Source organism: Camellia sinensis, chromosome 5 (genome assembly GCF_055761805.1).
Source record: "Camellia sinensis isolate YWXY chromosome 5, ASM5576180v1, whole genome shotgun sequence".
Lineage (NCBI taxonomy): Eukaryota > Viridiplantae > Streptophyta > Magnoliopsida > Ericales > Theaceae > Camellia > Camellia sinensis.
Window position 1 is genome coordinate 29,187,208 of NC_138965.1, and position 72,089 is coordinate 29,259,296.

Consider the following 72,089-nt stretch of genomic DNA (forward strand, 5'->3'; position numbering starts at 1 on the left):
CAAGTGTTATCCTTCCTAGCCGAGATCATTGAAACTTTACTTGTCGAAGCCTATGTCTTGATCTGAGGTCATTACCTGCCGGAGTACCCATGTCACCTTGTTATATACACTTTGTCTTACACATGTCTTGTCTTTCAATCACTTTTTTGAGGAAACCCAATCCGGTGGTGCCACGTGTCCTAGCAGAGGGTTAAGTCTGCTAGCAGTAGAGAAAACATATCATTTTTGTCATATCTTTTGCATGGTAGAGAGAGAAGCTCTAAGAAGAAAGGTAGAAGAGTTCTTGAGAGAGAAGTAGATTTCTAAGCTTGATCCTTAGAGTCTAAACCGTTTGATCTGATTGTTGAGGTTAGATTCTTGATCTACTTTTGTTATTCTTTATGTTGATCCGATCACATTGCATGATCTAGCATGATTCATGAGCCATGCATTGATTTAAAGTTGTTTTAGAAAGAGAAAATGATGTTCACGTGTTCTTGAAGAAAACCCATGTTTTGATTTGAAAGTTTGTATCAAGATCCATGTTTTTGTGTTTGTTTTCTTAAGATCTTCAAGTATGGGTACCAAGGTCCATATTTTTGAACTCATAGCATGAAATCTCAGATTTTGAATAAAGAAGTTATGATTTAGCATTCATGTTCTTTATGTTCTTCATGTTCATGTTCTTCATGTGCTTCAAGGAAGGAAATCCAGATTTCCAGACTTCACCTTTCCCTAGGTGTGGTCACCGAGACCACTCTTGCCTAGATCTCACACTTAGGCCAAGCATCGTATCTCACCTTGGCCTACCTCGCATGATCACTTGCACCATTAGTCTATCTTGCACGAACACCTCGGCAGACAGCCGTTTGCCGAAGCCTTGGAAACCACACCTCGGCCAAGAGGTGTGGGACCTCAGCAAAGACCTGGTTGGTACCCAGCATGTTTTTCCCGAGATGAAAAACAGTGTTTTAACTTCCAGCATGTTTTGCTTTGACTTGACCTAGTCTTGAAGGAAATGCCGGGATCATTTGCATTCATGTAAGGCTTGTCTTGAGAGTGCATTTCATATCCATCTTTGAGCATTCTTTCTTGTCTTCTTGAAGTGCATTCAGTAGACTTTGCCATGTGTTTGTAGGACTTGGACCCTTGCTTTAACCCCGACATTTAAAGAGCTATGTGAGTGGTATTTTTAATAAAGTTATGTTATAAAGTTTTGATAAAGCCTTGATTCGTTTTGGAAAAGTATTTGATCAAACATGAATGATTGTCCCTAGTTTTGTATCTAGTATTATGTTCATTTTGATGACATTCTAGAAAAGTCCTTAGTGACTATAATGTAACTGCACCCTTGTTTTGAAAGTCCTTAGTGCTAGGGGACTATAATGCAACTGCACCCTTGTTTTGCCACTGACGGTTTTCCGCGTGGGTTTGTTTGTCCGGAATGTCATCCTTTGGTATTATGTAGATGTTATTAACATCCAAGAAGCTTTAAAAGATTTGATAGATAAACTTGGTTAAAGTTATGATATGTTTTGTTTTGGAAAAGATCCCAGATATTATTCATTCAAACCTTTATTACTTATACCATTCACTGAGTATCCAAGCTCACCCTCTCCTTATATATATGTAGGTGACGAGCAAGAAGGTGGTGACGCCTAGATGATTAATTGCAAGATGTTTTGGATTCCTATTTGTAGCATCTTGAAGATTATGCTTCTTGGCTTTGTAATTCATTTCTTTTTTATATGTCGGCTTGAGAAGCCTTTTGATCAAGATGTAACATGTACTTTATTTTATTTGTATTCAAGTTGTAAATCATGTTAAGATGTATGTCATTTCATTTGATCTATGCACAGCTCTTATGGACTAATTAGATTGAAATTTATTACTTCCTCACATGTAAGCCCTATATGTATACTCTGATTGTATGTGAATCTTTGTAAGTTGGCCTTTGGTAATCTCGGATTACTGGCCATCACGGCACCATTCTACTAGGGGCGGAATGGGGTCGTGACAATATATGAACATTAAAGTGTTTTAATCTTTTTATATTTAACAAATTAAATTAATAATAAATATATGCATATAAAAGTTAATGATTTAATATAATTACGACGATGATATAAAAGTCAAGTCAGAAAAGCAAATGGTGCTCCCTCTTCATTTCTTATTAAAAATGTGAAAATTTCATATGAACTAGAGCAGAGGAGGTAAGGATGAAACAAGACAAGATAAGTTGAGACGGGGCATGGAATTGCCATCCTTACTTTTGGCCTTCATCTTTTTTTCTTTTTTATGGAAAATTTAGCTAAAAATCCCTCATTGAAATTGTCTCTTGTGAAAAAAATAGAGAATATTTTATTAGTTTATAAACCCTACTAAATACTAGACTGTCCTTCACGCAGGACAAAAAATTTTGAAAGTATATTTTTTTGGACACTTTTATCCTGCATTATATTGTAGCATTGATGTGATTCAAAGCACCTTTTACATCTCTCTCTCTCTCTCTCTCTCTCTCTCTCTTGTACACACAGCTCTCTCTCATAAATCTTTATCATGTCAGCTGATTAACTATCATCACCTCCACCATCTCCATTGTCGACTAGTGTTGCTCATCTTCATACACACAAAGGAACTCAAAATCACCATTTTCATCCTCTTTGTAGCTCTTCGTTTCTTTATATTCTTCTTTGTCTCCTGATTGTTCCTAATCTACGTCATTGAATTCTTATTCATTTGTGAAACTAAAAACATCATCGAATTCGGACTCTGATTCAACCCTGAATTATTCGATAACTCTAGCAGCAATATCAACAAGTAGAAGAATAACTATTGAAGCTTGAAAAGAGCGATAGTACTGAACTCGACTACATGTGGAGATGTGCATATCAAATACCTCTAACTCTCTTTGTTTTTATAGAGTAAAATCCCATGCAACTGTGTTTTGGGTTCCGATATTTGTTTGTTTGTTTGTTTGTGTGTGTGTGTGTGTGTGTGTGTGTGTGAGAGAGAGAGAGAGAGAGAGAGAGGATTGGGTTTGGTTGAAAGGACCGAAAGTGTTCTTGAATTATTGTTGATTTGAATTGTTATTGATTTGTTTGTGAATTTGTAGTGAAAGAACTCATAAAACTTTATCCAGTTCATATTTTATATTTTTGTCATTGATACCCTATTCAAGAAAACAATAAAGGGTTACTTTAGCAGATAGTAACATATTGCTATGAAACATAGTAACACTACAACAAAACTAACCATTTACGGCATCATGTTTACGGCATGCATTAAATGCATGTCGTAGTTAGTACATTCTACGGCATTTTTTTTTTTTGCAAGCCGTTAATGTTTCATTAATAACAGCATACATACCATGTAAGTCATTAATTCGTATATTTATGGCATGCAAAAATATGCCGTAAAAAATGTATGTTTTTACGACTTACAAAAATATGTCGTAAAGTATTTGAACTTAAGAAGATATACATTTCATGTTGTAAAATATTATAACTTTACACGGCATACATTAAAATGCCGTGAAAACTTCTGCAAAAAAAAAAAATCAATCCGAATTTTTTTATGGCATGCAAAAGCATGCCGTAAAAAATGTATATTTTCACGCCATACAAAAATATGTCATAAAATATTTGTACTTAAGATGACATACATCTCATATCGTAAAATATTATAATTTTACACGGCATGCATTAGCATGTCGTGAAAACTTTTATTAAAAAAATTTCAATCCGATTTTTTTTTTTTAATTTAAAAAAGCTAACAATTTCCAACCAAGCTTCTCACCTTAAATTTTCCTAATTGAGGACAATATAAAAAATAATTTATACATTATTTTATAATTTAATGTCTCTTTTAAGGGATAATTGCACCCAGTGGGATTTTGAAAAAAAAAAATTACACATTCATGAAAACGTTTATAATTTTAATGATTAATATTTATATGGCTTCTCACTAATTTGTAATTATTATTTTTTAAAATTACCTTGATTTGATATTTTTCCTTATTTTAATAATTTTTTTATTTTTTATTTTTTAGATGTGCCTAATCTGAATACAACTAAAAAATAAAATATTTGTAAAAAAAATAATAAAATATAATATATATAAAATGTATTAAATTTTATGTTTTTTTGAATTTAGTGAATTTTTTAAAAAAAATTAAAAAGCAAAACATTATTAAAATTAAAATAAAATATTTCTTTTAAGTATATAAAAATTATTTGAATTTAAAAAGTAAAAAAAAATTATTTAAAATATTACAATAACTAAAACAAAAAAACTGAAAACAATTTAGGCCCCCTTACTTTCTCACTCCCTGGTCTCGATCTCTCTCTCTCTCTCTCTCTGTCTCTCAACCCTCTCTAAATAAAATTTAGATTTTGTATTTAGCTTTTGTTCACAAACAGAAATCAAAGTTCAGAGGTGGCTAATACTGATATTTGTTTTGCTCTGCAATGACTCAGGTTTATTGTTGTTGATTTAACAGTTGAATCTTGAAATTGTCAACTAGCAAGATGATTGGAGAGGTACTTTATTTCTCATTTAACATAAAATTGAATTTATAACCAATTGTTGTCCACATTATTTCTTGTTTTTCCTTATGTATTGCACAGAGTTCAAAAAAAGCTGAGAAAAGAATTAGAAAAGAGGGTGAAGTTATAATTGCTGCAACAATGGATGAAAGAAGAAATGCATCATTCAGAATTTTAGATGAGTGTTCTACTTCTCCACATGTTGAATCACATGATATGGAAGGAGTTGTAGACTCCACTCAAGTACCAAAGAAGAAATCTAGGGGGGCATCAAAGTTAAAGATGCATGACAAAGGAAAACAAAAGTGTGATGAAATTGACTTCAATGAAAGGAATCAGCCTGTAGGACCTGAGTCAGTTAAACTATCGACTTTAGAAGGGATCTTGGCACGAGAGATGGTGCCAATAACCATAGAGAGATGGCCTGATATTCCAGAAGAGGTTAAAGACAAGCTATAGGCTTGTGTGAAGGTAACATATATTTATTTAATTCATTATTATACTATCAACTTAAGTGTTTTTCCTAATCACTAAATTTTTGTTTAAATGCAAATGCAGCTTAGGTTCAAAATACATGATTGCCATAGGAAACACATCATGCAAAAGTTTGGTAGATTATGGCGCTCACACAAATCTGAACTATCACGAAAAATAAGACCTCTTGGTAAAAGTGCTAAGCTAGCACACAATATTGTCCTCACCAAACCTGATAATGTAGAAATGGTCGAATGGAAAGCATTTGTGAAACAACGCACTTCCAAAGAATTTAAGGTAAGTTTTCTCATAGAAATTCTCTCGTTTTTATGAACTAATTAGACCAACAAATTTTCTCATAGTGATTCAATTATGAATTATTAATCATATAAATTATGACATTCTTCTTTTGTATATGTAGGCAAAGAGTAAAAGATTTAGGGCAATGAGAAAAAAACAAACCCTCTTTCACACCATGAGTCGTAAAGGTTATGCACGATTAGAGGATGAAATGGTAAATTTAAGAGTGATTCAAGTAATTTTGTAAATTGGGTATGAAGTATGGTTACTTTGAGATTGTTTTAATCATGTTGATTTTCATTTTCTATTTTATTTTCTAGAGAAGAGAAAGTCGAGCACCATCATCCATATCAAGAGTTGATGTTTAGATTAAAGGGCATACGAGGAAGGAAGGAAAATCCATGAATGAAGTGCTTGATGCAACTGTGGTACCAATATTACTTCATTTTTTTTTTTTTTGGTATTAGAATTTGCATTCACATCAATTTATTAAGACATGCTTTATATTTTTAGAAAAATGTTCAAGAACTTCATAAGGCTTCTACTGATGAGGGTCCAAAATCTATAAAAGATGATGCGATTTTTCATACTTTTGGTCCCGAGCGTCGTGGGAGTGTACGAGGGCTGGGATTTGGGGCATTACCATCTAAGGTTGATGCACAAGTACACCAAAACAAGCACGTGAGAAAACTTGAAAGTAAGGTGCTGGACTTAGAACAATAACTCGATGAGATAAGAGCCATGCTTATCAAAGAAAGAAGGCAAAATGATGTAAGAGGAAAAGCTAAACATGATAATATAATGTCATGGCACATAATTTGTTTGTCTTTAATTTGTTATTTTATATTTAAATCACTTGCATGTTTATCTTTGATTGTAGGGTACCAATCCCTCCCAAAGAAGCTCCAATCTACTCTAATCTACTCCTCATAACAACCTTCCAACTTCAGTGAGTGAAAATAGTATTTTCAAAACATTTTTATCTACTTTTCATGTCTTTAATTGTTGGAATTATGTGGTAGCTATATTCTTAATGAAGTGTTTTTATGGTTTTTTAGGTGAATGAAGTTGGTTTTGTTACTGAAAGCATTGAAGCTATGAAATTATCTAAACGTGGTGGTTCTTCAATTGCAAACCTTCCAACTGGTTTAGATATGGTAAGGTATGCTGTTTTTAGAAGTGCCTTTTTTTTCTTTCTTCAAAGTCCATTTTGTAGTTTACTACTGGTCTTGTAGTAATGAAATTATAAACTGCATTGTTGATTTGCTGGAGATTGAGCTTCAAACCAAATAGGCACTGCTGCATATTCTCCACTCATTAGAATAACCAAGTTTTGTGGTCTGGCAGATTTACTAATTTCAAAGCATGACAACTTTTCGTTTTTTCTTCTTTTTTTATGGTCAACATAAAGCATGTTGACTTGATATGGCGTTTTCATTGGATTTAGCTCACTGTTTCTCTCGTGGTACTGAAAATAATTGTCAATTGACATAATTCTTGGTTGATAGAGTTCTTTTAGGGTTTTGTTGATATTTGTGGGGTTTACTATTGGAACTAGCATATAGGCAAAATCTGTAATCGGAATTTCATCAAGGCAAATGTCAGGAGTACCAGTAGAGAAAAACAAAAGTATTATAATAGTTTCATGTAAATATGAGGTGTTTGATTCTCAAAACACTTAAAAGAAATGAAAGGTGATGTGTTGAATACAATCCAAAGATATACTCGGTCCTCTATTTCTTGCAGGTGCTCCCAGTACTACCACAAGCTGACGGTCTTAAGCACGGTGAGTTACCATTCTGTTAAAGTCTTGCGCATATTAACAGGAAAGCAAGTCTCATCTGCTCTACCCTGAAGGGCTTTAGAAGCTATATGGCCCTTGAGGGAGAGGGGATATGAAATGCGTTTGTTATTCTTTTCTTGATTCGCTCTCGAATGCCTCTTTACCTCCTTAACCTAGACATGGTAGATAATAGGATTGTGTGACATGTAGATTTTAGATAAAGGTTGGATAACAGAATAAGTTCCAAATAGTCTCAAATCAGGTTTCTTTGTAGTAATCTATCTTTTGTTCTGAAACGAAAATGATGTAACTGTTGATTATTAATGTAGAAGCCCATTCTCTTGCAATTTTCCAGTTTCCACTCATGCCAATCAATTTCTGACTATAGTATTGTGAATTAAATCTACTCATGGCAAGTTCTTATTAGACTAGTTAAGACTCAGTCACTCTTTACACCACCTGAACTGTGGTGATTAAACCACCCCTATCCCTCATTTTGAATTCATCAACATTACTTTCAGCTAACTCTCACCCAATATTCTTTCCCCTAAACCCTTCCTTGCCAAATTCTAGTTTGTCACCTTCACGATCAAAGCCATCAGCTCACCCACATAACATTCTGTCTCCATCCTCGTGGTGGGAAATTAACTAATTCAAAACTTGTGAATGTGTAAATGAGTTATTTCAAATTTTGTGCGAGTGTTGTTGTGTCGAACAAAAGAGATTTTGAATATCTCAATTTTATATTTAAGTAATTCTACGTTTTAAAGAAATGAACTAATTTAAATTCTCATAAAGAAAGTAAATTAATCAATTTTTTAGTTGTCATCTTTACAGTGCAACACATGTACTTATCTAATTTGTTAATGAGCCAATCCTAAAGTGATCCAATTCATATTTTTTCAAACATTCAAATGTGTCTTAATTATACCTCGGATGGTAATGTTTATGTAGTGGTTGAATAGCCTTTGTATGTCCTAAGATCCTTTTTTTGAGCCTTGTCATATTTTTAGGGCTAAAATGTGGTCTAGCAGTAACAATTTAGCTCTAAGCCAACACTTGATGATAGTGATTTTCTGCCCACTTTTTTGTTTCTTGGCAAAATTTACCTTCCGCTTGGATTGTGGGGTTAGAAGAAAAAGAAAAAGAAATGATTGTAAAAGAAAAGAAAAGAAATTATCGTGTTTTCTCACTATCATGTTTGGATGACTAAAAGAGCAAAATGTGATATAGGGATATGGGTGATGTTTCTTTTCTTTTAGTGCATTTTAATTGTACGGGGAGCAAATATTTCAGCGTGCCCGTATTCCTTTCTTCCGAGCTCCGTCGATGTCCGATCACCTGCGAGCAAGTAATGGTGAGCTACCCGGCGGTGTGTGGCCGGAAAAACCCTCCGACGGTCAAGTTAGCACACACCTTAGGATGGATAGAGAGAAGGGAGAGAGTGTTTGAGTGTAAGAAATCCTTACAGATGTGTTCGTGTGTCGCGTATGGGGGGCGCAGGCATGCTTTTATACCTTCTGAACCCCATATCCACTCCCAGTCATCTCCTGACACGTGGCTCTGCTATCCCATCTGTCAGCATAAACCATGCCATTCACCACCTAACCTCAACTGCTTGACCTCACAGCTGGAGCTCGGCAGCCGAGCTGTTCTACCTCGGCCATGTCATGCTTCAAACCCATGCGCCTAGCCGGACAAACACATGAAGGACCGAGCTAAGCGGCATCTCGGCAAAGCCTAGCCCGGGCTCCTCCTTTGGTTGGCCCTCTCGCCGGTCAATCAACTACCTCGGCTGACCGCGCCTTTCCGGGCGCTGGTCTCTCGGTCTGTCTGGTTTCGACCATCCTCGGACCGAGCATCCTGGTCTGACCGGTCACTTCCTGGCCGAGCAGCTTCCATACGGTCCGAGGTGGCATACACTCAGTCCAAACTCGGCCCGACCCAAGTTCTGGTAGCCCATCTCTGGGTGAACAGTCGATCATCTCGGCCCAATGCACTGCTGGGCTCTCAACTTGCTCGGTCGATACCTCGGTCCAACACCGGATCATAAATCACCCTCTCAATTGCCCCTTAATCCCGTCCGCGAAAGCGTGACTGGGATTACTCACTTCGACCGAGATAACATTTCTCCGGTCGTCGAGTCGCCAAGCCTTCACCGAGCTAATCTGCTATCCTTCCCCGGTCATGTTCCTCGGCTTACAGCCTTTTCGTCGAAAGTAGCTCGGCTGGCTCTTCGTTTCTTCATCCCGTCGCTTCAATCCTGACGTAGCCATAAATGGGGACACGTGGCGAGCTCCCATTGGTCATCGAGAAGCCAACCCGCCGTTCTTGTCAGATTTTGAATTTTGGCGGCCTTTCACTCTTACATACACACGGCCTCCCTACGCCATTCCTTCCTACTGCCTTTCTACTATCTGACGATCCAGAGCTCAAGCCCTCTCCTCTATCTCGACTGCCATTTCTCATTCTTGGAAGAACAGCCCCCATCCTCCAAAGGTAAGGTTTTCGATCCCCCTAGTTGCTATTTTCTTTCATATTACACACATTAGGGTACAAAAACATAGCTATTAGGGCATAGGTCGTAGAATCCGCATTAAACCTTCCACTGTTCTTGGTGTTCTTCGTCTTCCTGAAGAACACTGAAGAACTGGGGTGAACCGGGCTCTGGGCCTTCTTTTGATCCAAAAAACCGACCAAACCGGGCAAACAACATGTTTGTTTCAACCAAAGCAAAAACCGAGATGACAAAAGGACTTGGCCGTTCAACCGGGCTAACATCTGGTCCGATTGGGCGACCGGGCTCCTTAGATAGAATAGACAACCGAGGTGGTTTGGCACCCTTAATGACCGAGCTAAAATCCAGCACCTTTCGCGCGACCGCGCTAACACTTAACACTTGCCATCCTTTTCCTGCAGAGTCCAAGGGGACCACTGTCATTCCTGAGGCTCTCAGGACCGGGCAACATCCAATACACAGAGCCAAACCCCTCAGCCGGGATACACTAGGCCGACCAAAAATGGGGAAATTCCGCTTCCTAGTGGATACTCCGGCTGCGCTGGCTACGTTCAGGGAGGAGTACGGCGTCCCGGCCGATGTCCACCTGCAGCTCGCAGAGGAGGAGACCACACCTTGGGGTAGGGATGAGTGCCCCTTCACCGTGCTATCCATCGTTGAAGGGGGTCTTCGTTTCCCGCTCAACCCTCTTATAACCGAGTTCCTCCGCCGCACCGGGCTGGCACCCACACAGGTGTCCACCAACACTTATAGAATAATCAACGGCGTTCACGAATTAAACAATCGGCTAGGCATCAACTTAGGTCTAGCCGAGATACTGAGGCAATACACGATGGGCCACACCGGCGACGGTCTCGCCTATTACCTCAAGATTAGACCGGGCAGAGAGAAAATCGTGACCGGCACACCAGACAAGGATCTCCATGACGATGATTTCTTCTGGGTGTCTGGTAACTACGAGACAGCCGAGGTACCGGGCTGGATGATTAGCAAAAATTTTGGGAGCACATGTAAGCCGTGCAAATTATCTCGGTTTTTACACTTGATGTTTCTGTAGACTAATGATTCTCTTGTTTCTTTTGCAGCCATCCAAGCCTTGCAAGCCAACTACAACTTCCCCAACGTCGAGGCGATCAGGACCGCGCTTCGCTACCGCGACCGAGATTGTAACCAACTCCTCGGCTACAGTCCCACATATAGATACTCTGCTCCCCGCCGGAGTAAGGTCACCGACTTCCTCCGAGCTCCAACTCCTCCACCGGATCCTACTCTGCCAGACGTGCCCCTCGTTTGCCTGACCGAAGAACAAGAGATGGCCAAGCGCAGCAGAATCAAGAACTTGCTCACCGCCACATCCGCCGAGCTGCCGAGCGTTTCAACTCGCTCACCCGTCGCCGGTCAATCCAGTGGCGCTGTGGTCGCCCTTGCCTCTCAACCGACCGGCCAATCCAGCCGAGAACCTTCTGCAAGGCGGGCCGGGAAAAGGGCTCGGGCAGACCCATCTGCCGAGTTAGTCGCCGAGCTAACTACCGAGCATCCGACTGACGCCCCCGCCCCAGTACCGGCTTGGCGTCCACAGTTGAAACACCGGGGTCAGGACATCCCAGCAACTGCCTCGATCAAGGCTGACAAAGAGCATCTGCTCGCCTTTGATCTGTCCAAAGCATTCCTACTACCGAGCGACGTGGTCGGCAGTGACCACGTCCCTGACACTCGGTTGGTCAAGTCATCCGTGAAGTCCATGGCCAGGGTAAGTCGGCGCTCTTTTGAAAATTTCACAAAGTGTTTGCTCGGTAATTTTTCTTCTCGGTCTCCTTTCTAATCTACTTCGCTTTTGTGCAGGCCATTCAAAAACAACATCTTGTTTTGGAGCGCATCCACCGGCTTAGGCAAAAGGCAAACGACACAGCCAGCCAGGTAGAGAGCCTTCAAGCCGAGCTCGGCCGGGCTAAGGCTTCCCTCCAGATAGCAAACGCTGACAATAACAGACTGCTCGGTCAGCTGGACGCAGCCGAGAAAAAACAAAGTGAGCTCCAGGCCGAGGTTGACACTTTGAAGAAGGCGAAGAGGAAGGCTTGCCGGGCTGCCAACAACGCCGGGTTCAACGAGGCCGAGCAGAGCTACAAGAAGCAGGTCTTTGCGACACAAGACATCTACTTCAAGGCCGGTTGGAAGTCTGCCTGCGAACACCTCGGCCAAGGCTCCGACACCGACGTATTTGCCAACCCTCCCCCAGCTTCTCTACCGGTCTGCCTTGTGCCTTACGCAAATGACGTATTCAGCGCTCTGCAAGCAGAGACCGAGGAGGGACTTGAAGATGGAGAGGACGACACAGATTCGGAGGCAGAGGAGGCCGAGGTGCCAGAACAGCCCGGCAGTGCTGAGCCCGGTGCCCAAGAAGTCAGCCCTACCGTCAACCTTGATGCCGGCGAAGACGAGTTCACCAATCTCTCCCCCCTAGTTTAGTGTTCTTTTTCCTTGTTTATGTATTTTTGCTTCCAACTTTTTTAATGTAACCGGGCTCTGTCCCCTCCGTTTGTAATGAATTTCTTATCAATGAAAAATTCGAATTTTTGCAAGTGTCTGCGCGGTTGCAATTAGTTCTGTCTTCAGCAAAACATCTCAGTATAACTCATCGAACCGGAATACATAACACGGTCTAAGCACTTCAGCAGAACAAGACAAATTCATGAACCGAAGTAGCCACTTCGGCTGTAACTAAGTCGAACAAATCAACACTTCCAACCAGAGTACATCACCTCGGTTGGGAATCCAAAGTTGGACAAAACGCCAACTCTTCCAACCGGAGTACATCATCTCGGTTGGGAATCCTAAGTTGGACAAAACACCAACTCTTCCAACCGGAGTACATCCTCTCGGTTGGGAATTCTAAGTTGGACAACACACCAACTCTTCCAACCGGAGTACACCATCTCGGTTGGGAGTCCTAAGTTGGACAAGACACCAACTCTTCCAACTGGAGCACATCATCTCGGTTGGGAATCCAAAGTTGGACAAAACACCAACTCTTCCAACCGGAGTACATCATCTCGGTTGGGAATCCTAAGTTGGGCAAGACACCAACTCTTCCAACCGGAGCACATCATCTCGGTTGGGAATCCAAAGTTGGACAAAACGCCAATTCTTCCAACCGGAGTACATCACCTCGGTTGGGCATCCTAAGTTGGACAAAACACCAACACTTCCAACCGGAGTACATCCTCTCGGTTGGGAATCCTAAGTTGGACAAAACACCAACTCTTCTAACCGGAGTACACCATCTCGGTTGGGAATTCTAAGTTGGACAAAACACCAACTCTTCCAACCGGAGTACACCATCTCGGTTGGGAATCCTAAGTTGGACAAAACACCAACTCTTCCAACCGGAGTACACCATCTCGGTTGGGAATTCTAGGTTGGACAAAACACCAACTCTTCCAACCGGAGTACATCATCTCGGTCCGTAACATTAAAACAATAATCCAAGTGCTAAAGCAAAATGACTTCTATAATTTGACAAAAAGAATTACATTCTGCTTTGCAAGCCAAAAAATTGCTTTACAAAAAGAGGAAAGTAAAAAGCTTAAAAATAATACAATTTCAAGTTGGCCGCATTCCATGGCCGGGGTATGGCTCTTCCCTCTAGATCCTCCAAGTGGTAAGCCCCCTTGCCAGCCAGACCAGTGATCTTATAGGGTCCTTCCCAATTTGCCCCTAGTTTGCCTTCTCCTGGCACCAGGGTGTTGCCCATAATCTTCCTCAAAACCCAATCTCTAACTTTGAACGGTCTGGGGTGCACTGTCTTGTTATACTTCTTGGAGAGCTCTTGTTGGTAGGCGGCCACATGGATGAGGGCTTTCTCCCGGCGCTCTTCCGCTAGGTCCAGCTCCAAGGCAATGGCCTCGGCATTTAGCTCGGGCTCAAAACTCTCGGTTCTGAGGGTAGGTATTTCAACTTCCAAGGGTATGACCGCCTCCATGCCGTAAGCCAAAGCAAATGGAGTTTCCCCGGTTGAACGTCGCGGGGTTGTTCGGTATGCCCAAAGTACACTGGGCAATTCCTCAGCCCACTTTTCCTTGGCCTTTTCCAGCCGTTTCTTCAACCCATCCAGGATAGTCTTGTTCGACGCTTTGGCTTGACCATTGGACTGCGGGTAGGCCGGGGTGGAGTTGTAGAATTCTATCTTCAGATCTTCACAAAATCCTCTGAATAGGCGACCGTCAAACTGGGTGCCGTTGTCAGAGATCAAAATCTTGGGGACGCCAAACCGCGTGACAACGTTCTGCCAGACAAATCGCTTCACGTCTTTCTCTTTGATGGTTGCCAAGGGCTCAGCTTCAACCCACTTTGTGAAGTAATCTGTGGCCGCGATGAAGAATTTCCGGTTGCCCGGTGCTGTTGGCAATGGTCCCACTATATCTAGCCCCCACATGGCGAAAGGCCAAGGACTGGTGAGGGGAAGAAGTTCCCTGGCAGGCTGGTGGATCTGATGGGCGAATTTCTGGCATTTCTCGCACCTGCGGACATATTTTTGCGCGTCGGCCTGCATGCACGGCCACCAGTACCCCTGCGAAATAGCTCGGTAGGCCAAGGACCTGCCCCCGATGTGGCTGCCACAAATGCCTTCATGAATTTCAAACAAGAAGGCCTCCACACTGTTCGGGTGCACGCACTTGAGATACGGACCGGTGAAGGACTTCTTATACAACGCGCCTGATGGAGAGAGCCAAAACCACTCTGACTTCACCCGGATTTTGTGTGCTTCTTTCTTGTTCGCTGGAAGAGTCTGGTCTCTGAGGAACAAGATCAAGGGGTCCATCCATGAAGGACCTAGCTCGGCGCAGAGTACATCCGTCTGCCCGGCGTTTTCAATGCTTGGCCGCGGAAGAAAGTCAATCAACAGGGGGTTTGGAGACGTGCTATCTACCATGGAAGCGAGGCCGGCGAGTTCATCAGCCCGGCTGTTTTCTTCCCGGCCAATCCACTGGACTCTGATTGCCTCAAACTGCTTGATATGGTCCCTGACCAGAGCTTGGTACTTCGCCATCCTGTCGTCCTTCGCTTCATAAATCCATGAAACTTGGTTAACCACAAGCTGGGAATCACTATATACCAGAAGCTCGGCAGCCTTCATTTGAATTGCGCTCTTGAGCCCAGCAAGAAGCGCCTCGTACTCAGCCTCGTTGTTAGACGCCGGGAAGCCGAGTGTGATAGAATGCTCAATGGTTAGGCCGTCCAGGGATATAAGAACGATACCTAGGCCGGCACCATGACGGTTGGACGCTCCATCAACAAAAAGCTTCCACATGTCCCCCACAAAAAGCTTCCAGCAGTCAGATGGGTCCTGAGAGTTGCGAAGGGCAATGGGATCACAACTGCTCGGCTGTGCGGTGTCAAGTTTGGTGTTGACCGGTTCAAAGTCAGTGCCCCTTGGTGATTCGACACCGGACTCAGCAAGTTGGTCCGTAATGCCCAAGTCCGTAGGCGAATCACCAGGTTGCGGTGTGAAGCCGGCCGCAGGTTCTGAGCTGTCTGGAACCATTCCTCCCCCCCTTGATGATTCGGCACCGGACTCAGCAAGTTGGTTCAGAATGCCCAAGTCCGTAGGCGAATCATCAAGTTCTGAGGTGTGTGGAACCATTCCTTCCCCCCGTGGTGATGCGGTACCGGACAGAGTGGATGGGTTGGTGATACACAACTCCGTCATTGCAGCACCGGGAGGTATTACCGTGCAAACTGAGGGAACTTCGATGGTGCGCGCTAACTCCGCGGCGCGACCTTCTGCAGCTGGTTGTGCCTCAGTTGGCATTGTGTGCGTCTCATCATCTGCCTCGGCAATGTCGACCGGGCATACCGGATGAGTGCCAGGTGAGAACTCGGCAACAAAATCGGCCAAGGTTTGGGCTTTGATTGCGGTGCGCGGCTGGAACTTCACATCGAACTGTCCCAACTCGACCGCCCATTTTAAAATTCGGCCTGAAAAGTCTGCGCGCTCAAACAAGGCCTTGAGGGGGAACTCGGTCAGTACGACGATGGTATGGGCGTGAAAATAATGTGCCAATTTCCTCGAAGCCATCATCAGTGCCAACGCAAGCTTTTCCAGCGGCAAGTACCTCGTCTCAGCCGGCAGCAAGGTCTTACTTACGTAAAAAATTGGGAGGTGCTTGATTCCTTCAGCCCGGACTAACACCGCACTTACTGCGTGCTGGGAGACGGCAAGGTAAAGGTAGAGTTCCTCACCGGGCTCTGGTGTAACCAACAGCGGCGGAGAAGACAAATAATCTTTGAGCTCGGCCAAAGCTCGGTCACACTCGTCATCCCATGAGAACTTTGACTTCAATGCTTGAAAGAAAGGGCGGCAGCGATCTGATGACCGGCTTATAAATCGATTAAGCGCGGCGGCCATCCCGGCCAGATGCTGCACGTCCTTAGCCGAGTTGGGCTGCTTCAACTCTTGCACGGCTCTAATCTGAGTAGGGTCTGCTTCGATGCCTCGGTTCGTGACTAAGAATCCCAAAAATTTCCCGGATCCCACACCAAAGGCACACTTCGAGGCGTTCAAGCGCAGCTTGTACTTCTTCAGAATGGCGAACATCTCGGTTAAGTCGGACAAATGGTTTGCCTCATGTCGGCTCTTTACCACCATATCGTCGATGTAAGCCTCCATTGTCCGACCGAGCAAAGGAGCAAACATTTTGGTCACCATCCTCTGAAAGGTTGCCCCGGCATTTTTCAAACCAAAGGGCATAACTCGATAGCAGAAGAGTCCCATTGGAGTCGTGAAAGAGGTGATCTCTTGGTCAGGCCTATGCATGGCAATCTGGTGGTAGCCGCGGTACGCATCTAAGAAACTGAGCCGATTGTGTCCAGCCGTCAAATCCACTAGCTGGTCAATGCGCGGCAAAGGGAAGCTGTCTTTTGGACAAGCTCGGTTGACTGTCTTGTAGTCGACACAAACTCGCCACTTTCCATTCTTCTTAGGCACCACTACCGTGTTGGAAATCCACCGAGGGTAGTGCACTTCCTGTATTGCTCGTGCCTCAAGCAAGTTCTTTACCTCCTCTGCTACTACCTCGGCGTGATGCAGCGCCGATCTCCTTGTTCGCTGGATGACTGGCTTTGCTCCAGGGAAGACATTGAGGTGATGGCAGATAAAGCTTGGGTCAAGGCCAGGCATGTCGTAGGGCGACCATGCAAAGACTTCGATATTCGCCATCAAAAACCATCTCGGTTCTCTCCATGGCCGAGAGACTTGAACCGAGCAAGAAGAATCTGTCCGGCTGCTCGGCATCAATCCGCACCTCAACCAATTCTTCAACAGCCTTGTCTTCGGCTTTGGTGCCAACATCATCCAAGACACTCCGGTCCTCCGGTCCCTCGATCATTTGAACGAATCCCTTGGCAGCCCGGCTCCCGTTGACCGCCACGAAACATTGCTTGGACATGACCTGATCACCCCAAATCTCCTCGATTGCCCCCATAGCCGAGGGGAATCTCATCACCTGGTGGTAAGTCGATGCTACGGCTTGCATGGCGTGAAGCCATCCTCTTCCTAGGATAAGGTTGTACGTTGAAGGCACTTGTAGCACCCAAAACTCCACTTGCTTGACCACGGATCCTGCTTTGACCGGCAAGATAATCTTTCCCAATGGCCACTCCGGCTGCGAGTTAAATCCAACCAGTGGCGAAGTGGCCGGAGCCAAGTCTGTCTCACGGAGTTTGAGCTGTTTGAACGCATCATAATACATGATCTCGACCGAGCTTCCCTGGTCGATCAAGATCCGTCTAACATCAAATTCTTTGACGCGTAGTGTTACTACAAGAGCATCGTTGTGCGGCGTCTGGATACGCTCTAAATCCCTTGAGGTGAAACTAATCACATCTTTCTCCTCTGTCTTCCCCCTTTTGATGGCAGGCTGTACTGACAAAACTTCTCTCATATGCTCTGCCTTCTTGATCATGCCCCGGAGTTCGCAAACGCGCTCCGGTTCCACGATGCCGTGGATGACATTAATAACTCCTTGTGGTGGTGCATCTCGGTCATCCTGTCCCCTGGGATCGACCGGAGCCTGATTTGGTTTCACGCCGCCATCAATGTAAAGGTCCAGATGCCCGGCCGCAACCAATTCTTCCAAATGTTGTCGCAAAGGCAAACAATCCTCAGTCCGGTGGCCCCTCTCCCGGTGAAACGTACAACGATACCGCGGATTGTACCCCTTTTGTCCATCGCCCAACTTAGCAGGAAACCGGACATACTCCTCGTCTCGGATTTCGCTAAGTATGCGATAGATTGGAATCTTGAAGACCGTGGTTATGCCAGTCCTTGCCTTCATTCTCCTGTTTGCGTCCTCAACGTCATCTCGGGGTTAGTCATCCCGGTCATTCCGACGTCCTCTACCCCGGTTTTTACGATTTGAACCTCGGTCTGATTCCTCTGCTCGGTCATTTGAGCGGCTGGACTCTTGCCCAACTGCGTGCACTTTGCCTGCTGTCTTCTTGTCTGTTCCGACCGGAGTGGCCTTCACGGTGGAAGCTGACGCATCATCCTCTACTCGGATGTGCTCATTAATGCGCTGCATGAGCTGGCCCATGGAGGTCGGTTGGTGCATGGTAAGCGAGTCCCGCAGTCTATGTCCGACCGGGAGACCACGCCTATATTGCGTGATTGCAAGGTTGACCGGGCAATCTAGGATCTCGTTGAAGGTTTCCCAATACCTTGAACTGTATGCCTTCAGTGTGTCGCACGGTTCCATCTTGACACTCAGCAAGTGATCGACTTCCTTTGGTGTTTTTGTGTTGGTTTTGAAGCGCGTAACGAACGCTTCGGCCAACTAATGCCACCGTTGTATGCTCCCTTCCGGCAACCTCTCAAACCACTTTAAGCCCAGCTCACCTAAACTGGACGGGAAGATTAGGCACATAAGTCCGTCGGAAATGGCTCACATGCATATAAGGATCGGTTTTACCGTCGTAGAGCGTGAACTTAGGCTAGTGGAAACCTGCCGGAAGCGGCGTTGTTTCTATCTCCAGGGAAAAAGGGGTGGCACTCAGTCTGGCCAGGTCTGTATCTTCAAATATTGGCACTGTTTGGCGGGGTGGAGGCATTCCGACCTCCTCGCTGGCATGAACCCCGTAGGAGAGCCGCTGGAAAGCTGGTATTCTCTGAGCTTCGCGCCGGCGAGCCCGCTCCCTTAACACTGCCCGTAGGTCCTCTGACTGAGCAGAATAAGAGTACCTCGACGTCGTCGCCGGACGTGAGGGTTTGTAGGTACTGTCTTGCGCGCTAGATTTTTCTGCATGCATGTCGGAATCACCAACCTGGTAACTCCTGGTGATGGAAATGGACTGAGTACGTCGCTGACTCTGATCGCCTGACCGGCGGGACGGGGTGCGCTCACTATGGTCTCCCACTCCAGCTACACCTTTCCCTTTGACATGCCGCTTAAGATCCTCCATCTCCGCCGCCATCCGCCTGATAACAGCGTCTTGGTCCTTTAACTTGCTCTCCAGTCGCCTGGCGTGTGAGTCTCTCCGCCGGTGACCGTCCGGACTCCGTGAACGCCCATGACTCCTTCCGCGCTTATCCCGCGCGTCTCCTGACTGTCCTCCAGTGGGCGTCCCCAAGTCTGCCATTGGATGGACGGCAGGAGGTCCCTCTCTCCTTCGGGTATACTCCGGGGTGGCTCCGTCGATGGCGGAAAACGGGAACTCGTCGTTGTTCGCCATGGACGGCGATCAGATGAACCTGGAAGACAAGGTTTTGTCTGAGAATTTCCCACAGACGGCGCCAATTGTACGGGGAGCAAATATTTCAGCGTGCCCGTATTCCTTTCTTCCGAGCTCCGTCGATGTCCGATCACCTGCGAGCAAGTAATGGTGAGCTACCCGGCGGTGTGTGGCCGGAAAAACCCTCCGACGGTCAAGTTAGCACACACCTTAGGATGGATAGAGAGAAGGGAGAGAGTGTTTGAGTGTAAGAAATCCTTACAGATGTGTTCGTGTGTCGCGTATGGGGGGCGCAGGCATGCTTTTATACCTTCTGAACCCCATATCCACTCCCAGTCATCTCCTGACACGTGGCTCTGCTATCCCATCTGTCAGCATAAACCATGCCATTCACCACCTAACCTCAACTGCTTGACCTCACAGCTGGAGCTCGGCAGCCGAGCTGTTCTACCTCGGCCATGTCATGCTTCAAACCCATGCGCCTAGCCGGACAAACACATGAAGGACCGGGCTAAGCGGCATCTCGGCAAAGCCTAGCCCGGGCTCCTCCTTTGGTTGGCCCTCTCGCCGGTCAATCAACTACCTCGGCTGACCGCGCCTTTCCGGGCGCTGGTCTCTCGGTCTGTCTGGTTTCGACCATCCTCGGACCGAGCATCCTGGTCTGACCGGTCACTTCCTGGCCGAGCAGCTTCCATACGGTCCGGGGCGGCATACACTCAGTCCAAACTCGGCCCGGCCCAAGTTCTGGTAGCCCATCTCTGGGTGAACAGTCGATCATCTCGGCCCAATGCACTGCTAGGCTCTCAACTTGCTCGGTCGATACCTCGGCCCAACACCGGATCATAAATCACCCTCTCATTAATGAACAATCTCGGTATTATAGAAGATACACAAGCAATCAGAGCTTGTTTCTTGCCAAATCTCACTACTTTTGGTGAGAAATGAAACTTATAAAATAAAATTAAAGTTCTCTTTCTTTTCATTTCTCACTGTTTCCAACTTATTAGAGATCCACTTGAATTAGAATGTCCATTTAGTTTTTATAAATTCATCAGGTTGAGTAGACTCATAAGTGTGACCACCTCAAAATATGTATTCATCAGGTTGAAATTTTCTTTTCTGACATTGATGACATATGTAAGTGAGTTCTCGTTGAAGCTTTTTGACACTTTCATTTCCTTTATTGAACTAATACTTCGTAAATGGGATAAATGTTATGCAGTATGCTTATATACTCTTAATTTTTGTAGGATCAAAGTAATGGTGTGTCGAGCTTAGCAAATGTCAAATGCAAGTTGTTGCATTGGGAGGGGTCAAACTTGGTGGTTGCAGAAGGCCAAATTGCATCAAGGGATCCCAAGTCAAAGGTGCATCATGCAATTCTTGGACTTTTGTGTTGGAAAGTATGGGTGAACCACGTAACATTCAACGTGCCGTTGTTTCGTTCTACTCATGAGATATATGATCTTCAAGATGCAATAGGAAGTACAGTTGCATGGCCTAGTCAATTCATTCTTTTGGACGAAATATTGGGCTAATTGATTTACGATTTGTAGTTATACTTTTTGGATGTTTAAAGTCGTATTTTAGAGATTAGTGAATCTTATGATTTGGATACTTTTTTTGATTTGTATGTTTGAGGTTGTTATCAGCTTGATATGATAGAAGTTGAGGATAACAGTTAGTATGCAGTTTGTTTGGTGTATGGATATTAGATTTTTTTGCTTACTTCATAGTTGCTACTTCTGCTTGGTTTGTAACAGGTTGCATTTTATAAGCTATTGTCTACATACGGTTAGGTAAGGTCATGTTCCTATATATATATATTATATTAAAAATAACTTTCTACGACATGCAAAATTATGCCGTGAAAAGTGTAATGATTTATGGCATGTAAGAAAATGTTGTAGAAGATTATATACGGCATACAAGGCATGTCATAAATATATTAAAAATGACCTTCTACGGCATACAAAATTATGTCGTGAAAAATGTGATGATTTATGACATGCAAGAAAATGTCGTAAAATACAATGTACGGCATACAAAGTATGCCATAAATATATTAAAAATAATCTTCTACGGCATGCAAAATTATGTCATGGAAAGTATAATGATTTATGACATGATAAAAATGTCGTAAAAAGTTATATACGACATACAAAGTATGTCATTAATGTTTAATTTATTACTTTTTACAACTTTACCTGCATGCCGTAAATGATGCTCAACTTTTCACGGCATGTCATATAACGGCATTTGTGTGCATGTCGTGAAAGAGTTTTTACAACATGCATTGCAAGCCGTAAAAATTCAATTTTGTTGTAGTGTAAAATGTTACAATCAAATAAAGTAAAATATTATTATTTATGTCAATTTCGACAGTAATTTTTTTTTCTAAGAATTTCATTCTCAACTTAGATCTTATTTGATAGATCTTAATGAGAGAATTCTAAAAATATTATTAAAAACCAATATCTAGATCAAAAGTAATATAATTTTAAAATTTAAAATATTAAATTAGTCATATTTTGGTAATGGTGGTATGTATTGAACTTTTTAAGAATTTTTTTTTTAGTTGATTAATGAAAAGCTTTATCAAAAGCTAGTTAAGTCATGTTTTTGAGTTTATGTTTTCATTAAAAGAAAAGAAACTTTCATTATAATTCACTTAGTCATTATTTTGGCATTCAGCTAAAAATCTAATATTTTTGTAATTTTATTTTTTATCTTTAGTGATTTTTTTTAATAAAAACTTGTGTCAATTTTTTTCAAATACTTTTTTAGTCCATCTAATATAGAAAGATCTTAAAAAAATTCACTAAAATCAAACAAAGTTAAAAAAACACTTTTTTTAGTGAATTTTTTTCAATTTTTAGTGAATTTTTTATTTTCAAATTTTTAATGATTTTTTATTTTCAATTTTTTTGATCGGTTAGTTGAATAGAACTTATAAATGTACTTTTTTAATTTTAAAAAAATAATTAAAAAAATTGCTAAAAATCCAATCCCAAACACCCACTTATTATTACATAAATAACTTCGGTTAATGTATGGTAACTCATCACCAAAAATGATTTTCGTAATCTAAAATGTTGGTTTATTTGGAAATTGTTAAATGATTTTTGTAATCTACAATGTGATTTTTTTTGGTAATTATTCTTGTAATCTACAATGTGATTCATTAAATAAGCACATTATTAACGGTGGGTTTCGAATGAGACAAATTATTTAATATTTTTTTAATTTGAAAAAAATTATTTATTATTTTAAACAAGTTTAGGTGATATTTTAAATTATATGAGTTGAGAGGGTAATTTATATGTAAATTGGGCCGAGCTGGGCAATGGGCTGTTCTTTGGGCCGTAATGAAGAGGCTAGAGAGATGGGCCATGGTCAAGTGTTAGCTCGGTCCAAAGTAAGGCTCTTGCAGCCAGACTAAGTAAAAAGGCTTGGTAATTAGTCTGGTCCTAAAAAGAGCAACGGATAGTTCAGTCACCACGATTAGAAGAAGTTAGTTCGGTCACGCCATTCGGAGCTGAGATACAGCGACTTCGCACGGTAAGCCTAGCTTTGGTCAGCTCGGTCCAAGCTTGCTACGGTTGGCTCGGTCTTAATAGGTAAAACCGGGGTACAAGCTGTGAAGAGAGAGCCGAGCTAACTAAAGTTCGGTCGTTTTGGCCCGTTTAGCATGGCTTTGTTATCCCGGTCATTTTGCCATACTACCGGTTTGAAACCATCTCACTTTGTTTAAGTAGTGAGGGGGGTGTTGAAGGATAAGCATTATCTTTCAGGAATATGAATCTTAAGAGGACTCTACATGGAAGAGTAAAAGTCCTACTAGGATTATGCCACACGAAACCTACAAAAGCTCACAAACATCACCTATGGAGAGGTAACACACAACTTTGACTCCCGAATTCACAGAGCTTTTTGTCTGTTTGTCTATTTTGCTGACTTAGGCATCGGAGAGGTATCCGGCACACACCCGTCGGCTAGCTCACGTTTGTATTTTCAGGGAGTAAAGCGACGACGTACGGAGGAGCGCAGACTTGATCAACAGGATTATACGGGAAGAATATTTCGTACCCGTACATGAGTCATCACTTTGTATTAGAATTTTAGGAAACAAGGTTTATAATGTCAATGAGTAAATGAAATGGTGCATTACTCAAAAAAATATTGAACAATTTCTATTGCATTGAGCAGATTAAAATGAATTGGTATTTTAAAATATAATTTTGTTAATGTGTGCTATTAAGAAACATGTTAAGAAATTTAAAATGATTGTAAATTTCATATGAAAGTGAGTACAATAAAATAAATGTAGGATAAATTATAAATACACCGTTTGAGATTTGCTTAAAATATGAATTATTCATTGTGGTTTGGAAAATTACAAATACTTCCTTATTATATTTTTTTTATTTAACAGAAAATAATTGAAAAAAAATGAAAATTTTAACTGTTCTCATATACAATCATAAATTATTAATTAAAATACATTTAAGACATCATTAAAAACTGTTAATTGATTTAATGATTTATTAATAAAAGATTATTTATTATAAAATTAGAAATTTTAAGGGATATGGTGTAATTCTCAGAATTACAAAAGATAAATCGTATTTAGAACAAACCTCAGAAGGTATAGTTGTAATTTACCCAAAAATGTATAATCATTTCAAGCCGGTTTACCATATATTTTAAGAACATATGTTACTAATACCCTTTACAATAAGATCAATGTTTGTAATGAGAGAAATTTAAAATGGGATTTATGTTTGGGCGGATTTGAAAGAATAATAAACCCTTTTAAAATTATTCTAAAAATGCATGTATTTTAACAGAATTGTATTTACTTAAATCAACTACAATATTTTTTTTTCAAATCAATCCAGTAGGCAATGCTTGATCCACAATTTATTTATTTTATTATTATTTTTTGTGTCCAACCATTTATCAAAATTGCAATAAAAAACTACTCACAAAAATATAAGTAAAATGTGAAAATTTATTTTCTTCAAATTTCTTTTCCTATATCTAAATTTAATTTTCAAAGCTAATGTGACTAGTTCTTTTAGCTAGAACTCTGCTTTTTATTAGGAGGTAAAGGGATTCAAAATTTTCCATCTATAGGTCTTGTTACCTGCCGTGTATTGATTGAAATTTATTCTTCCATTTTGATTTTTTTAAATATTATTTATGTGTTATATTTTATTTTTGTTATTAAAAATGTAATTAATTATCTTCTATACTATATAGAAAACAAACACTAAAGTTGATGTTTATGTCACAAATTTTTTTCTTTCAAAAATATCAATAAGAATCCTTATAACAATAGTTATATCATTATTCAGTTATATTCTAAATTTCCGTCAATGGGGAAAAAAAAGTTTGGAGACAAAAAATGGTGCTTTCCTCAAATTCAAACAAATCAAACGAGTCATTATCAACTAACAATCAGTGTGTGAAGAGAAATGGTTTTTATGGAGGAGCTATGCTAAACTTGGTGCAAATGAAACTTCTTAATCTAAGGAGTGTGCTTGACCCACAACATAAATATGGGCGTGTTCATTCATTATTTTGGAGGCCCAAATCCACTGTTGTAGATCTTGGAGTTTCTATTGGAAAAAATAAGGTTATGCAAGTATCCTATGAGCCAAGTTCACTTTTCTCTCTTGGGCCAACAGGAATAGTGGAAGGGGTTGACGTTGTTAAAAAGCCTTCTAAACTGATAGTGAGTAGAAATTCCGTCAAGTTTGATGAATCTTCTAAGAGGCATGAGGGTGGAGGTGTTCATAAGGCCTTATATCCCAACAATGCGAGTCAAAGGAATAAGAAAGGAAAAAGAAGTTTTTGAAAGCATCATTGGTGCTTCCAAAATTCAAGAGATAGGGTATTGGTTTGAGGTGATTGTTTGTTATGAGGGTTTAAATTAAAAGGGGGTTTTGTTTGGTATGAGGTGTTGTTAGATTGTTAAGAGCAGTGTTTTGGGTGTTGGGGGTGGTTTTTATTTCTTTTGTTTTTTGTTTGTTCGGTTGGTTTCTCTCCAGCCATGGTATAATGCTAGTAGATGATTGGCTTGCTTTCTGGTCTCAACCTAGTTAGAATCGTCTAGTTTGCTAATGCTTTGGCACTAGCCTCCCTTTATTGATGTTCATCTTTGTATTCTGTACATTTGATTTTCATCAATAAATTTTCTTTTGCTGATCCAAAAAAAATTCTAAATTTGATTTTTTTTCCTTTTAACTTTTGATCTTTTCAAATTCATAAAATATTTCAAGAACATACATTTTATAAACTTATTTCACTAAAAGAAAACAATCTCATGCAAAGCATTTTTAGTATAAAAATAAAAAGAAATGCTTCATTCCCAAATAATACACTCCAAAGTCTCCATTGAATGACATGGTTGAGCTCACATGAAATTATGCCCACGCGATGGATAATAAAAGGACATTGAGAGCTCTACCCAAACTCTATCTCTTTCTTTTCTCAAACTGTTCTCTCTCTCTCTCTCTTCTCTCGTGATGACAACATTACCAATCATTACAACGACGAGATTTGACCACTGACCACCTCAAAGATCTAATCACCCGGGAGAGAAAGAGTTTACCTAAGAGTCACTGCGAAGAGAAAGTCATCATAGAGAGAGAGTAAGAAAGAGTTGGAGAGCGAGAGAGTCGTCGAAGAGAAAGTGAGAGAGTTATTGGAGATGGAGAGCGAAAGCGAGAGCGAAAGAGAGCTGAAACTTTTGCTTCTTTTCCTTTGCAAGTGAAATATAAATGTGTTGTTTTTCTTTGTTGTGTGTTTCATATACCTGCTTTTGCAGTTGCAATATAAAATATTGATTTTTTATGTTTTCAAAAGATACGTAAGTTGGTGCTGGTTTCATAGTCTCCTATTTGGGTTTGGAGATGTAGCGGAACTTTAAAATAAAATATATTTTTTTAAAAAATGTTATATTATTTACAATATAACAATATTGTTGGTTATATATTTTGTATAAACCAATCACAATTTAACACGTGGCACGAGGAAGGTAATTTGGGGACTTAATACAAGTTGTCAATTAAAGTCGGACACGAGGCAGTTCGTATTGGTATTGGTAATAATGGATCTGCGTAGTATTGGAACAGTCGAGAGATACAAGATGATGTGGCCTAACGATTACTCATAAATTTAAATTCAAAATCAGAAGGAAAGCCTAATTGCAGGAGTGGCGTAGTGGGACTGATTGTGAGAAAGCATGCTCAGCAATCATAGGAGGACATTTCGACGGTTGGAAGCCCACTTCGATGGTTACCACTGGGAAGTATAAATAGCAAGGAAGGGCCCAGAATGAGGACCTAGACTCAGATCCAGAAACCAGTCATTTACTTCATATTTTCTTTCCAGTTTTTTACATTTCCAGCACTTCAATTCCTAGGAGTAGTTTTTCAATAGTTTATTGCTGTGAACCTCATTGAGGCTGGGTCATTGTAACTTCATTGTAAGTTTTCATTTGCTTAATGAAATTCGATTTTTGAATTATATTTACGTGTTACTGTTCATAATTTTCTCCTAAAACAAGCCACCAGTAAAAGTCATCTTCATTGAGACTGAAAGAACTTCAACACAATCGCTTGATAATTGGTTGGCAATTATAACTTATATAAGGACTAATTGAACCTTGCTGGCACGCTTAAATTTACACTATTAACCCTCAAAAGTTAAAAAAGCCAACATATATTTTTGGCACGCCTGGTGGGACTATTAAAAATGGCTAGACATAGAGCAACATGAGAAAATGAACGCCTGAAAGAGGGTGTGGAAGGAGAGGTAGAAATACCTAACCCAGAAGACAATGTGATGGATGCACCTATCCTATCAGATCCTCCGCAAATGGTCGAACATACCAGCACTTCAGAATATACAACACATGTCCAACACACTGGACATGGCCATGAGATTGGACCTTCAAATGTTTTTTCTACCCAACCATTGAATCCGTGGGGAGGTTTAGTAGATGCTATGGAACAATAACTAATGTATACAATAGAAAGATGGGCAACATCTTTTCTGAATCGAATGAATTCTCATCAACTAACTGTTGTAAGACAAACTGAAGAAAATGTAAATAGTCCTTAGCAACGATTGGCTCGAGATAAACAGTCTATGCAAAATAATAGACAAGTCAATGGTCAGACTAGTAGTCACAATCATGAGAGGCTAGCACCTATGCCTTAGTCATGGTATGAAACTCCTTCAAGACCAATGGCCACTTAGAATGTACTATTCTCTACCAGTGAAACCATACAATTTGGTAGATCTGGGCCAACCCAGGGTAATGGCATGAGGGCATTTCCAAATCCTATGTTTGAGAACATGCTTGACACAAGGGGTTTCACCAACCCTGTGTTTGAGTTTGCACCCGGGGGGGTTGGAAGGATTGCCTACAATTGGAAGAGAAGCAACACCTACTTCTCCTCTTGTGGCACCTTTTGTAGGGCAGGCCCCAAGAGGCCAGCCATACCTTTAACCGCAGCTAGTACAGTAGGGACAACCAACCCTGAATGTACCTATATATGGACCAAAAGGCCCATAAGCACATGGTGTTCCTCCAAACCCTGTGTTTGTTTCCCTAGTATTGGTTTAACTAGCACAAAATATGGTTCCAAATGACCAAATTGTTGATATAGTTAGAGAAATGTGTGGACCTATGGCTCAGGGGGCCCAGACACCATTATATAGAAAATCTTACCCAGAGTGGATAGATAGGTAGACGAGTATCCTAAGGGGTTTAGAATACCAGACTTTGTCTTTTTTTATGGTAATGGAAATCAATCAACAGTGGAACACATTGCTAGGTTTATAAGCCAGTGTGGTGAGTTTGCTAATAATGATTACATCAAACTGAGACTTCTTTCAAGTTCTCTAACTGGAGCAGCCTTCGTATGCTATATAAACCTTACACCTAGCTCTATCCAAACTTGGCAGCAAATAGGAAGTTTTTATGCCCAATTTTTCCAAACAGAACCTGAAGTTTCTATGGCAAACTTGGCAAGATTGAGCCAAAGGCCTAATGAAAAGACTGCTCAATTTATTACCAGATTTAAAAGGGCATGGAACAAATGCAGGGTCATGCTACCAGAGCCTGAATTTGTAAGATTGGCTCAAAATGGCTTGGAATTTAGACTTCGAAAGAAGTTTGATTCAATTGAGTTTAAAGACTTAGTAGAGTTAACCTATAAGGTGTCTAGATATGAAACTTTACTCGAGGAAGAACAAGATCGAAGTAATGCATCCATTACAAAAAAAAATCATTTTTGGCGACGTTTCTTAGCAACCAAATTGAATTTAGTTGCCAAATGTATTTTTTGGCGACAATATACATATTGGTCGCCAAAAAAAAAACTATTAGCGACCAATATCTCAATTGGTCACCAAAAATGCTTGGAGCCAATTTAATTTTTTGCGCGGGAGCGCTAAAAATGTTTTGGCAACCAAATTAATATATGACGACGAAACTTTTGGTCTCCAGTTGTAATTTTTTGGCGACATAATTAAAATAGTCGCGGAAAGGTGAATGATATTTATGGCAACCTAATGATTTTCGTCGCCAATAAATTAGGGGTCAAAACGACGTGATTTTGAATCTGTCTTCTTCTTTTTCTTCTTATTCTTCTTTTTTTTTATTTATTTTTATTTTTTTATTATTTTTTTTATGAGCTTTAGGTGAATAAACAAGATTGACCTAATATTCATCTCATTCTACAACCTGAAGAGGCACAGCAGAAGACACAGGTATGTCTTCTCTCTCTCTTCTTCGTCTCTCTCTCCCTCTCACTCTCACACTGTCTCCTCTTCATCTTTTTCTTCTTTGTCATCAATTTGATTCTCTTGTTCGGCATGGCAGAACATAACACAACATTGATATTGGGACTGATTTTTCCCTCTCCCTCTCACTCTCTCATACTGCCTCATCTTCCTCTTTTTCTTCTTTGTCATCAATTTGATTTTTCGGACTGCTATTCTGATTTTCGAGACTGATTTATTTTGATTTTCGGACTGATTTTGGAACTGATTTTTGGATTTTGAGAGTGATATTCTGATTTTGAATTTTTTGCGGACTGATATTCTAATTTTGGGACTGATTTTGGAACTGATATTTTGATTTTGGGATTGATTTTGGAACACAGGACAACACTTCGTTGTTTGTTTGTTTGTTGTTTGTTTGTTTGTTGTTGTTGTTGTTCATTATCAAAGGCTCATAGACATATATCCATATCCAGTAGGGCTTTTAAATCTGAATAGGTCCACACAATAGACCAATTAAAACCCCTAAAGCAAAGATTTGAAGATGGTTTCCTTTATTAGAAATTCTTTTTTTTTTCTTCATAGACTTATTGTCCTAAAATAATATTCATTAATAAAAAATCTATGCATGGTTTCCTTTGTTAGAAACAGAATATTAATGATTTTTATATAATCAAGTACTTGTATTTTGATTATGGAATGCACAGGTATGAAGATAAATATAATAACCCAATTGTAAGATAAATATTCAAATGCACAGGTACGAAGAATTTTGTGAATAGATCCTAGACTTGCTGATAACCCAATTGTAAGATAAATATTCAGAAGCTAAGTTCTGTTAAATTTTGCTGTTATAGCTATTTTGCAATAGCTACAAACAGAATTTATAGTTTTTTTTTAATATGAACACAAACGTAATTAATCTGCGGCCTTATTTATCCAAAAAAAAAAAAGTGCCATATATTTCTATGAGAGCCAGCCAGTTTAGGATATAAAGTCTGTCCATACTATTCCAGTGAATTTTGCATGTCAAACTCTATTTCAAGCTGAAGTAAAGCATTAAGATAAGTGCTAAGGAATGAAGATTTTATGTTATTTTCCTACCAAAGCTTCAAATAATTCATGGCAATCACCAAAATATGGAAAAATTAAAAATTGAAATATCTATGAAGTAAAAATAGTTCATCAAAACATAAATATGTATATATATACTTATGAAACAAAGGCACAACGAGAAGGTTCAAAATCCAATAAATAGTTAATATATATATATATATATATATATGTATGTATATGTATACAAGTACAACATGTATATATACAAAACCATTTTGAACATGAAAGTCTCAACTTTGTTGTAGATCCTACACTTTCAAAATAAATTATAATTTTAAACATACAATATGCTTTCTGTGTTGGGGAGGCTGTATAAATTATAATTTTAAACATAATATCTTAATTGTATCTTTATATCAGTTTAAACACATAATGTCTAACGAATTTTCATTCATCTATGGGGTCCATGGCACTTGCCAGCCTCCTTTAGTTATGCCACAGGTACACAACCATCCTAGCGTAAGATATGAATAATGTCGTTTGTGAAGTAGTTCTTAAAGAATGTGAACAACTCTGTGCTTTAGCAGTTGGTTGGTTGTTCTCCATCTTGATGTGTTAATTTTTATTTTGTGTTTGTAATTTTATCACACATCTAGTTACTTAGAGCATAATATTATCTTCATACCTATACATTCCTGGTTATTCATCATATAGTTTTTGCTTTAGCTACTTTGTTTTACACAATTCACTATTCTGATTGTCGCTTCTTTTGTAGAAAAAAAAAGAAAAAAAAAAAAGAAGACAGGACATGAGTATCCTTGTATGTTATTTGATATTCATTTAATGCCCATAACTCTCTATTAATTTCATGTCTTGTGCAGTTTTCGTTTAAACTTTGACTTACAATTACAATTGTTATAGATTATTAGCTAATGCAAAGAGAAAAAAAGGCTGCAATCATTCGTTGGGGGAAATTACTACATTGAGTAAGTTTTGACTATTTGTTCGGTCATTTTTAATTTACTTATAGAATTTTGGCATTTTTTTTTATTAAATTTGTGGTTGTTAGAGGATTCACTTTTTTTTTTCCCCTAATGTTTTGAGCATTCATGATATAACAAATACTTAGATGACCCAAATAACTATTTGACATATAAATAAGATAAGACCAAATGAGCTAACTAGGGATGACTGTTGTGTTTGGTTTCAAAAATCTTAATTTCATGTCTAACTCAACAAATAAATAGTCCAATAGCTAAAATAGATGAATATGTTTTTACAAGAATAACTAAATTAATATGTAACAATTTCAACACTAGAATTTATATAGCAATTCTAATTTATATATCCATTGTAAAACACAAGACTTAAAAGGCTTGTTTAGGGGGCAAAATTGTGACATGTCCATTGAAACTGCCAAAACTTGGCACGAGCAGCTTGCTCAAGCCTAAATAGACTTGTAGGAACAAGCGAGACCTCGATTGGATTTCAGATTAGAAAATTAGAAGGAAAATTGTAAAATACAAGACTTAAAAGGCCCGTTCGGGGGCTGAAATTGCGAAATGACCACCGAAATTGCCGAAACTTGGCATGGGCAGCTTGCTCAAGTCTAAATAGACTTGTAGGAACAAACGAGACCTCGATTGGATTTCTGGTTAGAAAATTAGAAGCAAAATTGTAAAACACAAGACTTAAAAGGCCCGTTCGGGGGCCGAAATTGCGAAATGACCACTGAAACCGCTGAAACTTAGCACAGACAGCATGTTTAAGCCTGAATAGACTTGTAGGAACAAACAAGATCTCAATTGGATTTCTGGTTAGAAAATTAGAAGGAAAATTGTAAAACACAAGACTTAAAAAGCCCCTTTGGGGGGCGAAATTGTGAAATGACCACCGAAACTACCGAAACTTAGCAGGGGCAGCTCACTTAATTCTAAATAGACTTGTAGGAACAAACGGGACCTCGATTGGATTTTCGGTTAGAAAATTAGAAGGAAAATTGTAAAGCACAAGACTTAAAAGGTCTATTTGAGGGGGCAAAATTGCGAAATGATCACCGAAATTGCCAAAACTTGGCACGGGCAGCTTGCTCAAGCCCAAATAGACTTGTGGGAACAAATGGGACCTCAATTGGATTTCCAGTTAGAAAATTAGAAAGAAAATTGTAAAACACAATACTTAAAAGGCCCGTTCGGGGGCCAAAATTGCGAAATGACCACTGAAATTGCCGAAACTTAGCACGACCAGCTTGCTAAAGCCTAAATAGACTTATAGGAACAAACGGGACCTCAATTGGATTTCCGGTTAGAAAATTAGAAGGAAAAATATAAAACACAAGATTTAAAAGGCCCGTTTGGGGGTCGAAATTGTGAAATGACCACTAAAACCGCTGAAACTTAGCACGGGCTGCATGTTTAAGCCTAAATAGACTTGTAGGAACAAACTCGACCTCAATTGGATTTATGGTTAGAAAATTAGAAGGAAAATTGTAAAACGCAAGACTTAAAAGGCCCGTTTGGGGGGCGATATTGTGAAATGACCACCGAAACTGCCGAAACTTAGCACGGGCAGCTTGTTTAAGCCTAAATAGACTTGTAGGAACAAACGGAACCCCGATTGGATTTCTGGTTAGAAAATTAGAAGGAAAATTGTAAAACACAAGACTTAAAAGGCCTATTTAGGGGGCGAAATTGTGAAATGACCACCGAAATTGCCGAAACTTAGCACGGGCTGCTTGGTCAAGACTAAATAAACTTATATGAGCAAACGGAACCCCGATTGGACTTCCCATTACAAAATTAAAATCAAAATCATACTGAGTTTTTTTTTCTTGTTAATCTAATATTGTTTTTTCTTTTTCATGTGACAGATTGACAATGGTGGAAAATAGTTCGGGTTGCATCAGAAGATTTGATTTTGTATTTTTGAAAATATTTTGACATAGGATTTTAGTAAATGACTTATGAGTTAGATGTTTAACATCAAAATATTTGGTTTTGTATTTTTCCAAATATTTTGACATAGGATTTTGGTAAATGACTTATGGGTTAGATGTTTAGCATCAAAATATTTAGTTTTGTGTTTTTGAAAATATTTTGACATAAGATTTGGTAATGGATTTGTGGGTTTGATGTTAATAGTTTGTATGTACTTTGGTATGAATGTTTCAAATTGATAGAGAATTGTAATTGAGAGGGTAATTTATATGTAAATTGGGCCGAGCTGGGTAATGGGCCATTCTGTAGACCACAGTAAGAAGGACTGAGTAAAAGGGCCTTGTAATTAGTTCGGTCTAGAGGAGCCTTGCAGATAGCTCGGTCCGGAAGAGCTTGGTGGTTAGCTTGGTCACCATGGTCGACGTAGTGATAGTTAGCCCGGTCAAACCATCTTGAGCCGAAGTATTTTTGGCTCCTATTCAGGACCTTACTGTTGAATAGCTCAGTCCAAGTACGCTATGGTTAACACGGTCTACAGGCAAAGACAAGGTACATGTTACACATAAAGTGCCAAGATAAAAGTAACATGAGTATTGTTAGCTCGGTTACATTGTCATTGTGCCATGACAATGCTAACTCGGTTGTTTGGATATGACACCGAGCTAGGACCATCTCACTTGGTTTAAGCAGTGAGGGGGGTGTTGAGGGATAAGCATTATCTTTCAGGGGTGTGATTCCTAGGAGGACTCTGCATGGAGGAATAAGAGTCCCACTAGGATTGTGCAGCGCGGAACCTATAAAAGCTCATAACATCATCTATGGAGAGGTAACACAACTTTGATTCCCGAATACACAGAGCTTTTGTCTATTTGTCTATTTTGCTGACTTAGGCATCGGAGAGGTATCCGGCACACACCCGCCGGTTAGTTCACGTTTGTGTTTTCAAGGAGTAAAGCGACGACGTTTGAAGGAGCGCAAACTTGGTCAGCAGGATTATACGAGAAGAATATTTCTTTCTCGTACAGTAATTATGTTTATTGGGATGTTTAATAGCTATTAATTTTGAATTTTTATGAATGTCTTGCACAGGTGTATTACTACTTACATTGCATTTGTGTATATATTGTGTATAGAAATGTAACAACCCTCATACTGTTTACCGATTAATGACTGATTGATTACCGATAACCATAAACTGAATTGATTATGACTGATAATTGAACTGATTAAAAATACTGAACTGACTGACTGAAAACTGGAACTGAATTGACTAAGTATGTACGTTTGAATTGCATTCTATCTGTCGATTGTTTATTTGATCTGTTCGTATTTTAGTGTTTAAACTGCTAATTGAAGGCCTTATCGGCGGCCGAATCCGGAATTGATTGAAATTTTATGATCGTCATAATTAATGTGATTTTATAGTAAAGTTATCTGAAAAATGATTAGGTATGATTAAATTAGATTAAAACGAGTTAATTGCAAAGTTTGTCGTAATTACCAACTTGCCACTAAGTGGGCCACTATCTCACACACCTTTGAGCCTTGTATACACTCATACACTTGAATCAAAAACCATTTCCTCAGCCCTTTTCCTTACACTAGCCGACCAAGAGAGGAGATAGGAGAGAATTGAGCTCAACTTGAGAATTGCTTGCTAATTGAAGTGTGGATTACTAGATTGAACCTCAAGACTAGTAATTAAGGACCTTAGGTATGAATTTCACCTTCTCATTCTTGTGTTTGAACTAATTCTTGCATGGTCCATGTTAAATTGTAGAGCTAAGTCATGTTTTAGTTCATACATGTTGATATAGAGCATAATTCATGCTTGCATGTGTTCTTTGTTGAATTTGGAGTTGAGTTCATGGCAAAATGGTGCATGCATGTCCATAATTTTGTAATGGTCCATGTTTTCAACTTGTTCTTGGATCAATTGGCTCCTTAGACAATCAAATTGGAGCTTCAAAATGGTTTGAATTCATGCATGTTTGCATGTTCATCTTGTGCTTGAAAAATGGTTTAAATTGCGTTTGAATTAAACACCCTTGGGCTTTGATTTCTTAAAATTGAGCTTTGAAACATGTTATTCTATGTGTTTATAAATGTTTTCCAGAAAATGGGCCCAAGAGGATCGGTTTTGATGCTTTTGAACTTGGTTTTTGGCTTGGAGGTGCAATCTGGAATTTCCAGATTTTGCATTTCCGCTCGAGCGGGGGAATCGCCGCTCGAGCGTGGAATCCGAGCATCCAGTATCTCTGCACTGTTTTACAGTCCGCTCGAGCGGAGAATTGGGCGCTCTAGCGGAGTCATGTCTCAAGCTCGAGCGGGCGTCGAGCGGAGATTTCACCCATCCAGTACTTTTACAGTACGCTCGAGCGGGAAAGTTTACGCTCGAGCGTGTACCTTTGTTGCATGTCCGCTCGAGCGGGGAAACATGCGCTCGAGCGGGACTCTGTTTTTCTGAAAACTCCGAGACTGTTTTCTGATCACATCTTTGCATCCTCATCCCATTCTAGGCATTCTTAGACCTAGTTTAAGGCATCTTGTTGAGGATATAGATGTAGAGCACACCGAGGCATTAGGGATTAAATTATGATCTTTCCCAGCTGTGTAGCTTAGTGTGTGTTCAACCTGTGAACTGTGTAGGGTTGGCGACTGGGGAGACACGCTCTAGCATACTGTAGCCCAAACTCTGTGAGTAACAACTGTGTAAAGATATGTTCAAAATGATTATTTTCTGAATAATTGAACTGTACTGCTTTCTGAACTATTACTGTTAATTGAATGAATGTATGTCCTCTATTCTAAACTGTATTGTGGCATCCTTAGCAACTACTGTTACTGACTGTTACTGTTACAGAGATCTCTATCGGTTCCCTCGTGGAACCACTACTGTTTACTGATTGATGGCCATCAATACTGTTCGGTCTTTAAGACCTACTGTTTACTGCTATGCTAATGGATGTACCACATATGATTGAATAACTGTTCTGACTGAAATACTGATTTAATGGACTGTTTTCATTACTGTAAGGACATTTCATTCATAACCCCTTTACGCATTATGTTATTCACTGGGCTTTAGCTCACTGTTTATATATATATGTAGGTGCTCAGCCACCAGATCGGAGCTAGGAGCGTGGGTTAGACTCCAGTTTTGTCAAGCCAGCCTTTGTGCCTCACTGCGAGGTTCCGAGTTGCCATGCTATGGCTTTGGGGTGTCTTGTTTTTCCCCCTTCTGTACCGTCTACTGTTCTGTATAGACTGAATGTTTACTGTACTGTTATCAGGGATTAGGTCCCTGTACTGCGTGACTGTAAATTTTGTATAGACTGTACTGTTTGTATGTGAATGCATGAAAAATCTTTTTGGCATACAGACTGACACAGCTCATTGGACATTATTCATTTACTGTATTGGCTTCCGCCAGGCCCTGTACTCTGTTTTACTGTACTACTGTTCTGCAGGCCTTTGGTAATCTCGGATTAGTGGCCGGTTACGGTGCTAAACCCATAGGGCCGGGTTTGGGTCGTGACAAGAAAGACAGGTGTTTTGGATTATTTTGAACAGGAAAATTATTAAAATCCAAAATTGTGCTATGAATTTTTAGTGACAGGTGATATTTTGATCGTTATTAATATATTTGGCGAGAACATATTGTTTTGTCGCTAAAAGTTAGTGGCTATTCTAAGAACTTTTAGCAACCAAAACTTAGTCGTTGCTGAAAAGTTGATTTTTAGCGACCAAATTAATTTTGTCGCTAAATAGTACTTTTGGCGATGAATTTATTTGTCACTAAAACTAAATAGCCTATCCAAATCTTAACCTTTTAGCGGCAAATTAGAATTTTATAGTGACAAAATATATGATTTTTGGCGACCAATTTTGCTTGTCGCTAAATGTCTCCCTACGGTGACAATTTATTATTTGGTCGCCAATACTTTTAGTGACAGGCCTTTGGCGACCAATTGGGTACTTGTCGCCAATTCTTTTCGCGACAAAATATGTACTTTTGGCGACCAATTTTTTGGTCGCCAAATATGTTTTTTGTTGTAGTGATCATATAAGACCTACTATAGGGATCCTAATTATGAAATTGATGCACCAGAAATAGTAGGAAAAGAACCTATGACTTTTGAGGCATTAAGTCAGAAAGATAGTACAATAAACCGATAGTTTAAAAAGAAAGACCTGTATAAGAAGTATTCTTTTGACTTAACAAAAGCATATGACATTTTTTATCATTTGCTTGCAGCAAATTTCCTAAAGTTACCAAAAGGAGTCAAAATTCCTACCCTTGAAGAACTTAAAAGAAAACTATACTGTAAATGACACAATTCTTGGTTTCATTCAATTAAAAACTGTATTGTTTTCTAAGACAAGATCCAAGAACAGATTCGGAAGGGGAGGCTAAAGTTCCAGCCAAGTCTAAGAAAGCTATGGGAATTGACACTAACCTGTTTCTAGAAAATTTGAGAGGCTGCAGCCAATGTTGGCATGCTAGATTTTCAAAATCTATCTCTAGCGATTTCGATTTTGACTCGTCACTTGTAGTATTTCGGACTCGGATTTGTATGGTTTTGAATAGAGATTCATATCTTGTTTCCTTTGTCTCTTCTCTATTTTAGTTATTGGATTATAGTTATGCGTTTGGAACAGGTTGGTTGCTTGTTTTTCCAAACCTTTGTTGCCCAGATTTTTGCTCCTCCGTTCAAACGGCCATTCTTGCGCTCGAGCTGGTTTTGCAATTTTGCTCATCCGCTCTAGCGGCACTTCTTGCACTTGAGCGGGATTTGCAAACTCTCAGTACTTTGCAGGTCTGCAAAACTACTGGAAGAGTGTTTTCTACACTCGAGCGGCGTTTTCAACGCTCGAGCGGATAGGCGCTCAAGCGGCTTTTCCTACGCTCGAGCATTGGTCTGTCGTCTGCAAAACTTATGGAGGTATGTTTTTTAAGCTTGAGCGACAAATTCTTGCACTCGAGTAGTGAACGTTCGTTGTGCCTTGGCGCTCGAGCGGCCTTTATTGCGCTCAAGTGGAACAACTTTTTTGTGTTTGACGCTCGAGTGGACTGTGTGTATATCAAATCGCGAAAATGACTTTTTGCATTACTTTTTTCAAATCTATTTACTTCAAAACCCTAAAGTGAGACCTTCTCTCTTTAAAATACTCCCTTTTTCTATATTTTCATCTAATTTTAGTGATTTCCTCACCGTAATCCCTTTGTTAAAAAGATACACCATCTCAAGATTTATATTTTGAACCGAATAAAGTTGGGTTTGAGCGTCTTTGGAATTCCACCTTTGCTTTGCTCGTCTTCTCTTATTGAGGTAAGGGTTTATCTACACTCTTATATGATTTTTAGCTTAGTTATTTGTCATTGTGTAATAATGGTGAGATTTGGGAGTAGTTTAGCAAAAACCTAGGGTTTTGGTGTGAAATGGAAAGAGTGGTTTTTGGTGAATGTGAAATAAATGATTATGGGGTTTAAATATGAGGTTATGTTGTGTTAAAATGGTGGATTTTGATACTTGGGTTGATATTTGAAATAAGGGAAGTTTTGCCCTAATTGGGTCAAATGGTTATTTTGTATAAGTAATTGAAATTGACATTGAAAATGTGAAATTGGAGGATTATTAATATGAATGATGGATTTGGATATGTATTACCTCACACCTTTGGAAATTTTGAATAAACTATCTGTTTTGAGATTGAATATCTGTTTAGAAATAACTGTATTGGGATATCGGCGAAGGATAGCTATGATTGTTGTAGAAATTGAATGAGGATTAGATGAATTAAAACTAATCCATTGTTAGCTATCATTGAATATGATCATGTTTCAAATACATTGTATATGTATGTTTGTTTGAGAGTAGAAAGGGGATGTTCTTCATTGTTTGGGAGGAGAAAGGAGATGGACTCCATTGAAATTAAGTTAGCCAGAGTGTCCTGGGTGAAAGTTCCAAAATTTATACATGGGTGCCGATCCCGCGAACGAAATATCCGTAAAATGGCAGATTGAAGTGTCTATGCGTGTTTTGTATAATTAGAAAACTATTGAGTTGTAGTCTTAGTTTGGTTATTGAAATATAATGGTCATGACTCATAAATTGAGAATAATAAATGAACCGGAAATGAATTGAAGGAAAATGGATCAAGAATTGGATTTGGTATCTTATGAATATATGAATTTATGAATGTTTTACCACAGACATTTTAAATGCACATTGTACTTATATCTCTACTAAACCTCATATATTGTGTTAGATGATTCTTACTGGGCTGTGGTTCACCCTATTTGGGAAAAATATTTTCAGGTGTTGGTGACATGCCTCCGCCAAGACAATAGCTTGGAGGGACTTTTGGGAGTAAGAGCTTCTTTATTTTGATTGTGTATTTTTGTATAGCCAAGGACTTTATTTATAAGAGCTAGTCTCACTTTTGTTATAATCAAGTCAAGGCTTGGAAAGGTGTAAGCCTATAGGGCATTCATTTATGTTAAACTCTTTTGTATTATTAACTTTATGAAATGAAAGAACATTATACTCTGATTCATGTTGCCATTTATATATATATTGGGTTGTACTTATCGTATTATTTGGAGGCATTACACTATCCCTGAAAGAATTGGAGGAAGTCATTGTGCAGATGCATGTGGCTAGCCAGATTGCTCTCAGGAAGAACACAAGAAGTTCACCAGCTGATGGACAAAGCTCTGCAGGCATAAAAGAAATCTTTAGTGAAGAGATATTGAATGATGACTTTTTCGAAGCTGCTATCATGCAGAAGATATGCCCTAGGTGCAGAATGTGTTACAAGTGGTTGAAAGGGCTCCCAGCTGATGGAAAACAATTTTACAAAGAGGTGCAGAGGGACTGAATAACCAGCACCACTAACAAAAGGCCATACCCAACTGGCCCCAAACAACATTCGTCCTTGGTATCCCCACTAGACACCAGGATGCAGTCAAACGGAAAGAGGCCTTCGTATGAAACTAGGCCACCCAATTATTACAAAGTAGACAGTTAGCTTAAGAGGAGGCATGGATTCAGTGCAAGGCATGAGACCAGGATTGATAATTGGCCCCCGAAGACTGTTTTGAAGATTGTTTCAAAGAGTGGGGCAGCAGATCTAGCAGCCAGACCAGTGGGCTCATGGCTCTCAGGAGTTCCAGATTAGTTTGTCATGCAAAATAAACCTAAGGAAATGTCAACTCAAAGAAAGGTTTTTAGAGACCAGGGAAGAATGATCAAACCTGGCTCCAAACAATTGGGTGTTATTAAAGAATCCAAAAACAAAGGAGCCAAATATGGTTTCTATAATTTCTAGGTCTCGAAGAAGGAAGATCAAACGAAGATACACACAGTATTAGAAGGATATGAAAGAAAATAGAGACAGTACTTCCATGGCACGAGTCAAGGATCAGACAGATAGAGGGATAGGTTCAAAGCCTGGTCCCAAGATCAAGAGGAGTCCTAGCATGGAGCAGTTGGCAAAAGTTCATGCTGAACGGCCAAAGAAAAATCGAGTTTAGCAGGCTTCGAAAAGGCTTTAATGGAAAGCGACAATGAAATAGATGAAGGGACTGAACTAGGCCAAGAGAGAACACTGGTTGAAGATGGAATATTTGAGGCTTTTATGGCTAAGCAAACCTTTTTGGTTGACATGACAACGGAGGTAAATCACCAACAGGTTGTTTCAAAGGAACCTACTAGCATAGAGATACCATAGTGCAACAAGGAAGATACTTCCGAAATAACTGAACAAGTTAGGTTGGAAGAGAAACAAGTACAACCAGTAGTTCAGTTTGGCTCATTTCCTCCAGTGTCAGTAAATATGGTATATATACTGCCACAGGAGTTCCAGGCTGAAGATGGAAACTAAGAAGGTCAAGAAGATGACCCTATTCTAGTTTCTAGTGAAGATTCACAAGTTAGCATGATTTAAGATGAGTCTGAAATGGCCACACCAATGGAAATTAAAGATTAAAGTAAGGAGGTGAATATTAATCTCTCGTATCCCTTCGAGTACCCTATAACATCTATGATGCAGCACGTTAAGCCCTTGTATATCAAGGCTTATTTCGATGGGATACAAATGAATAGGGTGTTGGTAGACAATGGGACAATAGTGAACCTGCTTCCAAAGTCCTCTTTGAAGAAATTGAGAAAAAGAAACCCCGGATTAATCCCAACCAACACAACTATTGCTGATTTCGCTGGGGATAAACAGATGGTTTAGGGCATCCTGCCCATCAACTTGAGTGTGAAAACTAGAGATTGCATGACAGCGTTTTTTGTTATAGATAGTAATGCCAAGTATAATGTTTTACTTGGCATGGATTGGATCTACAACAACAAATGTGTGCTTTCTTTTCTACATCAAAAAATAATGATGGCCCTATGCAATGGAGAGACAGAAGAGATCAACGCAAACCCTTAACCTTTTATTGCTTGTACTGATTTTGCAGAGGCCAAGTTATATACTGAAGGAGTGACACCACTCAGTATATTGAGGAAACTTGATGGAACAGCCGAAGTGACAGTTGATGAGAAAGTAACACACCTGAAGCACTTAGTGCAAGAGAGTGCTGATGAAGAATTCGTCACCAAGGATGACAATGATGCCTGATTGTAGGTAAAAAAATAAGACCCAAGAAGCAAGACCCAAGAAGCCAGACCCTTGGCCTTAATTAAGTTTTCAACATTGGACATAAAGTCAATAGTCCAGAAGGTTTAGGAAGAGAGAGAAGCTATGGTGGTTGGTTGTAATCAGGAGCAACAAAAGGTTAGGCCTTTGGGCCTTGATAAGTACTGTGCATTGGATATTGAAACAAAACTCTAAGAAATATTGGAAGAAGAAGTGGTTTTGTTCCATGCGGAGAGTGGTAGGGCAGAAGAGGAGCTTCTAAGATCCATTTCTGCAAATGCTTGGTCTAAAGGTTTGTAGTTGGCAAATTCTTGGTCTAAAGGTTGGTAATTTGCAAAAGCTTACATGACTTGTATAAAAGGAGGAGGATAGATGTAGCCAATAAATGCATTAAGGTTCTTTCAAGGCATGCAATCATCTTCCAAAGACTCCTCGTATGCTCGATCAATGTAAGAGAATGTGTGATTAGCCATTGGGGATGTATCAGTCTTTTCGTCTACTCAAAAAATAGAAGTGCAAAGCATAGGGATTTAATGAAGTTCACTGTTTCATTATTCAAAAAGCAGTTATATTTCCAGAATATACAGAGTCCATGCACGTCCTAGGACGTGGGTATATTGTACTAGTCCATTAATATCACCAAGTATTGGGTATATTAGTGTGGAGGGTAATGTTGGCTATATATTTTGTATAAGTCAATCACAATTTAACACGTGGCACAAGGAGGACAATTTGGGAAGTTAATACAAGTTGCCAATCAAAGTCGAACACATGGCAGTTCGTATTGGTAATAATGGATCTGCATAGCACTGAAACAGTTGAGAGATACAAGATGATGTGGCCTAACGGTTACTTATTGTAATAACCCTCACCATTATTTACCGCATAACCACTGATTACCGTTAAACTGAACTGATTATGACTGATAAGCAAACTGATTGAAATACTGAACTGACTGACTGAAATCTAGAACTGAATTGACTGAGTATATCTGTTTACTTGTGCATTTATCTGTTTGATTGTTTGATTATCTGTTCACTTTTTTATGCTTTTAACTGTTAATTGAAGGCCCTATCGGCGGCCGAATCTGGGAATTGATTGAGGTTTCTCGACCCTCATAATTATGTGATTTTATGGTGTATTTACCTGGAATTTGATTTAGTATGATTAAATTAGATTAAATATTGGGTTCATTGCAAAGTTTGACTTAATTACAATTAGACCACTTAGTGGCCATTATCTATGCACTTTTGAGCCTTATACATTGAATTAAAACACTTTTGCTCAGCTCATTTTGAGCATACCACCGACTTGAGAGAGGGAGTGAGAGTGTCTTCATCGCTTTTGCTTGATCTTGCTTGGATTGAGAGGATTGAAGTATAGATTTCATATTTGAGCTCCTAAACCTTGAATACAAGACTAAGGTAGGAAACTCATCTTCTTATTGTTGTCATTGAGCTAGTTCTTGCATGATTCATGCTTCATGGTAGAACTAAGTCATGTTTTGGTTCATTGTTGTTGAAATGAAGCTCATTCCTTGCATGCACGTTAGTATTGTTGGATTTTGAGTTGAGTTCTTGGCAAATCGTCACATGCATGTCCATGTTTTGAGTGTAGGCCATGTTTTCATCATGTTTGTGAATCAATTGGCTCATTAGAGCATGTTTTGAAGCTTGAAAGTTATTTGAAGATCATGCATGTCATGTTTGAAGATTGTTCTTGAAAAATTGGTTTGAAATTGGGTTTGATTAAACACCCTTGGGCTTTGACTTCTCAAATTGAGTTTTGAATCATGTTTAATTATGAGTTTATAAGAGTTTTCCAGAAAATGGGCCCAAGAGGATCGGTTTTGATGCATTTGAGTTTGAGTTTGAGCTTGGAGGTGCAATCTGGAATTTCCAGATTTTGCACTCCCGCTCGAGCGGGGAAAGGTGACGTTCGAACGTGGAAACCGAGCATCCAGTATCTCTGCACTGTTTTACAATCTGCTCGAGCGGAGGACTGGGTGCTCGAGCGGAGTCTTGTGTCTCAAGCTCGAGCGGGCGTCGAGCGTCCGTCGAGCGGAGATTTCACCCATCCAGTACTTTTACAGTACGCTCGAGCGGGGGATTTACCGCTCGAGCGGGTACTTTTTTCTGCATGTCCGCTCGAGCAGAGTGACCTACGCTCGAGCGTGACCTCTGTTTTCTGAAAAATCTAAAAATACTTTTAAAAGTACATCTTTGCATCCTCATCCCATTCCAGGCATTCTTAGGCCTAGTTTAAGACATCTTATTGAGGATATAGATGTAGAACACACCAAGGCAAATTAGGGATTAAGTTATTATCTTTCCCAGCTGTGTAGCTTAGTGTGTTCAATCTGTTAACTGTGTAGGGTTGGCGACTGGGGAGGCACGCTCTAGCATACTGTAGCCCAAACTCTGTGAGTAACAACTGTGTAGAGATATGTTCGAAATGATTATCTTCTGAACAATTGAACTGTATTACTTTCTGAACTGATACTGTTAATTGAATGAATGTATGTCCTATGTTCTGAATTATATTGTGGCATCCGTAGCACCTACTGTTACTGTTACTGTTACAGAGATGTCTGTCGGTTCTCTTGTTGGAACCACTACTGTTTACTGACTGATGGCCATCATTTACTGCTCGGTTTTTTAAGACCTACTGTTTACTGTACTGTTATGCTAATGGATGTACCACATATGACTGTACTGACTGAACGACTGAAATACTGATTTAATGAACTGTTTTCATACTGTAAGGACATTCATTCTTAACCTCTTTATGCATTATGTTATTCACTGGGTTTTAGCTCACTGCTCATATATATATGTAGGTGTTCAGGCACCAGACTGCGGCTAGGAGCGTCAGGGTTACTCCAGTTTTATCAAGCCAACTACCGTGCCTCACTGCGAGGTTCCAAGCCTATCATGCTAAGGCTTAGGGGTGTTTTAGGACTCCCCCTTCTGTACTGTCTTGCTGTTTTGTAATAACCAAATGAATTGTATAGACTGAATGTTTACTGTACCGTTACATAGGGATTGGGTCCCTATTCTGAATGATTGTATATATTGTGTATACCTTTCCACTGAATGTAAATGTGTTTGGAAAGTCCTTTTGCATACAGACTATCACAGCTCATTGGGCATTGTTTAACTACTGTATTGGCTTCCGCCGCGCCTTGTACTCTATTTTACTGTACTACTGTTAAGCAGGCCTTCGGTAATCTCGAATTACTGGCCGGTTACGGTGCTAAACCCATAGGGCCGGGTTTGGGTTGTGACAGAGTGGTATCAGAGCGATACTTACCACGAGTTATACCGCACACACATGTCCAAATGAGCTATAGGGTGTCCTAGAAAAGTAATTAGGGCATCTCATGAGCATGATAAATGTGCAGTTATGTTATGACTGAATATATGCTAACGTGTTAAACTGTTAAACAAATGACTACTTATGTTTAAAACTATTATAACTGCTTATAGTGAAATGGATAACGCAAACACTGCAAATGAAACTGAATCCTCATCCTCTGAGGCCAGAATGGCCAGACTGGAGCAAATGATGGAACTGATAACCGCGAGACTGGATCGACAACTGAACCAACAGCCCCTACCTCCTCCTCCTCCGATACAGCCGGAACAAAATGTGAATGTGAATGTACAAAATATGAATGCTAATGATGGGGACATAATTGCATTGACCCATAAGTTCAGCAAAATGAAACCGCCGTCCTTTCAGGGAGGCCTAGAACCGTTGAAAGCTGAAGCATGGGTTCTGGAGACTGAAAAATTGTTTGAAGTTTTCCCGTGCTCTGAAGCACACAAGGTACTGTTAGCCACCTTTACATTGCAAGAAGAAGCTAGAAGGTGGTGGATGCTCATCCATGATGAAAATACCGTCCTGACTTGGGCTCAATTCAAGGGAGCCTTCTTTGAAAAGTACTTCCCTCAATGTGTTAGGGATAGAAAAGTAACTGAGTTTGAACAACTGAAACAGGGCACAATGTCCGTTGCTGAATATGAGACGAAATTCACCGAGCTTGCTAGAAATGCACCGCATATGGTAGATACTGAGTATAAGAAGGCCAGAAAATTTGAAGGCGGCCTTAATGTTGCAATTCTTGACCGAATGAATGTTCTGAAACTATCGAATTATGTAAATGTTCTTGACAGAGCCTTGATGGCTGAATCAAACATTGAAGCACTGAAAACTGAAACGCCATTGCCTGAATGGCGGGAAAAAGGCAGAGTTTTAAGTTTAAGAAAGGCAAGCATAGTCCATTGAACAAGAAACAGAATACGGGGTCAACGACTACGTCTAGTCAAGGAAACCGTACAATACCGCCCTGTTCTGAGTGTGGTAAAAATCACAAGGGAGTCTGTTACAAGATATCAGGAGCCTGTTATAGGTGTGGCAAGGTGGGCCACATGGTTAAAGACTGTCCCTCTGCTCCACAAGCTAGTACTAAAGCTACACCAAGCGTAGCGGCATCAACTGCTACACCAAAACCGAACCCTAAAGCTACCGGGAAAAAGCCTATGGGCAGGGCCGAGTGTTCACCCTAGTACCGAGAGACATCCAGAATACTGAGACCGTTGTGTCAGGTATTCTTTCTATTTGTACTCAGAATGCTTATGTACTGATTGATTCGGGGTCTACGCATTCTTATGTGTCGCATGCTTTTTCGCGTAAATTGAATAGACCCTTAGAACCTATGAATTATCTGTTAGCTATATCATCACCCGTTGGGGGATCTATGACCTGTGCATACATGTACCCTGCTTGTGAAATTATTGTTGGAGATGCACATCTGTTTATCGATTTACTGCCATTGAACATTGATCATTTTGATGTAATATTGGGGATGGACTGGTTAACGAAATATCATGCCACCATAGACTGTGTAACGAAACAAGTAGTTTTCCATCCGACTGGTCTACCTGAATTTGTGTTTAATGGGGTTAGAGTAGTACCTCCCCCGTATCTGATTTCATCTGTGAAAGTTGTAAAATTGATTAGAAAGGGCTGTAAGGGATATCTGTGTTTTGTATTGACTGTGTCTACTGATGATAATGCTAATGTGAACTGTATTCCTATAGTCAGAGAATTCCCAGACGTTTTCCCAGATAATCTTCCAGGAGATTTTGATTGACAGGGAGATTGAATTTACCATTGATGTGATTCCCGGAACACAGCCAGTTTCTAAAGCTCCTTACCAAATGGCTCCAACTGAACTGAAAGAATTGAAAGTACAACTGCAAGAACTGTTAGACAAAAAGTTCATCAGACCTAGTACCTCACCGTGGGGCGCACCTATTTTGTTTGTAAAGAAGAAAGACGACTCACTGAGACTGTGCATTGACTATCGTGAACTGAATAAGGTAACTGTAAAGAATAAATACCCATTACCGCGTATTGATGACCTATTTGATCAGTTACAGGGTGCTAAAGTATTTTCGAAGATTGATCTCAGATCCAGATACCATCAGTTGAAAGTTAAATCAGATGACATTGATAAAACTGCTTTTAGAACAAGGTATGGACATTACGAATTTTTAGTTATGCCTTTTGGAGTCACGAACGCACCAGCTGCATTTATGGATCTCATGAACAGAATCTTTAAACCGTACCTTGATGACTTTATTGTTGTATTTATTGATGACATACTGATTTACTCCAAAAGTATAGAAGAACATGAACATCATCTGAGACTTGCCCTACAAACCCTAAGAGAACAGAAACTGTATGCTCAACTGTCTAAATGTGAATTTTGGCTTGACCATGTTATGTTTTTGGGGCATGTTGTTAGCAAAGATGGAATTTCTGTTGATCCGCAGAAAATCGAAGCTGTAGTGAACTGGCCTAGACCAACCAACGTGACTGAAGTCCGAAGCTTTTTGGGTTTGACTGGATATTACAGAAGATTTGTCAGAGATTTCTCTAAAATTGCTTTACCGTTAACTCAACTGACTCAGAAGGGGATATCATTTGACTGGACTAATCAGCGGGAATCTGCCTTCCAGGAGTTGAAAACTCGACTTGTGACTGCACCGGTTCTTACCTTACCTTCAGGTACGGATGGTTATACTGTATTTAGTGATGCTTCTCATAAGGGTTTGGGATGTGTTTTAATGCAGAATGGGAGAGTAATTGCCTATGCTTCCGACAACTGAGACCGCATGAAAAGAACTATCCGACCCATGATCTGAAACTTGCTGCAGTAGTATTTGCACTGAAAATCTGGCGTCACTATCTGTATGGGGCGACATGTGAAGTATATACCGACCATAAGAGTTTGAAGTATTTCTTCACACAGAAAGAATTGAACATGAGACAGCGGAGATGGCTAGAACTGATAAAGGACTATGACCTACAGATTTTGTACCATCCGAGAAAAGCCAACACCGTTGCCGATGCACTGAGCCGGAAATCGATTGGAAACTTAGCCTGTTTGCTTACCGGGCAGAGAGAGTTGCTTTGTGACCTTGAAAAATCTGAAATTGAAATTGTTTTGCGAGAACAAGGTGGAACCTTAGCTGCTATTTCTGCTCAACCGGCACTGATTGAAGAGATTAAAGAGAAACAGCAACTGGATGACTTCTTGAAAAAGATCATCGGAGAAAGAGAATCTAAACCGAGACCGGGATTCAAATTCGAGAATAATATACTGAAATTTCAAGAAAGACTGTGTGTACCAAATGATACCGAACTGAAAAGAAGAGTTCTGCAAGAGGGCCACAACTCAAGATTTTCTATTTATCCGGGGAATACGAAAATGTACCAAGACCTGAAACTGAATTTCTGGCGGCCAAGAATGAAGAAAGAAATTGCTGATTTTGTATCGAAATGTCTTCATTGCCAACAAGTTAAAGCCGAACATCAACGACCCGCAGGCTTATTTGCAGCCCTTACCGATACCGGAGTGAAAATTGGAGTATATCACCATGGATTTTATAGTGGGATTGCCTCGCTCCAGTAAAGGTATGGACTCGATTTGGGTTATTGTTGATAGACTGACTAAATCTACTCACTTCTTACCTGTTAAGACAATTTATAATGCGGACAAATTGGCTATACTCTATATTGACGAAATTGTTAGACTGCATGGAGTGCCTGTGTCCATTGTTTCTGACAGAGACTCGAAGTTTACATCGAAGTTTTGGCAAAGCCTACAGACTGCACTGGGTACTGAACTGAGACTGAGTAGTGCCTATCATCCTCAGACAGATGGCCAGTCAGAAAGGACCATCTAGACTCTGGAGGATCTACTGAGAATGTGTGTCCTTGATTTTCAGGGAAACTGGGAAAGTCATTTGCCCTTAGCTGAATTTGCTTACAACAACAGCTATCACTCGAGTATTGGCATGGCGCCTTTCGAGGCATTGTATGGTAGAAGATGTAGATCTCCGATTTGCTGGGCAGAAGTTGGAGATGGGCCTTTGCTTGGGCCCGAGATTGTATATGAAACGACTGAGAAAGTGAAACTGATATAACAGAGACTGAAAACTGCGCAGAGCAGACAGAAGAGTTATGCTGATGTCAGAAGACGAGACAGAGAGTATGAAGTGGGTGATCACGTATTTGTGAAAGTGACACCAATGAAAGGCCAGACTCGCTTTGGAGTCAAAGGCAAGTTAGCACCGAGATACGTCGGACCATATGAGATTATGGAGAAAATCAATCAGGTGGCGTATCAAGTTGCGCTTCCTCCCGAACTGGAGCATATGCATAACGTCTTCCACATTTCTATGTTGAGGGACTACCTCTGGGATCCTTTTCATGTGATAGAGCCTACTCGTGTGGTGCTAAGTGATGACTACACTTACGAGGAACAGCCCATACAGATTGTAAACAGACGGATCAAGAAGTTGAGAAACAAAGAGATCCCGCTAGTGAAAGTCGACTAGCAAAACCATGGTGGCGTGTATGCCACTTGGGAAAGGGAAGATGACATGGCCAAAAGATATCCTGAACTATTTTCCACTGAATCTTGTTTTCTTCCAGAACGAAGGTAACTCGAGTTTAGAGGACTAAACTCTTTTTAAGGAGGGGAGACTGTAATAACCCTCACCATTGTTTACCGCATAACCACTGATTACCGTTAAACTGAACTGATTATGACTGATAAGTGAACTGATTGAAATACTGAACTGACTGGCTGAAATCTAGAACTGAATTGACTGAGTATATTTGTTTACTTGTGCATTTATCTGTTTGATTGTTTGATTATCTGTTCACCTTTTTATGCTTTTAATTGTTAATTGAAGGCCCTATCGGCGGCCGAATCCGGGAATTGATTGAGGTTTCTCAACCCTCATAATTATGTGATTTTATGGTGTATTTACCTGGAATTTGATTTAGTATGATTAAATTAGATTAAATATTGGGTTCATTGCAAAGTTTGACTTAATTACAATTAGACCACTTAGTGGCCATTATCTATGCACTTTTGAGCCTTATACATTGAATTAAAACACTTTTGCTCAGCTCATTTTGAGCATACCACCGACTTGAGAGAGGGAGTGAGAGTGTCTTCATCGCTTTTGCTTGATCTTGCTTGGATTGAGAGAATTGAAGTATAGATTTCATATTTGAGCTCCTAAACCTTGAATACAAGACTAAGGTAGGAAACTCATCTTCTTATTGTTGTCATTGAGCTAGTTCTTGCATGATTCATGCTTCATGGTAGAACTAAGTCATGTTTTGGTTCATTGTTGTTGAAATGAAGCTCATTCCTTGCATGCACGTTAGTATTGTTGGATTTTGAGTTGAGTTCTTGGCAAATCGTCACATGCATGTCCATGTTTTGAGTGTAGGCCATGTTTTCATCATGTTTGTGAATCAATTGGCTCATTAGAGCATGTTTTGAAGCTTGAAAGTTATTTGAAGATCATGCATGTCATGTTTGAAGATTGTTCTTGAAAAATTGGTTTGAAATTGGGTTTGATTAAACACCCTTGGGCTTTGACTTCTCAAATTGAGTTTTGAATCATGTTTAACTATGAGTTTATAAGAGTTTTCCAGAAAATGGGCCCAAGAGGATCGGTTTTGATGCATTTGAGTTTGAGTTTGAGCTTGGAGGTGCAATCTGGAATTTCCAGATTTTGCACTCCCGCTCGAGCGTGGAATCCGAGAATCCAGTATCTCTGCACTGTTTTACAATCTGCTCGAGCGGAGGACTGGGTGCTCGAGCGGAGTCTTGTGTCTCAAGCTCGAGCGGGCGTCGAGCGTCCGTCGAGCAGAGATTTCACCCATCCAGTACTTTTGCAGTACGCTCGAGCGGGTACTTTTGTCTGCATGTCCGCTCAAGCGGAGTGACCTACGCTCGAGCGTGATCGCTGTTTTCTGAAAAATCTGAAAATGCTTTTAAAAGTACATCTTTGCATCCTCATCCCATTCCAGGCATTCTTAGGCCTAGTTTAAGATATCTTATTGAGGATATAGATGTAGAACACACTAAGGCAAATTAGGGATTAAGTTATTATCTTTCCCAGCTGTGTAGCTTAGTGTGTTCAATCTGTTAACTGTGTAGGGTTGGCGACTGGGGAGGCACGCTCTAGCATACTGTAGCCCAAACTCTGTGAGTAACAACTGTGTAAAGATATGTTCGAAATGATTATCTTCTGAACAATTGAACTGTATTGCTTTCTGAACTGATACTGTTAATTGAATGAATGTATGTCCTATGTTCTGAACTGTATTGTGGCATCCTTAGCACCTACTGTTACTGTTACTGTTACTGTTACAGAGATCTCTGTCGGTTCCCTTGTTGATACCACTACTGTTTACTGACTGATGGCCATCATTTACTGCTCGGTCTTTTAAGACCTACTGTTTACTGTACTGTTATGCTAATGGATGTACCACATATGACTGTACTGACTGAACGACTGAAATACTGATTTAATGAACTGTTTTCATACTGTAAGGACATTCATTCTTAACCTCTTTATGCATTATGTTATTCACTGAGTTTTAGCTCACTGCTCATATATATATGTAGGTGTTCAGGCACCAGACCGCTGCTAGGAGCGTCAGGGTTACTCCAGTTTTGTCAAGCCAACTACCGTGCCTCACTGCGAGGTTCCAAGCCTATCATGCTAAGGCTTAGGGGTGTTTTAGGACTCCCCCTTCTGTACTGTCTTGTTGTTTTGTAATAACCAAATGGATTGTATAGACTAAATGTTTACTGTACCGTTACATAGGGATTGGGTCCCTATTCTGAATGATTGTATATATTGTGTATACCTTTCCACTGAATGTAAATGTGTTTGGAAAGTCTTTTTGCATACAGACTGTCACAGCTCATTGGGCATTGTTTAATTACTGTATTGGCTTCCGCCGCGCCCTGTACTCTGTTTTACTGTACTACTGTTAAGCAGGCCTTCGGTAATCTCGGATTATTGGCCGGTTACGGTGCTAAACCCATGGGACCGGGTTTGGGTCGTGACACTTATAAATTTAAATTCAAAATCAAGAGGGAAGCCTAACTCCAGGAGTGACATAGTGGAACTGATTGTGAGAAAGCATGTTCAGTAATCATGAGAGGACATTTCAGCGGTTGGAAGCTCACTTCGACGGTTACCACTAGGAAGTATAAATAGCAATGAAGGCCCCAGAATAAGGACCCAGGCTCACATCTAGAAAACCAGTTATTTATTTCATATTTTCTTTCTAGTTTTTTACATTTCCAGCATTTCAATTCCTGTACTGCACTTCAATTTCTAGGAGTAGTTTTTCAGTAGTTTGTTACTGTGAACCTCGTCGAGACTGGGCCATTGTAATTTCATTGTAAGTTTTCATTTGTTTAATGAAATTCAGTTTTTGAATTATATTTACGTGTTACTATTCATAATTTTCTCCTAAAACAAGCCATCAGTAAAAGTCCTATTCATTGAGACTGAAAGAACTTTAACATAATCGTTTAATAATTGGTTGACAATTATGACTTATGTAAGGACTAATTGATCCTTAGTGACACGTATAAATTTATATTATTAACCTTTAAAAGTAAAAAAAAAAAAGTCAACAAACATATTCTAATATTGGAGGAGGACAGGCAAAATGAGGTGAAGGGGTAGTGAGACTTAGAAATTAGATGTTAGTGTTGTAAAGGGTTTTTACCAGTTGGAATAAGAGCATCTCCAACGGTGAATCAGATTTTTCGTCAAATCTGAGTAAAAAATGACTCATTTCACCAAATCTGGTACCAGATGCTCCAACGGTTCACCTTTCACCAAATCTGTCCCGGGACAACCGGGTGGTTGACCGGCTGGTCGACCGGTGAGAAGAATTTTTTTTTTTTTTAATTGTCTGAATCGTTTTTGTTGAACTTTCTGAACTTTTTTCTGGACAACTGGGTGGTCGACCGGCTGGTTGACCGGTTAGGGAAATTTTTTTTTTTAACTGTTTTTAAACTGTTTGAATCTGTTACTGATTGGCCGGTTGATCAACCGGCTGGTCAACCGGCTGGTCGACCGGTTGGTATCACCCCAACGGTCAGTTACAGTGATTTGGTGAAATGCTTCGCCTATTCTCAGTTTGATGGAATGTTTGGTGAAATCTCATTTTGATATCGATTTGGTGCAACCGTTAGAACATCAAACAGTAACTTTTTCACCAACTTTTAAATTTGATGCTGAGTTTAATGAACCGTTGGAGATGGTCTAACCGTTGTTTCAATAAAATGGATTTGATCCGATTCTTGTTGCTTATTTTTTAACCAAAATGCCCATAGTCAAGACAGGAAATGTTTTTTTTTGGGTGAATTCCACTCGAAAACAGTAAAGGCACGTATTCTTAACGTATGTATGTTAATCATATACAGTAACCTCATACGTCAATCCCAACGACCACGACCAATCAAGGACAAAATCGTAATTTCATGCCACAACATGCGAAAAAGGGTCCATTGCGCAGACGATACGTCATATACATTAGTCCGGTTTTCTAGAGAGAGAGAGGGAGAGGAACCGGTAAATCTATCTATCTATCTATCTATCTATCTGTATGTGCTATCGTGCGCTTGTGGTCTGTGCAGCAGCAAAACCGCTATCATTGGGATTCGCGAAGAATGGGTGGCGCCGGTGGAAACAACGGCGGATTTCCGGCGTCGGCGGCGGCGGAAATGGCGGAGCCACAGTACCAGAAGGCGAAGATATCGGTGTGGTGGGACATCGAGAACTGTCAAGTCCCCAAAGGCTGCGAACCCCACTCGATCGCTCAGAACATTAGCTCCGCACTTGTCAAGATGAACTACTGTGGTCCCGTCTCCATCACCGCCTACGGCGACACCACTAGGATTCCGACCACTGTTCAACAAGCCCTCAACAGCACCGGCATAGCCCTTAATCATGTCCCTGCAGGTATATATATACATCGATTCGAGTTTATGCTCTTGATTCTGATGAATTGTTGAGTTGGAGTAGAAAGTTGTGTGCTTTGATCTTTGGTGTGATCGGATCGGGACGAATTGTTGCTGTCATGTTGAGTTTTTGTTTCAATTGTGGTTTTGATTGAATTGTGTAGATGTATGTGTATTGTTTGTTGAAGTTGTTGAATTTTTTGATCGGATAAGATGATCGGGTCAATATGTACCTAATATATATATTTTTTTATTTTTCAGTTTATGCTTTGTGGCTTTGATGTGTAATCTCTAATTTGGGGTCAAATTTTGAATCGTTTTGAGTATTTATGTGTCTGTTGATGATGAGATCTCTCTTTATGGAACAGGAATGGATGTGTGTGTGTGTGTGTTGATGATCAGTACTATGTGCCTAATTCCTTCAATTTATTCTAATTTTTTTACCATGTTTTCTCTGTATCTCAGTTTCACTGCCTGCCCTGACATCGTGTGGTCCTTTTATAATCCCTTTGGTAAATTAGGTGAAAAAAGAAATGAGAAGATTATGGTTTCTCACCCAGGTGAGAAAAGAAAAGAAATGATTTGTGATTTTTGGCCCTTTTGTTTGGATGAGTAAGAAATAAAAAAGACACATCTTTTAATTTTCTTTGCTTTTTATTTAGATGAGAAATTTTCGGGCTTAGGTACTGGATTTTGTTTTTTAGGTGAAAATGTCAAGTCTTTACTTTTATAGTCTCTGAACTATTTGATCAGTTCTTTCTATAATCCAGAATGTTACATCTCTCTAAACTTCTTGAATTCTACTCGTGCAAGAATGTTTTTGATTAGGTGCGGTTGGATACCCCTGCTTTAATTTTTAATCTGTGTTACATTGTAGAATCTCATATTTTTTGATGACTTGCAACTAATCCATTACTTTGGTTCTCATATGTATAGCATGTGTGTTTTTCCATGTTGGTTGAGATTTTGATTTACCGTTAATTGGTAGTTATATTTCCTGCGGACAATGTTGGCTCTTATTAGTTATTACCAGATACGGCTTGTTCTTTAATTTTTTTGGGAAAGTAGTGTCTTCTTTTGTTTATTACAACGTTTTCCTTGTGCTTCCTATCTTTGGAAGCAAGTGACTTTTCCATGTGTGTTTTGATTTACCATTGATTGGTAGTTATAGTTCCTCTAGACAATGGTGGCTCTTATTTGTTATTACCGGATATGTCTTGTTCTTTAATGTTTCTTTGAAAGTAGTGCCTTCTTTTGTTTTTATATGACTTTTTCCTTGCGCGCTTCCTATCTTTGGAAGCAAGTGACTTTTCCTCCCAGGGAGACCAATTGCAAATGTCTCATTTTTTGGTTTGTCCATCCTGTCTTTTTTAAAGAGCTCTGATTTTTGTTGGTGCGAGGGTCCAATTCTAAACCTGTCGGCATATTGCTAGCCAATGAACTTGAAAGTGAGAGACACTTCACCCTAGTCCGACTCGGGATATTGGATGCATTGAAAAGGTTATTCAACAGATGGACCTAGCTGATTGATGTCGTAAGCAATCTTCCTTGTATAGTAGCAGCCTGGAATCGGAAGTTCATACTCCGCATGAAGGAAAGCATTTCTACTCTCTTTGAGCCCTCTTTCTAGGTAGAAGCTATGAAGCACGGACACCTCTTTGGAGGTGACGTACAGGCGTCCGACTCGCACTAGACACGCTCTAGGCACGTGTCGGACACGCTAGGACACATTGGAGGCACGCTGGGACATGCAAAGGACACACCGAGTACCAATTTTTTCAAAAAAAATTAGAATTTTAATTTTGTTTACTATAATAGCATACTTAAGGTTAATGAATTTGATAAAATTAAATATTTGACATAAAATAAATATTAAATATTTAAAAATATGATAATTTTGTTTACTATAATAGCATACTTAAGGTTAATGAATTTGATAAAATTAAATATTTGACATAAAATAAATATTAAATATTTAAAAATATGATACGTAATAAACATATAAAATTATATGTTTTGCACGTGTTCTCAACGTGTCGTGTCCTACATTTTTTGAAAATTTGTGTGTCTACGTGTCTGTGTTGTGTCCATATCGTGTCACGTGTCCTTGCTTCTTAGGGTATAAGGCTATCCCGCTAAGTAAACTAAGCTCCAAAGTTCCGCATTTAAAGGGAGAAAAGCCCAAAAAAAGAAAAAAAAAAAAAAGAGTTCTTTTCAAGTAAGGAAACAATGACTCAAAAGGAAGTTGAGTTGACTTCTTTTAACAACTTTCCAGTCTCGTAGTACAAGACTTTAGATTCAATTTTGGAATATGTCTTTCAATTAAGGATCTTCTTGAGAACTAGAGGCGAAGTGGATGTACATGTAATTTCACTACTTTAAAAAGACATTTGTTGGATTGGATAGGTGAAGTGATATTGCAGAGTCATGTGATTTGACAGATTCATCATTATGACCTTTTCTTTTGGTTCTCATGAAAATATGTAATATGTATGATAATGTGTTCTTCTGTTATTAGCTGAGGTTTGATTTTTTGTTTCTAGTTGTTATACTTGTGCTGCACATTTCAGCCCTGTCACAGACATCATAAGCATCATTAATGCAACTAACGAATTGCTATAGGAAGCTTATGATTCATGTTTATGTTTCTTGATTTAGAAATGCCAATAATGTCCAAGCCCAACATTAAGCTAATTACAAGTGATGAAAAATTCTATCAAAAAAAAAAAGTGATGAAAAATCAAAACCTCTGCTTATAATAGAAGAAATCTGCCATTATTTTGATTGTTTATGTTGGACTCTTAATCTTATATGTTTTATGCAATGTTTTTATAACCGGACCGGACTAGTTGGTTCGACCGGTTGATTTGTTGACCGGTCCAAGTTCCAGTCTGGGTACACCCTTAAACCCATTTCATTTGAAAAATCGGTTTCTTTTGACGAAACCGGTGAAACCTGTGGTTAAACCGGGTTAACCGCCGAACTGGAGTTGGGCGGAGCAAACCGGCTGAACTTCCGTTAAAACCAGTGAAACCCGTGGTTAAACCGAGTTAACCGCTGAACGGAGTCGGGTGGAGCAAGCCGGCTGAACTTCCAATGCATCAATAAACTATTGTGAGGAATCGAACTCAGCACCCCGCACGCATAAGTTGGCCGCATTTCCACTAGACCAACATATCACATTTGATATTAATAGTGGATGTATGTTATTTATTGTATTCAACATATTTTTTCTCAAATACTATTATAATTAATATTTTTACAAATAACACCAATATAAAAATATATGTATAAATATATTTATTCGGTAGAAAATATTTATAAAATTACATATATCGTAAAATATATATATTTTTTGAATGAATGTATCTTAATTCTTATTTTTGAAATTAAAAATAATTTTTAATATATTTATTAAGTAATTATGATGTCACGGTTTAATTCCATTTCACCTGACGATTAAACTAGTGACCCGGTTACTTTTCCGGTTTGATCAACGGTCTGGGTTTCAGAACATTGGTTTTATGGCAGTTCATTATTTGCATTAATAGGAGAGGTGTTGCTTATGATTTTCGTTATGTGCACACTTTTAATTTTTTTATTTAAATGATGATAATTAAAGAGCCCAAAATATCCAAAACAAGTATAACTACTAATAACAGTAGATATCAAATAGCAGCTAGTAACGGGGGGAAGCACTCTTTCCGAGTTGTTTTGTTGGATGTTGTTAGTTTCTTCTTTCCATATAAAGAGATCTGTGTGTGTGTGTGTGAATCATGAGCTTTGTGGCGATTAACAAGTTGCAATAATGGACAATTTACTGCTTATGGTTTCCATCAAGGGTGCAGTGATACCATCGTGGATGAACTAGACAATGCCTACTGGTTGTATAGCTGGATTTATTTTTGTCACGGATTCTATTGTTTGCTCTCTGTAGCTTTGTTATTAACATGCATATATCATTTTTCCTTCTATGCGTTTGAACCTTTTTTGACTGCAGGCTCAATTACTTCTATTAATGTATACTTTTTTAAATTGGAAAAAATTAAAGATTTTGATTTAACGTAATAGGTGTTAAGGATGCAAGTGACAAGAAGATTCTGGTGGATATGTTGTTCTGGGCTGTGGACAATTCTGCACCTGCTAATTATTTGTTAATTTCTGGTGATCGGGACTTCTCTAATGCTCTGCATCAGCTGCGCATGAGGAAATATAATATTCTCCTAGCACAACCTCAGAAAGCATCTGCACCGCTCGTTGCTGCTGCGAAGAGCATGTGGCTATGGACAAGTCTTTTGGCTGGAGGACCACCATTATCAAATGGCGACTCACTTCAATTTGTTCAAAGTGGCTCTAGCTATTTAAAGAACTCTGACTCATCACATATTCCAGTTTCTGATCCTATTCACGTAACCCAAACAGAGGATCTCTTGTATGAAAGCCCTCATTCGGGAACTCACAAGTTCCCGCATATGGGAAGGGGATCTGATACTAAATATAAAGGCAAACAACCTCGGAGAACTGTGAGTCAACCAAATATTTCAAAAACTTCAAGTGCGCCGATAGGGGTTCAAGAAGGTCAGAACAATCGTCAACCTGGACATACACATGCTAAGCAATTCAAGGACACCCAGGAATTATCTAGTGCTTATAATCCCAGAGGCCCCGTAAGTGGACCTGCCCCAAACTTCATTCCTGGTAATTCTGACCTTTCCTGGACCAACAACGATAACCCTCAGAGCACTTACCAAAATCATTTTTCGCAGCCAGTAAGACCAAACAACCTCCCTTTGCAACATGCATTTGTACCTAATTTGCGTCCACTTGATTTGCACACCCAGGCTTCTCATTCAATACCTCCGAGGCCTGATAGACCAAACTTCACCTCAGGTCCTCCAACAAATGTGCCCGATATTGGTAAGCTAAATATTTCTGCATACCCCAGCAATGATTACAAATCTTCTACTTCTCAACCACGAAATGGTGTAGAGCTGAAACAAAATTATATATTTGAGTCTCCAAACAATGTAAATTTAAACGCTCCACAAAGAGGACATATCGCGCAGAACAGACCACCATTTCACCATGACACGCCGAACCAAAGGCACCCAAATGGTCCAGAAGTTATGCCATCATCTTCTTCAGCAATGGGCACCACTAATATCTCTGCTAATGGTGTATGGGGGACTCCAGGGTGCCCCAAACCTTCTGAATATGTCCAAGGCCTAATCGGGGTAGTTTTACTTGCCTTGAACACATTAAAAACTGAGAAGATTATGCCAACCGAAGCAAATATAGCTGATTGCATATGTTATGGGGACCCCAAGCACCCCAACACTGATGTTAAGAAAGCCCTAGACAGTGCTGTTGAGCAGCAGCTGGTTGTAAAGCAGAATTTAGGTGCTTTGCAATTGTATGTCGGTAAGAATGAGAAACTATGGAAGTGTGTGAACCCTATAGGGGGTAATCCTAAGCACTATCCAAAACCAACATGGGATCAAATCCAGAAATTTTTGATATCCTCCGCTGGACGATCAGCAATAATGGCTTCTCGATGCAGGTAAAATGCCTACGTACTAGTTTGCTTCAATTTACTTACTTTGGCTTCTTTGAATTTCATCCAACTGCAAATATTTGTTTTAATATTCCTTAATCCTTTAGGTATGAAGCTGCTACTATTATGAAGAAGATGTGTTTAAAAGAGCTTGCTTTGGGTGATGTACTTCAGATTTTACACCTGGTGATCAATGCAAAGAAGTGGATTGCACATAATCAGTCAGGATGGCAGCCGATTAACATCACTGTTGCAGAGTCCAACCCTGATTTGGGGTCTGTAGCTGGTACATAAACTCAACCAGAACCTAGTTTTAATTATGCAAAAGGGTGTGGTAGATAGTTGTGGGGGTATGACGTACATGCTGGTTGGTTGGAACTAGGAATAGTTAATAGGAGGCTTTCTTTTCCAAGAATTATCGATTATAGATTTGGTAGCTTTGCAAGTTAATTCAAGGCGGTTGAGTAGGTGCATAGGGATGATTATGTTGGTGGTGGTTGTAGTTCGAATCTTCGGGAAATTAGAAAGATTGCTTGGACAAAGATGACTTTACTGAGGTTGTAAAGTTGCTAGACATTTGCTACTATCCCCTGTTGTATGTAGCATAGGTCCACCTGTCCTCTTTCATTAGATATTTCAACCTTGCGGGAAGTTGATGAATTCAACTATGGCTATAGTTAACAAAATCTTCATAGAAACAATGTGGAAGAAGTTCAAGCTTGATAAGACATCAAGCAAGTTATCCCATTGTAGACTTATATGTTTGTGCAACACATTGAGGAATTAGTTTGTAAGCATTTGTTGCCTCCGATGGTCATGTCGTTACGAGTGTAGGTGGTTGGTTCTAAATCGCAGTGTGGAAGGAAAATCAAAATGAAAATTAATTGCTGATGTTGGTGATTAAACTCGAGATGGAGAAGGAGATTTGTTTAGCGAGCAAAGAAACGTTAGACCTTGCAACACAGCAGACATATAAGAACAGCCAAAGTTACGACAGTGGATTATGTTACTTTTTTGCTTTTAAATTGGTGATCTTAAGGTGGAAACCACTTAATCACCTATGATGTGTATCACAGAACCAAGGTACTATGTGAGAGAAAACGTGACACCCGAGAACTATGCATGCTGCTACAGGTTTCAATGTGGTGGCAGTTTATAGAGCCATGAAAATCTAGCCAAGCTTTCTGTTGGGGTATGTGAACACAGCTACATGCTGTAGCTGTTTTTGTTTGAGGTCTTGGTCCTATATGCTTCCTTTTTACCCTGTTCTTGAAGTTACCTTGAAGATATGCATGTAATTTTTGTCGGTAAGAACTTAATTATGCTCTTGCTTAGCAGAATTGTTAAATAAAGTTTCTAGTCATGTAATTGTTTCTATTTTCCCTTGTCAAAAGTGATGCAATTTATTTTGAGGTCAGATTAGCACATATAAAGCATGTATTCACAACTTAAGTTTAGATGTTTGTATGGTATTTATTTATTACTACAATGCAGTGGCTTTATCGTCTTAGCCCTCTCTTCTTGATGCAAAAATTGTAGGAATTCTTGACTAATTAGTATTCAATATTCATGCACTAATGTTTTGGCATCTGTTTGGAGGTCATCTAGTTGAAAAAGACCTTGAATCTGGCTTTTGTGTCAGTCTGATTGCTTTAACTTGTTGCCTTTGGTTAAGAATATGCATGTCGGGCACAATAACTTATAGACAAAAGGATGACCCCCTTGCATAAGATTCTCGTTAAAGTGGTGTTTGGGGATAGCAAGATGTATTCAATCTTACGCTCATTTCTAAAGGGTCTATTTCCATGACTTGAATCCGTGCCACAAAAAATCCTAATAGTAAGCCCTTGATGTTGATGCCATTGAAAGATGAATATTATCTTGCATATTATGTAGATGAATTGTTCTGTTTAATTTTTATTGTCTGTCTTATTTACTTTGTGATTGATGATATGATAAAAAGCAATACATGAATGCAAGACTTTTAATGCTTTACTCTCTTAGTTGAGTGTCCATGAAGATGAAATTGTCTGAATAATGTGGTTTGCTACCAATTTTTCAGTTGATAGAAAAGAAAAGAAAAAAAAAAGGAATAGGAAAAAGGTGAAGATAATAAGATGGGTATCTTATATTACCTTTCTTCTGGATGTTTCTGTTAGGTTTGCCATAGGATTTGATGTATTCAAACCAAATGCTTTCATTACCATTGATGTGTATTTTCCTAAACTACGCCGCCTAATATTTGTAGATATAATAGATTTGAGCACTTCTTTAATTCTCTCCTAGTGTAAGAAATTGTTATTATACCCAAATTTCATTCTTAGATATTCTAGTATAAGTTGTTTTTACTGCCCGTGTTTATGAGGTTCTTTGATAAATTTGAAATTGCATTTTCTGTGGATCCACGACATTGATATTGGCCATATTTGGTAGAATTGTAGGAAAGTAATTATAGATTATGCCTTAACAGATTATAGATTATAGCTTTAAACTAGCCAGCTGGGACGACAGCTCTAGTTCATCAGAAAGGAGTGGAGATGAGGGACAACGACGAAGGTACAGTGGTGATCGCGAAGAGAGAGAGAGAGAGAGAGAGAGAGAGAAAGAGAGATCTATCGCGATTTGCCACAAACAACGCCGGAGAGACAAAGATCTGCCGTGATCACGAAGAGAGAGAGAGAGAGATCTGTCGCGAATAATGTCGGAGAGACACAGATTTGTCGTGATCACGAAGAGAGAGAAAGAGACCTGCCGCGAACAACGACGGAAAGACACAGATCTGCTGCGATCACAAAGAGAGATCTATCGCGATCTGTCGCGAACAACGCCGGAGAGAGAGAGAGATCTGCTGTGATTGTGAAGAGAGACAGAGAGAGCTCACAGAGCCAACTCTGGTTCACGTCGGAGAGAGAGAGAGAGAGAGGGAGAGAGCTAGTTCACGCCACCGGAGACAGCTGGTTCACGCCACCTGAAATTGCCGCCGGAAATCATCTCTCAAGCTTCCTCTCTCTCTCTCTCTCTCTCTCTCTCTCTCTCTCTGAAGAAGTGAACAGTGTTTGATTGTGGGTTTATATCTTGGTTTTTTGGTAATAATTGAAGTTGATGAGGGACATTTAAGTAATTTAACCCCTCCTTTCCCAGTTTGCCGCTTAAGCTGAATAACGAAGCACCCACACCCATTTCAACAAAAAATTGATTTTTTATTTATAGAAAGTTATAATTTGTATTATTAAGCTACACCAAGCACAATGAAACAGCTTAAATTAAGTTAAAAGCTGAAATAAGTTATAAAAAAGCTTTACCAAACAGGCTTATTGTTCCAAGGAACTGTGACAATCATATTGAATAAACTCAATTAGTATCCCCTGAACCATTCAACTATCCCAATGGTTAGCTTGTCTAAGACTCATTCTAGAAAAGGGATTTTTAATAATTGGGGAATCAATGGATGATATGAGTTCAGGGGTCTCCAATTCCATTCAAGAGAGAACACATTATGTAAGGAGTAATTTGTAGTGGAAAGAAATCAATGAATCCAGGGAACTGCGGCACACAGTTCCTAAAGTAAAGAAACATTAACCAGAAGAACATTGAAGATTCTGCAAGAAGTAAAAGAGGGAAAGGCAATCCAGGGTACCTAGCATATCACATCAATTTGTTTAAAGAGTTTTCTTCTCAAAAAAGTGTATAGAAAGTCATCCCAGTTAGATATACTTTTGTCACATTCTCCTCTTTCTAAATGAGAATAAAAAAGATACACAAACTCAACGAGACGCGGCACTTTGGTAAGATTTTAGGGTATAAGTCTTAAGGTCTCAAGTTTCACTCTTCCTGGGACCAGTCATCTAGACGACAACACATACACATATGTTTGGTAGGATAGATTTTTCAAGCCTGGGCGAACCATACCCAATGTCAGAGGTGTGGGTTTGAATTTTCGTCTGTGTACCAGTCCGTGACTTATCGTTACATAATTAAGTGATCTTGCTATGTAACAACCACCTAAGGGTGACTTTTAAAGCTTAGCTCCAGAGGTTACCCCTCTATGATCAGACCCAAAAAAGATACACATAGAACAGAGAGAGAGAGGTCAAGTGAGGAGCCCTACTAAAATATTGTATCTACACTTCTAAATGCTTATAATGTTTTTCATATTTTTGTAATATTTTTTAACTCAACACATGTTAATGTAATTCTCTCAAATTAAAAAAATAAGAGGAATTAATAGATATTTGTGTTGATTTTAATCATAACTTCCATGTCATTTTCATTATACCTACAAATGTGTCCAACAGACATCCCCAAAGTGTCTGAAACATAATGGATTGTAAAAGTTGAAAAAATAACAAAGAATGAATAAATAAAAAGGACCATTGGACATGTGTTGAGTGGCCGACAAATGCCAGAGTTTAACACGTCTTTAACACAAACAATCAGCAGGTTTGGTTAGCGTTTTTCAAAAACTCTTTTTAAAAAATTTTATTTTCTTATTTTTTTTTTATTTTTATTGAAGTTTTTAATATTTTAAGTAAATTTTTTTATTTTTTAAACATACCTAACATAAATATACTTAAAAAGTAAAAAATTTGTGAAAGAAATCTTTTAAAAATTCACTAAATACCAAAAATAAAAAAAAATACGAGAATTCAATACTTTTTTTTTATATTTTTATGTATTTATTAATTTTTAAAAATATTTTTTCAGAATTTTTTTATTTTTTAGATACATCTAAATAAGGTATATCTAAAAAAATAAAAAAAATGTTTAAAATTTTAAAAATATTCACTAAAAACAAAAAACACGAAAATTAAAAAACTCAATTTTCAAAAAACTTAATCTAAAAAATTCAAACTAAACACACTTATTTTAGAAGTCTCCATACTTTTTGAACACTATTGTTTAAATGTTTGTTTATCATTGGACTCAAATGGTAGATTGTTGTTCTTAGTCATGTTCTGGATTCTCTGCCGTGAAATCCTGCAGTTCTCCCTGTCATGCTTCTAAAATAACGTCGTTCTTCCTCTTTCTTCTTCTCCTTCTGCCTTTCTCTATCTAAAAACTACCAATCCCATGAAGAGAGTGTCCATGAAAGAGAGTATGAGCATCCGCGAAAGACAGTATAGTTGAGTTGCAGAAAAACAAGCCATGAAAATTCGATAGCTTTTGTTTTGAAGAGTTTATAAAATCTCGGTATTTTTGCCTCCACTTGTTCAACAATTAGCCTCAACCAATTTCTACATGATCACCATTGATAGGCTTTGGATTTCCTACTAATTCAAGTATTCTCTAACGGGATTCACACCATCTGTTTGATAGATTGCCTTACGCTGGGTTTGGTTGAGGGATTTGAGGAGAGATTTGAAAAAGAAAATAGAAAAGGTATGTGAAACTAGGTAAAATATAGGTATGTTTTATTTACATTTCACCAATTTTTTTCATTTTCCTTTCCAAATCCCTCCTCAAATCCCCCAACCAAACACAACATTAAAGAATTTGGTGATCCATTGAAATTGCAATTTTCATGTAAACTTGCCCATATATCATTGATGACCATGAAGTGAACAACCCTTTCATTGAATTGCTTTGGAAGAGATGTTTTTCTTGCGGAAACAAAAATGGCAAAGATTGTTTGAGAGACCGAAGATGTTTTTCTTGTAGATCTTGAGAATGACCTTGTGGCCGCCTCCCCTCACGTTGCCACCGGAGTCATCGTCGACCGTCGTCCTCTGTGTTTCACCTCTGCCCCTGCCCTTCTCTGTTCGTCTCTCTCTCAAAGACAGGTTAGGGTTTTGGAATAAATGAGAGAGAAAAGAAAGGGGGGTGGGGGAACGCAAACAGCTGTTGTATTAACCTAAAGCACTCATTTTCTCCATAACAAAGCCTCATTGAATCCTCTACTACTCTCCATCTCCCACCAGGCTACTTTCTATCTGACACAACTTTCATCCCATAAAAACAAGATTCAAACAACAAAAAAGGAAAAGTTTCCTTGAGTTTAATTTTTCAAGATTTGCAACACTCACTTATTATTCACTTTTAATAAACTATATCATTGTAAATTTACTTGTTTTTTTTATATTCGTTTTGGTGAATATAGGACACTTGTTAATGATGCATTAACTTACCTTAACCAGCCCCACTATCATAGAAAATTGAATAGGTTATAAATGTTGTAATGTTAGAGACCAAATTACCTTTTCTTTAGTTGCCTCTATTTTTATGTACTTTTCATAATGGAATTTTTTAAACATTTTTTAATTATAAAATTGAATTTTATTTCTGTAAATAATATTTTGTGATTTTTTTTTTAATTTTTAAATTTCAATCATACTTAAATTATATGGTGTAAGAAAAATAAATCTAAAAATTATAACAAATATAAAAATTCCATAATATTAATCAACAAAGAAATTTTATTTTTAAATGACATTTTCTGGATTTTTTAAAAAAATTTGTAAATGTCCTTTATGTTCAATTATAATTAAACTATATGGTGCGAGGAAAATGTCATTAAAATTTTAAAAATAAAGGGCATTAATTTTTTTTTTAATTTTTAAAAAGCCACAAAATGTTTCATTTAAAATTATAGGGCATTCACTTTTATAAAAAAAAAAAAAATGTTAAAAAATATTCTATTATAAAAAGTATATAAAAATAGAGGCAATTAAAGAGAAGAGTAATTTGATCTCTAACAATACCTATTTAATTTTTTATGATCATAAAATTAATTAAGATGAGTTAATGCATCTTTAACCAGTGCCATAAAGTGTTAACAAAACTCATTTGGCTCAAGTCTACATTTTCATGGTCCCAATGTTTTCTTAACTCCAAACAGACTATTTTAATAAGTTCAAAACAATGCTCCCCTACAATTGCTTATTTGGTGGGCTAAGGCCTGCCATAGTTGATGGTTTAAGATTGTGAGATTAAAACGGTCTACAATAGTTTTTAGTATTTGAACAAATTGAGACCATGAGAGTAGGCTATTTTAATTAGTTATTTAATTTTTTTATAAAAAGACATGTAAAAATTAAAAAGTGATGCAATGGAATGTTTTTATTTTATTGGCTATTTTAACTTGGAATAGGCTATTTTAGAGCCAATCTCAAACACCCCGAGTTTTATATTTAACAATTATTATTCTTTTCACAAAATACCTTGTTGGAATCTCTAGACATCAATTAGAATATGCACAAGGAGACAGAGAATTGTTGAAGATTAAAACAGAGAGAAGCAGCAAAACCATCTCTAAGTTTCGTAATCTGTACATATATATATATATATATACATAAACAAATCTAGCTGTAAATCTTGGTGCATTCAAACTAGGAAACATCAAAAAGAAAAAAAAGAAAAAGAAATCAAATAGAAACCTCCTAAAATGAGATATTTTCTAAACACCAATGATCCTCTAGAGTGAAATTTTCCTAAAGTTTCCTAGAGTGCTATATTGTGTGGTTGAGATTTACTGGCAAGTCACATCAAAAAAAAATACACTGTAGCACTTTAGGAAACTTTAGGAAAAAATCACTCTAGAGGATCCTTGCTCTTTTCTAAAAGGGCATTTTTAAATTCTACAAATGACTTGATCAATTCCTTAACAAGGATGAAATTAGCAAACCCATCAAAGGCACACACTGAAACTTGAGTCTAGACATACCAAACCTATTTGAACAACCAAATACACCGAACTCAACAAACTAAGGAACTAATGATTATATGATAACAGTGATGCAGAAAACATATAAGATTAGCAAAAGTACAGAACAACATATAAAAGATCAAACTTGACTTTGCCAACGAAAGATAGAATATAAATCATGTAAGATCATCTTAATTATCTCTACATAGGATCAAGGAATCAAACTAGATTGACAAATGGTATGCACCAACAAAATATCACTTGGTCTGGCAAATACAACTCACAGACGCAAATCTCATTCCATTCACAATCCCATGAGTGTACCCCCAGAGTTAGTCTCAGAAACCTTGTACACCTGCAATTCAAAGAACAATACAAAACAAATAAATACACAAATAAAACAACATTTTAATCAATCAAAAACACCACCAAAGTAAAAATTTCCCACCTTGTGTTCATCCTACAGAAATTATTGATTCGAGCCAATATTCTCTTCCCTACCACGATTGTTTTGCATATGCTGCAGCTCAGCTCCTACAGGAGGAACTGAATATAACCCATGATTCACTTTTTCCCCGTGTGCAATATTGTTCCCCAAGTGATCCAAATTACCAGGTCTGTCAGTTTTAGAAGCTGGGTTCAATCTCAGTTTTTCATTACTCTCCACAGCCATTGATGCACAGTTATTACTCTGTCTTCCAAATCTTTGTAACCTCTCATTCTCCCTCAATCCCACAGCATTTAAACGCGCCGAAACCTCATTCGCACAATCCAATCCCTGATTACCAATCCGTTTCTTCACCGCCTCTACCTTCACAACACCAACACTACTAGCATTATTATTATTATTAACACACTTATGATTCAACTTATCTTTGGCAAAAAGAAACCCAACATGTTCCAAAGCTTCCCTCGCTCTCTTCCTCGTAAAAGCCGCCTCCTTCACTCTCCGCTCCGCCTCCGCCCTCGCCGCCACCGCCGCTATACTCATTGAAGCCGCCGCAATCCTGGCAGCCACGAGCAGCACTTTGGCCGCCTTCAAATCAATCTCTTGGCAATTCCCATCCCCACCTTTACCCACTTCGTCTTCGACTTTCTTCAAAGTGAAGATTGGGAGATTAGGGTTTGCACAAGGGGGGCAAATGTAGGGCGTAGGAGGGTTGGGGGAGACACAGCGAGAGTGAGAAGAGGAGTAGCATTTGAAGCAGGAAACGGTGTCGTTTGAGGGGGGTGGAGAGAGGTCGTAGATGAGTAAGCAGGTGGGACAGAAGGAGTGAGGGTGGAGGCGGAGGACGCAGGTGGTGCAGAGGCGGCGCAAGATCCCGCGGTGGCGGACGTGGTGGAGGAGCCGCCGGTGCTCCGCCGCGCCGCAGTTGCCGCACACGGTGGTGGTGGTGTAATCGTTCATTTATGGGATCAAAGAATCAACATTTAATCGAAAGAGAGCTGAGATTTAAACCCTAATAATACTGAACACTAGGGGGTAGAGTGAAGAGTATACATATGTGTGTGTGTGTGTGTAATTTTTCAGAAATTAGGGTTTGAGAGAGGAATTGAATTGAATGAGGAATGATATCTGAGAGGAAGAAGAAGAGCTAAAACATCGTCCGTCCCTGCTGTTGCGTTTTCAATAGAGATGGCAACGGCCTGGGATTTTTCCGGATTTCGTCTGTCAATTTTAATTTATTAAGGCATCGTTTCACAAGTTGACTACTTTAAAAAAATTATGTTGCATAAGATAGGTGAATTTTTTTATTTTTATTTAATTTGATAATTGTAAGAGAAAAAATAAAATCACTATCAATTGAATGTGATATTTTATTTTAATGTGATTGAGACCCCTCCAATCACCACCCACATACACGTGGCGGGTGGTGATTGGAGGAGAAGGAAAAAAAAAAGAAGTTGATTAATCAGAAAGAGATGGGTCAAAGGGGTGGGAGAAAGGGGGTACGGATCATTTTTCTATTTTAATATATTTTGTTTTTATTGGTTATTTTAGCTCAAATAACTCTTCCCAAACAGGGCCTTAGTGATATGATTTTATACTTTATTCTGATTTCTTATTTCTACATATCATTTACTCTCATGCTACATTTATTTGACTCTATAGGAGGAAAGAAATTAAGAGTGTGGTAAAATTGAGGGAGGAGATTATTAGGCTTTGTTTGGCATTGGTTTTTTGGACTAAAAAAATACAAAAGACAAAATAGGCTAAATAATTAAGTGAGACAAATGCTTGCCTTGGAAAGTTAGTTAAAAATTGACTTTTTAACTTTTTAAATTTTTTTTAAAAAAAAATGTTAAAAAGTAGAGAGGTGATATGACTCAAAATATTTTAGCCAAGTTACTAAATTATCAAAACCATAATCATTTCATTTTTTTTTCTCACAAAAGTCAAAAATGCCAAACCAAACAAACTTTTAGTTCCAAACTAAAATAGCCAAAAAGACAAAAAATCAACTAAAAAAGTTTATTGCCAAACAACAACTTATAGTGCGGTAGTATTAAGTTGGAGATGTTGGATAATTTTTTTTTATTTGTACATCACCAGATTAGCAATACTATGGATAGTATTAATATATAAGATTAATATATTTTTTTTAATATTATAATTTTTTTTGGTTCTAAAAAATATAAATTTTACGTAAGAATTATCTAAAAATTCCTAATCCCAATCCCCATAGGATTGGTAGTCCTACCATTGAGGATTATTAACCCAAAGGGTAGCTAATCCCTTCATTCATGTCTCTAACTAAACACTCTTTGGATGGGTCTTTATCAGTCCAATCCTCCCCTAAAGAGTAAAACAAACATGACCTTAGTGTTTATCTCTCTCAATTCACATACTTAAAAATTATATAAGTTTCTCATTACACACAAGTATACACAATTATGCAAACTATACCCTTTCATGATAAAAAAAAATCAAAAGAGTACACAGACCCTTGTTACACACACCTACTTTAATGAAGAAGCGCGATCGATGATCAAAGGTGATGAGAAGCATGATCTGACCACTGTCGTCACTCCTGGCTCTCTCTTTTCTTTTACAAATTTGAACGACGCCCACCACCACTGTTGCCACTGTGGTATAACGACAGTGGTGTAGCTGGAGCAAGTACCGCATGTCTTCTCTCTTTGTTTCTCTCTTGGTTTTCAACCTTGAACCGTTCGTATATATATACATATATATATGGGGTGTTTTGGAAAGATAATTAAAAGTTATTTTTTTGATTTTTTTGACTTTTTTGTGAGAGAGTGAAGTGGGTTAAAAATTGGGAAAGTGGCTTTTAACCCACTTCCCAAAATAGGCTTATATGTATGGTATATGTTTGAGAAAGGGATGGAAATGCCCTAACTAGTTGTGAAGTTACCCAAACGATTGTATTAGACATAGGTGAATGAAGATTCTTACTCTGCGGTTTTTGTTTGTAGACCTGTAAATGTGGAGAAAAAAAACTAACAAATCTCTAATTTTTTTTTTGGTTGATTAATGTTATTGTTGTTATTGTGGTAGATCTGGATCTATGGAGAAGACCACTGATCTGAGACAAACAGATCTCTATTTTTTTTGGTGGTTGATTATTATTATTATTATTGTTGTTGATGATGATGATGATGAAACAAATTGCAACAGATTTTTCACATCTAGATGTGTTCAAATTATTATATTTTTTTGTAGTTGAAGTTGAATTTTATTTATACATATAATGTCGAGAGAGAGAGAGAGAGAATTTGAACAGATATATTTGCAACAGATACATTTTTTTAACAAATAATTTCAACAGATAGATTTTTTGAAAGGTTTATTTGAACAAATAATCTCTTTTAACAGATAGAATTCAACATATAATCAAATTTGGTCAGATATTTCAACAGATAAGGAAAAAAAAAAGTAAATAGACAGTCAAAAAAATTTGAGCAGATATTAAATTTGAATGGATAAAAATTTATTTGGACAAATATGTAGATAGATAAGGGAAATTTGAATTTAAAAGATTAAAAAATTGAAAAGATAGGGCAAAAAAATTGAATAGATAGGAAAAATTTTGAACAGATAGGAAACAATTTAAATAGATAGTCAACAAAAGTCAACATATAAAAAGATTCAACAGATAAATTAAGGGATAAAATTAAAAATAAAATATCCTTCACAACAAACAAAAGGGCTTCTTACTAAATTATTTCACAAGAGGGTGAATTTTTCACTAATAAAAAAATTTACTGAATCTAATGCTTTTATACCCTCTTTAGATTGAACTTTTCAACAATTATATCAAAAAATAAAAATACAAACCAAATTACTAATTTTTAGTAGTTGGTAAAATAATTAGTAATTTAGTTTGTAATTATAGCAAAACAAAGTTAAGCTGTGAGGGTAATCTCATATTTCAAAAAGACTTATAAAACAACTAAAACCTTAAAACACAAATTTCATATACCTTAAAATGAATTAAAATACAAACCCATTGTCTAGTAAACACAATAAAAAACATAATTAATCTCTCTTTTTAAAAACAAAGGTTAATTATAGCATTGATGGATGACAACCAGCCACTGTTAATGGCATTTTATAGAACAACTAACATACATAGATATCAATACAAGCAAAACAGAGATACCCATCAAACTTAGATCTAGGACACATAACATTGCAGAGAAAGGTGAAGTAAAGCAAACCCACGATAAGACTTCAAACCTGTTCTGGCAATCAAAGTCGTAAAGTTAAGAAGAAGTTCAAGATC

General features: G+C 38.8%; 2 protein-coding genes and 2 long non-coding RNA genes across 5 annotated transcripts; 3 read left to right on the forward strand and 1 right to left on the reverse strand.

Moving 5' to 3' along the window:
* The first annotated feature begins 5,097 nt into the window (after positions 1-5,097).
* LOC145789148 (uncharacterized) lies at positions 5,098-6,258 on the forward strand. The gene is made up of 4 exons (XR_014328704.1): positions 5,098-5,514; positions 5,621-5,728; positions 5,814-6,071; positions 6,181-6,258. It is a non-coding gene; the product is annotated as an uncharacterized LOC145789148 (long non-coding RNA).
* LOC114285986 (uncharacterized) lies at positions 6,254-21,018 on the forward strand. The gene is made up of 2 exons (XR_014328703.1): positions 6,254-6,457; positions 20,578-21,018. It is a non-coding gene; the product is annotated as an uncharacterized LOC114285986 (long non-coding RNA).
* Positions 21,019-53,684: 32,666 nt separating this feature from the next.
* On the forward strand, positions 53,685-61,209 carry LOC114286313 (uncharacterized). Of its 2 annotated transcripts, none has more exons than XM_028229468.2 (3): positions 53,685-54,146; positions 58,217-59,705; positions 59,807-61,209. In XM_028229468.2, the coding sequence occupies exons 1-3, from the start codon at positions 53,855-53,857 to the stop codon at positions 59,991-59,993; spliced, it is 1,968 nt and encodes a 655-aa protein (XP_028085269.2). In that variant the 5' UTR covers positions 53,685-53,854; the 3' UTR covers positions 59,994-61,209. The 2 variants fall into 2 exon arrangements, with proteins under 2 accessions (XP_028085269.2, XP_082724607.1); XM_082868481.1 differs by having other exon boundaries at positions 53,744-55,973; positions 56,069-59,705.
* A 6,182-nt stretch (positions 61,210-67,391) lies between these two features.
* Positions 67,392-69,032, reverse strand: LOC114286323 (uncharacterized). Its single transcript, XM_028229478.2, has 2 exons — positions 67,790-69,032; positions 67,392-67,696 (listed from the first exon to the last, which is right to left on the reverse strand). Exon 1 carries the CDS (start codon positions 68,747-68,749, stop codon positions 67,811-67,813), a length of 939 nt encoding a protein of 312 aa, XP_028085279.2. The 5' UTR covers positions 68,750-69,032; the 3' UTR covers positions 67,392-67,696; positions 67,790-67,810.
* Positions 69,033-72,089: the final 3,057 nt, after the last annotated feature.

Excerpts from the sequence above, each read along its gene's own strand:
- LOC114286313 (XM_028229468.2), top strand. The coding sequence starts at position 53,855 with ATGGGTGGCGCCGGTGGAAACAACGGCGGATTTCCGGCGTCGGCGGCG. Across the intron at positions 54,147-58,216 it reads CCTTAATCATGTCCCTGCAG|GTGTTAAGGATGCAAGTGAC; the intron begins GTATATATATAC and ends TTAACGTAATAG. Across the intron at positions 59,706-59,806 it reads ATAATGGCTTCTCGATGCAG|GTATGAAGCTGCTACTATTA; the intron begins GTAAAATGCCTA and ends TTAATCCTTTAG.
- LOC114286323 (XM_028229478.2), bottom strand. The coding sequence starts at position 68,749 with ATGAACGATTACACCACCACCACCGTGTGCGGCAACTGCGGCGCGGCG.